The sequence below is a fragment of the Mesoplodon bidens genome (assembly GCF_964165515.1).
Source record: "Mesoplodon bidens genome assembly, chromosome: 4".
NCBI classification, from domain to species: Eukaryota; Metazoa; Chordata; class Mammalia; order Artiodactyla; family Ziphiidae; genus Mesoplodon; species Mesoplodon bidens.
In genome coordinates, this window is record NC_138160.1 from 31934383 (window position 1) to 32006248 (window position 71866).

A 71866-nucleotide genomic window follows, 5' to 3' on the forward strand; every position below is an offset into this window, starting at 1 on the left:
ACGTCCGGAGCCTGTGCTCCGTAACGGGAGAGTCCACAACAGTGAAAGGCCCGCGTATCGCCAAAAAAAAAAAGAAAAAGAAGATCCCTTCCCCTTAAATCTGAGCAGGCTCTGTGATGACATGGCCAATAGAACATGGCAGAAGTGTTGCTGTTGCTAGCTACCAGGACCAGGCATTAAGAAACTTTGCAGTTTCTACTTCTTTTCTCTTGGAGCACTTGTTCTTTTTTTTTTTTTTTAATAAATGTATTTATTTATTTTTGGCTGTGTTAGGTCTTCGTTGCTGTGTGCGGGCTTTCTCTAGCTGCGGCGAGCAGGGGCTACTCTTCATTGCGGTGCACGGGCTTCTCATTGCGGTGGCTTCTCTTGTTGCTGAGCATGGGCTCTAGGTGCGCGGGCTTCAGTAGTTGTGGCACATGGGCCCAGTAGTTGTGGCTTGAGGACTCTAGAGCACAGGCTCAGTAGCTGTGGCACACAGGCTTAGTTACTCCGCGGCATGTGGGTTCTTCCCGGGCCAGGGCTCGAACCTGTGTCCCTTGCGTTGGCAGGCAGATTCTTAACCACTGCGCCACCAGGGAAGCCCTGGAGCACTTGTTCTTGAAAGCTGGCTGCTGTGCCGTTAGGAAGCCTGAGTAGTCCCATGGAGAGGCCCATGTGGAGAACTGAGGCCCCTGGCCAAGAACCCCAACTGAGCTGCCAGCCGACAGCCAGCACCAGCATGTTATTGCACTATCTTAAAAAGCAGATCCTTCAGTCCCAGTTGAATCACATCTGCTATTGTTGCATGAAACAGAGATAAACCAGCCTCTTCTGAGCCTGGCCCAAAATGCAGATGAATGAGAAAGATGAATGATTATTATCATTTTAAACAATAAGTTGTGGGTTGGTTGGTTTGGCAGAAATATATAACTGGAACAACATAAAAGAGAAAAAGAAATTCAACCATTCAAATACAAATAGTGCTAATATTTTGATGAATTACTTTCTAGTTTTTTTCTTTTATGTACAATTTTGAGACTTATTTTCTCTTTTTCTTAAAACATAATTTTAATAATGTTTATTAAATAGGGTATATTTTTTACTTTTTATATAAACATGTACATTTTTTACGTTATTACAAACCTCATGTATAATTTTAGAGGCTACTTAGTAGTCCATTATATATATACATATATATATATATATATATATATCTGCTATACTTAATCATTCTCCTATTATTGGAAGTACAGGTCGTTTACAGATTTGCTATTATGAGCAGTGCTGCTTTGTCTTAAGATCTAAGCCTAGAGTTTCTTTATGTACATAGGGTTTTTTTTCTTAAAATTGGTTACCAAAATGGAATTATGGGGGTCAAAAGAATGACTCATTTTTGCTATGAGAATAACTCACTGTAATCTTGGTAGTTACCTTATCAGTGGATGCCCAGTTGGAAAGACCAAAGATAATTCTCAGAAATATTCCTAGTTACTGGGTTGAATAGTGTCCCCCCAGAATTCATGCATACCCAGAACCTCAGAATGTGGCCTTATTTGGAAATGGGGTCTTTGTAGATGCAATTAGTTAAAATTAAGATGAAGTAATAGTAGATTAGGGTGGGCCCTAAATCCAAAGGCTGGTGTCCTCATAAGAAGGTCATGGGAAGACCCAGAGAGAGACACACACAGAGGAGAAAAGACCATGTGAAGATGGAGGCAGATATCAAAGTGATGTGGACAAGTCAGGGAACTCCAAGGATCACCGGCAACCAAGAGGCTAAGAAGGGGCAAGGAAGGATCCTTCCCCAGAGCCTTCAGAGGGAACATGGCCCAGCTGACACCTTGGTTTCAGGCTTCTAGCCTCCAGAACTGTGAGAGACTAAATTTCTGTTGTTTTAAGCAACCCAGTTTGTGGTAATTCGCTAAGACAGCCATAGGAGATGAATACACCTAGCAATTAGATGTGAGGTACACTTGGTTCCAGGTGGGCACTTTTCAAGTCTGCATTTCACAATTCATTAAGGGCCCAGGAAGAGAAAAAAGTTCACAAGTAGACTTTCAAGGTCTAACATCAAAGTGTAGAGTCCTGTTTTCCTCCCTCTCACCGTACCCCTAGCCCCTGCAAGGCCCCAGCTGTCAGTATGGACTTGACTTATGATGGTGCTTGTTTTAAGCCACTAAGTTTGGGGGTAATTTGTTACACAGCAATAGACAACTAATACAATTTCTAATGCAGCTAATTCAGCTTGCATTTTGAGTATCTAGGGTGGGTTAATTAAGAATTTGTCTTAGGGGCTTCCCTGGTGGCGCAGTGGTTGGGGGTCTGCCTGCAATGTGGGGGGCGTGGGTTCGTGCCCTGGTCCGGGAGGATCCCGCATGCCACGGAGCGGCTGGGCCCGTGAGCCGTGGCTGCTGGGCCTTCCCCTCCCCGGGGCCTGTGCTCCACAACGGGAGAGGCTGCGGCAGTGAGAGGCCCGCGTACCGCAAAAAAAAAAAAAAAAAAAAAAAAAGAATTTGTCTTAAAGCAGTGAGGTCTTGGCTCTTCTTGATGCGATGGGGGTGAGAGGACAGATTTTATTCTCTAGGATGGGAAGACTGTCAGGAACCACTTGGGACAAGCCCAGAGACTTTACCTAAAGGGAATAATTATACTATTCTTTCGTTCAGTTCCCTTGAGTTAGTAGAGTGGCTGTTCTTCCTCATTTTTGCCTCAGTCAACTTCGCTGGCAGGGTTTTCCTGAGCTGCTGTGGCTTCTGCACTTGGATCCTTGGGACAGACAGATGCCCAGCATTGTAGCCTCCTAATCTACGGTACCCATGAGGCTGTAAGCCTATGAATAAGTCTGTCTCACAGCCTTTTTATTCTGAGACACCAACGGCTGAATAACGGATGTTGGTTTTGCTGTTTACAAGTCACTTCGGAGCCTGGGTGGCTGATGACGAGACTCCCTGCTCAGATCTGCCTGACAGAGCTGATGTGACCAGGTGCCTGGTGCCGCTCCTCAGATCTCTGGCAGCAATCAGTCATGGCAGAAGATAAACGTGTGATAGAAGACAACTTACTCCATTAATCAAGGAGTCTTCATCAGTGGCTGGTATCATGGAAGTGACATGAAATATGAAGGCAGAAGTTTGGGGTTCATATTTCTCCTTTGCTATTTAGTAGTTTTGTGAGTTTAGGGAAATCAAATAAACTGTGAGCCTCAGTTTCTTCATCAGTGTAATGGGGATGATGTTAATCCCCCAGCCTGTATCCAGAGGGGTGTTGTATGGTTCAAATGCGGGGGACTGGGGGTGCTTTGCAAACCATAATATGCTAATATAATTGTTGGCTCTTGTGTTTATTTATTAGTAGTATCTCACTGAGTGTACATGAAGCGCATATTTTTAGAAAAGAAGTCCAAATCCATTATCAGCCCCATAATCAAGGAGAATGTCATTCTGCGTGTTGGAGAGGTTGCCGTCTAATGTGGAGGTTACCCAAGATTTGGCTAAGGCTGTCTTGGGGCCCTCTGGTCCTGTTTGATTCAGCTTCTCATGGAGCCAGCGGGGACCCTGATCTACCTCCTGTTGGCCTCACTGCTGGCCATGTTCAATTCCATCAACCATCCTCAGGGTGCTGGTGGTGACAGCATGTGAAAACCATCCAAATTTAGAAGCATGGGGAATTATCTTTTGCATTTCTCATAGGCTATTTTGTTTTTGTTTTTCTTTTTTCAGAAAGGGGAAGAAACATAGAATTGCCTTTATTATACTTACAATCGTATATTGGCAGCACATGTGAACAATTCAGTCGCAAAATTATGATGGAAAAAGCCTGCAACAAAGAGGAAGTTTGCCTAGACAACGATCCTCTGTCAGAGGCTATTTTGATGGTGCTTTTTTTTTCTCGTTTGTCCTTCTTTCTCGAAAGCATTCGAAAGGATCGTGTTCCTTTTGTTGGGTATCATGTGGTCTTGTCCTTCGACCCTACCGCCTCTTGTTTATGAAAAACAGCAAGTCAACTGCGACAAATGGCCAGCAGGGATCTTGCCTTCAAAGTACATAGACATTTTTCTTCTCCTTATTTTGTTTTAAAAATAACAAGTTATTAGTCAGAGATACATAGCATAGAGAAAAGCTCTGAAGTCAGGAGACCTGGGTTCAAATCCCAGACTGAGCAAGTTACAAAGTTCTTTGGAGCCTCAGTGACTCTTGGGGATGTTATGAGAACCAGAGTGTGAAAGCTCTTTTCTAACAATGAGATGCTCACAAATGTTCTTATTACTGCTGCTTTGTTCAGCAGCATCCTAGCAGGCAGACTTTTCAGAGATTCTGGTTCAGGATATTTCTTGGAAATGCTGTATCGTAGCATTGGGTATTTGATTTGAAACAAGAAAGTCCTGAAGAACATGTGGCAGCTGTTTCTGTACCTCAAAAATGTGGAACCCTATTTTTGAAATCCAGTCCCTACCTGCTCATTACCCACTAACAGTTAGTGTCCACCCTGAGGTTGGAAACTAGACTACAACCTGAGGCTTTCTTCTGCTGATCTGCCCCTGTGGCCATGTTCTTTATTCCATCCAGCTCCAAGGCTGGCTGAACCCCAAAAGCGTCATGCATGATGACTCTCTTTCACCAGACAATGTGTGACCTGGAGATAAGACTCATGAATCTCACTGGGGCCAGATGTGTGGTCCTAACCCATCCATGCCTGGATTTCCTTGCATCTTCTAAGATCTTTGTCATTATAAACAGTCAACAACAATCAACATTATTCTTATAATGTATGTGTAGTCAGCTTTCAGGTTTTCCCCTTTACGGAGGATCATAAGACTGTAAATAATGAGAAGACAGAACAGCACAGCAAGCAAATGTTACTGCTTTTATCTGGAGATTCTGACAGGCAGTCCCTCACCTTTGCCACATTGTGCCCTGGGAACTGCATCACAGCATGGGCTGAGGCAAAGCAGACACTGGTCCGGCAGATTGGATTTTACCCATAAGAACAATGTTGTAATTGGGAGGCAGAGGAGATCAAGGACTGAGCATCCCGTAAGTTATCGTTATGACTACCTATGTATCATAAAATCCAAAGAAAGTGGTAGAAGGCCGTTAATGTGATAATGTGATAGAGCGGAGCATAATTAGAGACTGTCAGAAAGGATATTAGAGACCATCTACCGTGAGGCCCATATTTTACAGATGAGGAAACTAGAGCCCTGAGGACCAGCCACTTGTGCCAGGACACACTGTTAGTTAATGGTAGAGCTGGGACCATAACAAGGTCTTTGATAGCGGTCCAGTGTTCCTTCAGCTCCACTACTCTTGAGGTCGCTGATTAGAATGAGACAGACCCAGCCTAGAATCCCAGCTCTGCCATGTGTTGTGAACTTGGGCAAGTTATTTCACTTCTTTGACCCTCAATGCCCCCAATTATAAATCTGAGAAATTAATACTTAACTCATGGGGTTGTTGTCAAGATTAAACTAGATAATTAACGTAAGAACAAGACTTAACCAATGGCCAAGACCATGCTCAGTACGTGACAGTTATTATGATTTTGCAAAGGGCCAATATACCAGTAAGTATGCATAAATCACTTTACCAAGACATAAGTTTAACTGAAATTAATTCCTCATCAATTCTAATTTTCTCTCAGCTTGGTTTGCCTTTTATCAGCCTTTGAGTGGCTTTCAGAGGTAGATCTGGATTATCTACACATGTCTTTCAAATGCAATCCAGAGAAACTGATTTCAGTTTCTCCATTTTACCTTGCTAACTTTCTCGGCCATAATTAGTCATATTGGAGTCTTTCCATTAATCTGAGACTTCTACTTAAATTTCAGACATTGGAGAATCCAAATATTTAGAGGCCTCACTAAAGACTAGATTCTGAGGATTTTGAGTGTAGGTCTCTCTTGAATCTTCCTGATCTCTTTTTCTCTCGCCTCTTTTTTTAAGCCACTAAGAATTTCAAGGCTGCTTTGAAAGAAGTAAAGGAGAAATGAAGAAACAACCCAGGACCACGTGAGGGGGAAATGCTGAAGGCGGGAAGGAGGGGCGCGTTAGCTGGTTGCTTTGGGGGCAGGTACGGAGGCTCCGGTGGGTTGCAGCAGTGTTGGCAGTGGACCACCGTGGGCGAAAGGCACCGAGTCGGGGGCAAGGCTGCAGAGTTGGAGTCTGATAAAGGAGGGGAGCAGCGAGAGGCCGAGTGCTGAAGTGCCAGAAGGTCTTGTGTAGGATTAGAAGGGGCAGCTGTCTTCCCTCCGGGTCTTCCCCTGGGTGTGCTGCTCCGCAAGACCCAGAGTATGAGCCATGGCAGGTGAATCCATTTGAGATTCAGACGAGGGACGCACCTAAATCCCAGAGCGTGTGTTCACACGGGGGCCTCTGAGGGTGGGCTGAGGTTTCTCCTCTTCACCACTCAGCTTTCTGCAAATCCTGCCTCTTTCTCCTGGCCATGCCCCTTAGAGGCAGGGCAGCGAGAGAGTTTCTGTTTTGCTCCTAAAGAAACTGAGGGACAGGGACTTAAATGAGCTGTGTGGCTAAGCTGACCCTGGGATCAAGAGTTTCTACACCCCAAGGTGGCATTTTATGGGCATTGTTTATAAATATCCCTTTAACCCTCAGACACAGGGAAAGTGATCTGGTCTTAGAAAATGCCAGATCAGAGATCCTGCAAAAGTCAAACCCATGACTGGGGTGTAAGTCATGGGCTTGGGCGGCATCTGTCTGGGTGGAACATAATTGTGGCCATTGCTGCATTACTAACCTCTCGCTCAACCCTTTGTTGAAGCAAACATTCTTTGGCAAATGGGGTTTGGACCTTCCCCCCTTCTAAAATCCAAAATGCCATCAGTGATATCCTTCTCCCTACTGCCCAGTTTGACAGCTTGTGGTGTCTTACAAGCTGCTGAAAGAATGTTGCCCGGGGGGAGGTTCTCTGGATTAAGACACGCTGTGGATTCAGCCTTCCGGTGGATGGTCTTGCCATAAAAGGGTGATCCAGTATCAGGAGAAACTGATTCTAAAACGTTAGACTGCATCAGATTCATCTGGGGGACATTTATTAAAAATACCAAATCCCAGTCATTCAAATTCAATATATTCCCGGGGCAGGGCCCAGGAATCTGCATTGTAACTAGTGTCCTGAGTGACTCTGAAACAGGACATCATGGACTCTCCTCCATGAAGCACTTCTGAGGAAGGAACACTTCCCTTTCCTTCTGATTCTGAACTGGGGTAAATCTGGAGACTTGGTGCCTCAGGTGCCCTGAAGACCTTGACGGCAACCTGGCTGAGCTGAGAGAATGGCTGCCTGATCTGAGAAGCCCCAAGGAGTTTTTCAGTCTCAGCCCCACTACAACCTCTTGATCCTCTATTTTTCTGCCTGAAAAATAAAGCACCTCATTTTTCTGTTTCTTTTTTTAAAATTGAAGTATATTTGATGTCCAATATTATATACAACACAGCGATTCACAATTTTTATTTTATTTTATTTTTTTATTTTTGCGGTATGTGGACTTCTCACTGTTGTGGCCTCTCCCGTTGCGGAGCACAGGCTCCGGACGCGCAGGCTCAGCGGCCATGGCTCACGGGCCCAGCCGCTCCACGGCATGTGGGATCTTCCCGGACTGGGGCACGAACCCGTGTCCCCTGTGTCGGCAGGTGGACTCTCAACCACTGCGCCACCAGGGAAGCCCGCGATTCACAATTTTTAAAGCTTCTATTCCATGTATAGTTATTACAAAATACTGACTATATTCCCTGTGTTGTATAATACATCCTTGTAGCTTGTTTATTTTATACGTAATAGTTTGTGTCTCTTAATCCCCTACCCCTACCTTGCCCCTCTCCTTTCCCTCTCCCCACTGGTAACCACTAGTTTGTTCTCTTTATCTGTGAGTCTGTATCTTTTTTGTCATATTCACTCGCTTGTTTCATTTTTTAGATTCCACGTATAAGTGATATCATACAGAAGCAGCCCATACTTGGCGTTCTTAAGAGGAAAGGTACTCTATGCCAATAATGTTGATAAAAAGTGTTCTGCCTTAAACCTAGATACAATGTAATAATAGCTTTCACTTTATCTTTTGATTTTCACAATAAATTTACTGGAATTTCACAATAAATTATTCCACTCATGAAGATGCTGAGGCACAGAGGTGTCTTCTAGAGCCAACAGTGACATCCATCCTTCCATTACCTTGCGAGTGGACCTTAAGGTTGGGGTCCTGCTTTTCCAACTGGCCATTGAAGAATCTGCATGGCTGATTGACCTCACCAAGGAGACGGGTGTGGTGTTTGAATTTCTTCACTCTCTCATCTGCCCAAGCTCTCACAGAACTAGATCTGGAACTGGAACATGAGCCAATCACCAGGGTGGCAGTCTTCCTGGTAGGCCCCCCTGCCTTTCTGTATTCAATCCATGGAGTATTATGTGGCTATTGATAATGATTATTGGGTATAGGTGTTGCCACTATTACCTTAATCCAGGGGGTTACCAAAAAAGAAGTTTAAAATGACCAGGAAAAACACAAAGTGGCCTGAACCAGGACAGGTGCTTTGGAGATGGAGAGAGATTTTGGCTTTTGGAACAATTTGGTGGGTTCATGTTTTTGTGGCGGCCATGGATCCAGGTGGCCCTGACCACGCCCCTCCCCCATCATTGTCCGCCAGGGGTTGTAAAATGGCCGCTTACCAACTTGTTTGGTTTGGTTCACATGGCACTTTTTTTTTTTTTTTGTGAGAGGGACCCTGAGCTACACTCTCAATATGCATGATTTTATTACTCAGAGGAACATGGCATTATTTTTTATTGTGCATTACTTGCCAAAATAAAATATAGATTTTTAATATCTAGTGGGTACGTACTGGTCCAACTGAACCAGTTGTTAAATTGGTGAAATCTTCCTGTTCTCTTTGGTAAATACTTTCCTGAGTACCCTTAGTGCCCCCCTTCCTCCGGGGGGACATTCCCCGATAGCACCCTCAAGCCCACTTCCCTACAATCTGGCTATAAAGAGGTTGTATCTGGCATTAAGGGCTTCAGGTCCCCGCTCCATCGCAAGGTCTCACATCCATTTGCTGACTAGTCCTTGCCCTGAGCCATGATGGCTGTTAGCTACTTTGACTGTCTCCCCTGCCTTTAGGTGACAGTCTGTGGCCTCTGGGCTGGACCATGCAATCTTGCCTCTGGAGGAGGGGATGTATTCCAACACAGATGGCTTTGGCGTTTGTGTTGATTTTGTTTTTAACTTTTAATTATAAAAGCTCTTCTATTTTTGGAAGTGTTTACATTTCTATAGCACAGTGCTAACCCTGATCAATCTGGAGAGGATTAGGTAAATTTTTATAACTTAAGGGAAACAGGAAATTATTTTTAATTTTTGCAGCTCCAACACATTAAAATAATGTGATTTTTTTTCTGTTATTGAATGCCATTCCAGAGACATGTCTAAGTTCTTTATAGTCAGCATCAGGTAGCAGTAGAGCTTAAAAAAAAAGATAATAATAATAATAAAATACCTATTGTACTTTCTAAAGCCAGGCTGTTTGCCTTTCCTTCACAAACAGCCCATCTACGTGAGACTTAAAGGCCAACCTTAGAGGAACCTGCTGTTTCTCCTCCAAAAAATTGTTCTGCGTCTAGAGACACATGTGTTCCGTTTTAATTAGAAACCGGTGGGGCACCGGGCCGGCTGGCTGGCTGCTCAGGCCATGCTGGAAACCAGAGGGCTGAGTGGAGGCCAGGGCGTCTGAGCATATCTTCAGGGTAAGATATTTGGTTACATAAGGGAGGGGAGCTATGGCCAGTCCGCCCATCTGGAGAAAACTTTCTGGGTGGCAGGAGCTAAGGATAGGGTGAAAGAAAGTGATACACTGGGGAGAGAGGTGAGGTGAGGGGAAGAGGCCAGGCCCTGTCCACCTGTGTCAGCCTGAGAGGTCAGCTTCGCCTCTCCCCTGCGTCTACCCGTCTACCCCAAATCGTGGTGGAATTAAATCGTGGTGGGGTTCATTTGGTGCCTGTTTCCACGGCTCTGCAGCTCTCCTTCCTCACAATCACCCGGATAAACCCACTTCTCACCACCCTGGCTAACAGGCTGACCCACTGGCCCTCCCTCCAGGTTTTCCTGAGATGGTGGAATTGAGAGAAAGGCAGGCTCTTCTGAATTCCCCTCCCTCTGAAGCAGAGGGAGTAGCTTCCCCGTCTCCTCCCCCCACAGTTGAACTTTCCTGCTTTTATAGCTCCTGTTCCATCCCATCCTAACTGGGACTTCCAGACCTCTCTTCCCACTAGGATGTGAACCATGTGACGCTGATGACCAGACCTTCCACTTGCTTGTAGAGCCAGCCTCTGGTGCCATATCTGCACAACCTAATTCAGTAAGTGGAATACATGTTTGTCAACCAAAGGCAGGCAAAATCCAGGCTCGGTGGGAAACGGCACTGACATTATTGTGTGCTTTTGCCCCAGTCATGCTGCTTTCAAGGATGCAAAGCGTAGTTAAGACCTTGAGGTTCGTGGGGAATCGGGATTAATGCATCACATGGGATGGCAGATTGAAGCAAATAGGATCAGTAGACTTTCAGTCACTGAATGGTTTAAGAGCTGGGAAACTGGTTGTTGCTTGATGGTGAATAATCGCTCCGATATATGCTCAGATATATGACTCAGATGTCAGTCTCACATTCTGGACAAATCAGTGTACCATTTGTGTAATTTATATTCATTTTGATTCCACAATACATTTTTTTTTTTGCAGTACGCGGGCCTCTCACTGTTGTGGCCTCTCCCGTTGCGGAGCACAGGCTCTGGACGCGCAGGCTCAGCGGCCATGGTTCACGGGCCCAGCCGCTCCGTGGCATGTGGGCTCTTCCCGGACCGGGGCACGAACCCGCGTCCCCTGTATCGGCAGGCGGACTCTCAACCCCTGCGCCACCAGGGAAGCCCCACGATACATTTTTTTTGCACACCGTTGCTGCTCTGTTGGAATTAGTTGAGCTCATTTGTCGAGCTCTCATGGCAAGCTGAGGCCTGTGGGAGACGCCTTGCGGGTATGAACCATCACAGCGGTGCTGGGAGATGGAGAGTGTCCTCACTGCACACATGAGGGTCCGGGGCTCAGACTGGACCCAAGGCAGCATGGCCCTGTGCTCAGAGGGACTCCGTTTCCAAGCTCTGCTGCTTATAATTATGGGACTTTGGGGAAGTTACCTAAGTGTAGTCATTAAAACCAGAATATTTGGAAAGAAATCAATGTTTGTCTTGGCCAACCCATGCTGGGCCAGTGCAGTTAGAGGAGCAGTGGTATGTGAATGACTTGCTACGCGTCAGATGCACACATATTTACGAGAACTTTGTGACCTCTTTGTTCCCTTTCTCTGGGATGTGAGAAGGCTCTAAAGTCAGCATACTTTCAATTGTGCTAGTTCTGGAGTTGGGAAGAGCCTGTTCAACTCACAAGCTGGGCAGGCCTTTCTCTTGGACGAGAAAGATTTATGACTTGATCAGCCAAAAGCCCCACCACAAAAACCTCATTGAGCTGGTTACACATTATTTTCCAAATATCAGCTCAGATAAAAAGGACCGTCTGGCCCCCTGACAATCATCCATTGGCTTCTGCACAGTGTATTATTGTACAGCGCTTCCTCAGGAGCTATAATTAGGTGATGGTGTAAGGAGTCCACAGCGCACATTTGAATAGTGACTCTATTTGTTTCATGATGTCACTTGCTCACTCGAGTCCCTTCTCATCATATGGGCTTCGCCGGAGTGTGGTTGGAATTCAATACATGTGAAATCAGACCTTCACTGGGTTTTCTGTGAAGTAATGATAGCACTTAGGATGAATCATTTGGGACAAGAACCCTTACATACCTGAAACATTATGACTTAAGAGCCGAAGTTCTGGGAGCCTCACTTTTTAGCTCTTTAATCTGGACAAGCCCCTCAGCCTCTCAGAGGCTTCCTTTGTTCATCTGGAACTTGGGATTCATGGTACTAGTTAGTTCAGTGGGTTATAATGTACAGTGTATAAAATACCTGCCTTTCTTCCCCCCAGCCCCAGTCAATGACCATGGCCTAAACATTCCACCTCTCAACTCCTTCCACGTTTCTCTGTATTCACGGCTACCATCCTGGGCCCAGCTGCTTTCCTCTCTTGCCTTAGACCGTTGCACTAGCCTCTTGGCTGGTGTCACTGCACCCACTCCTATATTCCTCTTATAGACTGGCTGCTTCCACAGTGATCTTTCAGGACAATTGCCTGGACCATAGCCTGTAGCTTAAAACTTTCCAGTGGCATCACTGTGCTCTTAGGCTAAAGCCCCCAGTTCCTCATCTTGACCTGTAAGATGCTGCATGATCTGTCCTTGTCTGTATCACGAAGTTCAGGTCACACCACTCTTCACCTACCACCAGCATTCCAGCCAAATCAGTTTATTTTCAGCAACTCAAATACATCAAGAGCTCTCCTCTTTAAAAGCACTCTGCACTGGATGTTCCTTCTGCCTAGCACATTCTCTACCCTTTCTTCATCCCCTCCCTGCCCTGCCAACTCCAGATGCTCCTTCAAGAACCAGTTTGAAATGCCACTTCCTTGGGGAATCCTCCTGAGACCTCCCCTGCCCCTCCCCCCCCATTATATAATCTCCTGATAAATAGTCAAACTCTTCTTCCTGGCATATGTCACAACTCCAATTAAATAATTACCTGGGACGATATTTGTTTAAAGCCATCTCCCTCTCTGGACTGTTTCTAAAGGCCGGTCTTATTCCCAGTACACTAAGTGACACGTGACACTCACTGATAAAGCATTGTGGAGGGGATAAAGCTTGTTACTCCTCTCAGCACTTAATGCCGCCATTTTTGCAGTTGACTATTCTTGGGGCACCTTTGCTGTTTAATCTCCAGCTTCCTCTTGGTTGAGGACAGATGGCTCTGTGTAAGGGAACCCCATCTCTGGGTTTTCTTGGCCACTGAGGGCTGGGTGGAAAGCATGGCAGGAGTCAGGAAGAGTCACTGACCTGCTGAATGTCAGAGCTAGAAAGACGTTTCGGGTTCAACAAACCCCATGGCCACATTTTACAGATGGGGAAACTGAGGCCAAGAGAAATTGAATGTTATGCCCGAGAGCAGAGCTAAGGAATGGATTCAGTGACCCTAAAATATTGTTTTCTCAGGCATTAATACACCCATAGAAAAAATATATTTATACATGATTGGTAGAACATTTTCTAATTTTCATTTCTATTAGTCCATCGATCTTCATAGCAGCCTTGGGAAGAAGGAAGGGCAAGCACTGTTCACCGTCCTTATACAGATGAGGAGACAAGAGCAGAGGGTCTAGGTGATTTATACCTATACCCAAGTCAACCCAACTTACAAGTGCAAAACCTTGGGTCCCTGAGCTTCTGGTTCTCGGATGCCTCTTTTCCCTCCTGTATTGCTCTGTTCTTCTTACAAATAAATACTTGGGTCACTCCATTTCTGGTAAGAAATGCATGGGCCGGGGAGCACCAGCTGGGAGCAAAGAAAAATTCTGTTTCATTCTCTTCCTTGCTTATTTAGTGGCTGTGATGTCTGTGACCCAGGCTTCCCTCTGTCAGGTGACACTGCATAAAGTCAGAGGGTGTGATGGGAAGAGAGTGTAAGCGCTGCGGATTCAGCCTCATCTGGGCTTAAGCCCTGGCTCTGCTACTTACAACTGGGTGACCCTAACCAGCTGAACAGGAACCTCTCTGAGCCTTAGGTGTCCAGCTATAAAATGAAGGTACTGGCTGCCTCTCCCTAGCTTTGCTTAGGATTAAATGAGGTAGTGCTTATAAGATACAGAGAAGATAGAAGGCACTCCAGAAACACTATTTATCCTAACAACCAAAGCAGCCTGGAGCAACAAAGTTGAGAAGGAAAATGTCAGAAAAGGCAAGCCTTTGGGTTGAAGAGGCGTGGAGATTTTTTGTTGTTGTTGTTTTTGTTTTTTTCACTATTGTAAGAATTTATTGTGTAAACAAACACAGAAAAATAAGCATTAGAGCAACAAAACAGTTTTGCATCTTATATAGAAATTTTAAAGATACTTCACCAAGTATGAGGTTAATCTCTGTATTAAAGCTTGCCTTCTTATAGAATAATTTAGCATCCTCTGAGATTTTAAGCCAGAAAAACAAGACTCATGCTGGTAAAGCAACCTGCAAATAGTTGTCAGAAGGGCAAAATGAACCCTGGAGGTGTGGTTGGAAGTGGAGCAGCTTGGCGGGCCGAGGCAGATTGTGTTTTAGCTGCAGTCTCGTTGGCTGCCTCCTGATGTCAGGAGTGCTGGTGTGTCCTGCTGCGTGAGGGTGCGCCTGCTCGCGGGGGTGGGGGGCTGGGGGGCGTGAGTGTGGAGTGGGGGGCGGGGGCTGGGGGCAGGTGGTATCCCAGCTGCGCCCCCTCATCACCAGCATCATGAGTACATTTCCACACAAGTTACGTTTCCTATCTCTGCCTTTGGAGGGTGAAAGTTAAAAAAGTAAATGGGAGAAAATGTTTATAAATTCATCTGATTGTCAATCTGAAAATGGTTCCATTCTTAAAGCCATTTGGGAGCTTTTGTTTCTCTAAGCTGTGACTTCACAAAATGCAGCCAGAAATGGTGATTTAAGGAATCTACTCAACTGCACTAACACTATTTTATGAGTACCTTTCTTCACAGTCTAGAAGTTGATGTCTAAAACACCATCCCTAATGGTTAAACCAGAAAATATAAGTTGAGGATGGTTTTTCATTATCAACATTTAAATAAAAATTTCACGGCAGACTCAGGAGCGAGGTGGAAGGGTTGTGGAAAGAGGTGACAGGTGATCAAAGTAGAGAGACCCAGTGAGAGAAAAAAGAGCCCAAGTCATTCCTGTGGAGGGTGGCCTGCTTCTGAGGCAGAAGCCATGGCCTTGGGGAATTTACCAGGTCCAAGGGCTGTGCCTCAGCCCACAGGCTCTGTCACTGCATTTTGTCCACAGATCAAGGGCAAGTCCAGGGGCAGACCCATCCTCCCCAAGCTCCTAAGACTGAGAAGAAAGCAGAAGCTGGATTAGTTCATTTCCGGCGCGAACTCACTGTGGCAAAGGTCCAGAATCCCCCACTGGCATAGCAAGCTCATTCTCTCCTTGTAGCAGGCAGCCATAGAACCGAGTCGAGTCAGAGGAATCAAATGTCTAATGGGGAGGGAGAGAGCTTCTGAGTCAGCCCTGCCACCGGGGCCCAAGGGCACCAAGTCCCCAAGCCAAGGCTCCTCTTCCTTTGGGAGGACACTGCCCACATCTACATCTGTGAGAGCTCTGTTCCCGTTGCCACCAAACCCCATTTTAAAGGGCACGTCCTTTTTTCTGAGGAGAAGAGAAAGCTCTCTCCTCCACGGAGTTGTACAGGCATATATTTTCCAAAGGTTGAAAATGATGAATCCAAGTTAATAAATGAGCTGTTTGGGATGGCAAGGAAATTGAGGCATGTGCCTATTCCTTGAAATGTCTCCTATGTGCAAAGGAAAAGAAAGCAAGTGAGGATGTTACGACGTGTGTGGGTGGGAGAGGAAGGTGGTCTCTGGACTGCTCTGACTACCTTAGGTTAGTTAAATTGTTGAGAATAAGGAAGCAAGCAGTAAGTGTCTAAGTGGTGGTGGCGTGTCAATATGATTCACGGTCTTCTCTGGGTCTGGCTCCAGGTTCCCATTCTCCTGCTTCCACCCACATCCCTGGGATCCATCCACCCAGGGGCATCAGTGATCACATGGGCGTTGGTGACCCTTACCTCTCTATCCCCTTCCCTTTTCTGCTGAGCTTGGGGCTCGTCTTCAAGTCCATCTTCGCCTTCAAGTCCCATAGGCAGCCTAAGTGCACCACATCCAATGTGGTGAACTGGTCATCAAGTATTGGTGGGCACCTACTGTGCCCACCAGGGGCTCCGTCAATCCCATCATCCAAACATAAACGCGCGAATGAGTCACAATCCCACCTTCCCCCTCTGCCCTCTAATCTAACCTGTTCCCACATCCAGTAGATTATTTCTTCTTTCCATTCATCACACTGGTCTCCTCCTCTCCTTCCCATTCCAGCTATTATTGCCTCGGTTCAGACCTTCAGCCACATCTTTCTCCTGGGCTGTTGCAGTTGCCTCCTAACTTGTGTCACTGTCTCTCCTCGTATCTCCTCCAAGCCATACTCCACGCTGCTGCTGCAGGGATCTTTCTGCACCTCACATGTAATTATGATGCGACCCTCAAAGCTTTGTGTCACCTGCAAGATAAAGTCCAAACTCTTCACTGAAGCAGGTGAAGCTCACCTGGACCTGGATGCTGTCCATCTCTCCAGCTTTCTCTTTTACTTCACTCCTCTAACCTCTTCACTCAGTACACGTTTATCACATACCTGCTTTGTGCCAGGTACCGTGTAGGTGCCGGAGACACAGCAGTAAAAATAACTATCATCCTGTACCTTACAATCCGTCTACACCAAGCACGTGTTGTTCCAGCTTAATGCCTTGCTCACTCAGTTCTCTCTGCTGCTCCCCTGAGACTGCACATCTATTGGCAGGAACACTAATCCTTCAAGCCTTAGCTTAGGGCCCCTTCCTTAATGGAGACACCCCAGAACTCTCCTTCCTCTGTGCCCCAACTGCCTCGTATACACAGGTCTTTCCTGTGCTCAAAGTATTCCGAGGCAGGCCCCGCCCACCACTTCCGACCCGTGTGACCTTGGGCAAGTACTGGCCCCCAGTTTCCTCATCTGTGAAATGAAGACAATGATGATATTGCAGGAAAGGCAAAACTTTATCTCTCTTCATCTTAGGTTTTCAGTTGGGACTCTTCAACAAAAGGATTAACAGGAGAAAAGCAGTTTACTAATGCGTGCAGCACACATCACTCGGGAGAAACCTGAATAAAAAGTAACTCAAAGCGTGGCTTAGAATTTCAGCTTATCTAGCATCTTCAACAAAGAACAATAAAGCTGGAGAGAAATGACAGGACAAAGGAAAGAAGCTACAGGCTTCCAAGGATGGCAAACTGTGGGAAGGTAAATAAATGGGAGGGAAATAATGGAGTGAGATTTGTTTGCAGTTTCCTCTGGGGCTATCTCTGTTCTGATAAGAATCTGTCTCCAGTAAAAGGAGAATTTATATTGTGCTTTTAGACAGAAAAAGGGGAACTTCTTCTGAGTTTGTTGCTTCTTAATTGCCTTTAGCTCAAGATAATTTTTATATCAAAGTGGCATATTTTGGGGTGACATATTCTGGTTTCTTTTAGTATCAACTTCATAATGTTGTTTTAAACATAGTCTGGCCCATTGTGTGCCCAATAAATATTAGCTGCTGTGATAATGATAATGATGATGGCAACAAGGGAGAGAAAAATGGTGCAGCCACCGTGGAAAACAGTTTGATGGTTTCTCAGAGTGAAACATACAGTCATCACATGACCCAGCAGTTCCACTCCTAGGTATATACCCAAGAGAAGTGAAAACACATATCCACACAGAAACTTGTGCACACAGAAATTTGTACACAAATGTTTACAGCAGAATTATTTGTAATAGCCCAAACCCAGAAACAACCCAAACGTACATTGACAGGCGAATGGATAAACAAATTGTGTATATAATACAAAGGAATATTATTCAGCCATGAAAAGCAAGTTCTGATACATGTTACAACTTAGATGAATCTCCGAAACATTATCTGTCAGATGCCTAAGGGATGAGTTGGGGCTTGTAGAAAACAGCCTTCTAACAGCTTGTTCCAAAGTGATTCTGTTAACAGAGACCTGAATTACTAGGATTTGGATGGAAAAGGGGGGAAGTGGTCCCAAACAACAGGTAGCATGAGAAGAGGATCAAGCAAATACCAGGGAAGATGGTGGGTAGGTGGGACGGGGAGATTCTTGTCAGCACTGGTAAGAGGGTGGCAAGGAAGGAGGAGGTGGGCAAGGTGCTATGGCCACCACAAGGAGGGTGTGTGACCCACTCTCTGGGGACAGCCCTGAAACCAGGGTAGTGAATGAACAGTGAGACTTGGAGCAAAGGGATTTGGGAGGATTTTGTGGCTATGATTTAGAAGTCTGGAGAGAAGTAAGGCAGCTGTAAGGAAAGACTTCAGCTGTGGGGAATGCACAGGACAGTGTGCCAGGTGAGGCTGAAACAGTCAGTCTGCAGGATTCAATACAGTCTGCACCTAATAGCAGGGGAAGTGCCACCAGCCCAGGTTGAGATGGTGGACGCTATGGTGTCCTGTAGGACAGAGATGAGGCTATGAGAGGGGACCACAGACCCCCTTACTCAGGGTGTATCTCCTAGTTCTCCAATTCCCAGAGTTCACTAGACATTATCTCCCTTGGGTTCCTGCAGCCTTTGGTACCTGCCTCAGTTTTACCTTGTTCTTCTTTCTTAGTAGGTTGAGAGCATCTTAAGGGCAGATGTCTTGGTCGCCACACAGTTCAGGCAGGAGGCACTCACTCTCTGCTCATTTGGTAGAATAGCATCTCATTATTTAGGGAATAAGCCTGCCTTCCAGATACCCTCAGAGAATGAAAATGCCTTCCCAATTGATGGTTACAGATGGCATTCCTAACTTGTTGTCTGGTAGGGACAGGAAGTAGAACTCATAACCATCCTCCAGAAGAGGAATGAATAAGTCCCTAGGAGAGGTCAAAGGTCATCTCTTTTTTCTTTCCTTTCAGCATCTGCATTTTTGCACGCGAGGGTGCATTTTGGTGGGAAGCTTGGAAGGGCCGTTCTTGGATAATGGTATGTTTGAGCTGGGAAGGGTTGGAAGAACGTGAAGAGACTTGGTATGTGATGAAGCAGAAAAGAACAAGGAAGAGCTTGGTTTATTGGACTTTACCATGCAAACAGGCTGAGGCTGTGATCAGGAAACCTTCACTTGGCTGGGTCTCTGCTGCTCCTGGGAGGCCTGGGGCCATGCGGCTGCGTTTTGGGGCTGTGCTTAGTGGACTGGTTGCAATAGTGTTACAGATGCACTGCAGCTTCACTTCTGGGTTCTATGTTCCTGGGGGGTTGGTGAGGGGTGGGCAGGATACCATCTGCTCTTTGAGCCTCTGTTACTTGCCTGATAGGGCTTTTCATACAAATTTTTCAGCTTTCAGCATTGTCTGCTTATGACTATTTACCCTCACACTAAGGCCAGGAAGGTATTCAGAAGCAGCCTGGCCTCGTTGAACATAATCCCAGATTGATAGTCTTAAACTGCTGTCTTCACTGTGTCTCACCACTGTAAACGTCTCCCATGGTCTGCATTGTTGCTACCCAAAGCATGGTTTGAGGACCAGCAGCACCTGTATCACCTGGGAGCTTGTTAAACATGCAGAATCTCAGGTTCCATCCCAGACCTGCTGAATCAGAATCTGCATTTTAACAAGCTCCCTGGGTGCTTTGTATGCACATTGAAGTTGGAGGAGGTCTGGTTGACATAGACTGAGATAAGCACAACTTCTTAGCTGACCCCATGTCACTCATTGCCCCTCCAAATAAATATTCACTCCAGGATATCTTGATCTAAATCAGCTTGGTGTCCTTAAAAGCTCTCTCTTAACATGTGTGCTTCTGGCTTTTAGTTTCAGACTTCATTATTATTTTTGTGTACAGAAATTTGTCCAGTACTTATTCTTCCATAACTGATTTCTCCTAAGATGCTGCCTTTATTTCCCCATTATTCCATGTCCCACAATCAACCCCATGTCTTCCCCAATTCCACCTCAAGCCTAAAATTCCAGAATGCTACACCATATGACAGCCCACTCTCCCTTTCTTTGCCTGGGCATGAGTTGCACAGCCTTCAGAATATACCATGTTTTTTCATTCACACTTCTGTATCTTTGCTCAGCTGGGGTCATCTATGGAAGTCCTTTTACCCCTTGGCTCATGCTTTCAGGGTCTAGCTGTTCCCACATGACTTGCTTGAAGCCTTTCCTAGAGACATCAAAAGTATCAAGGCCACACTGCTCCCTCCTTTTCTCCAAACTCAGATAATTTGTCTATACCTTCGATTTGGGCAGTAAATCCTATGGACCTTTGCATTGAGGTGGCAACTGGTTTATTCATTTACTAAGAAAGAAAACAACAGTTTTCTTTTTTACCTTAAATTTTGAAATAATTTTAGATATAAAAATTGTCAAAATAATAAGAGGAGAGCTCCCATATACCCTTCACTCAGCTTCCGCTAACGCTAACATTTTCCGTGACCATGTACAGTGATCAAAACCAGGAAATTAACTTTGGTGCAATACTATTAATGAAACTGCAGAACCTATTGAAAGAGATTTCTCCAGTTTTCCTACTACTGTTCTTTCCCTGTTCCAGGATCCAATCCAAGACCCCACCTTGATTTAGTTGTCATTGTCTCCTTAGTCTCCTCCAACCTGGGAATAAGTCTTCTGTCTTTCCTTGTTCTTCCCATTCTCAACACTTGAATGTTGCTGGTCAGCTATTTTGTAGAATGTCCTTCAATTTGAGTTTGATGCTTTCTCAAGGCTAGTTTGAGGTTTTGCATTTTTGGCAAAAATTACACAAGGGTGATTTTGTGCCCTTCCCAGTGCATCATTATATCAGGGGACATGATATCAATATGTCTTATTACTGATGATCTTAGCCTGCACCACCTGCTTAAGGTGGTTTCTGCCAAGTTTCTCTACTGTAAAGTTACCATTTTCCTCTTTGTAATTAATAGCTATCTTGGGAGAGATTTTCTGAAATTATGCAAATTTCCTTTTCTCCTCAAATATATGCCCACTATTTTTAACATCCATTAGTGGATCTGCCTATAAAACATATCACTGTGGCATCCACTGTGTATATATATTCATAAACGCTCAGTTATGTAAGATAAGTAAGCCCCTATTTAAATCACTGCAGTAGGGTTTTCTATTAATTGGACCTTCTTTGAATTGTCTTTCTAATGGGGTCCATTATACCAGGGTTTTAATCTTCTAGATGGCACAATCAAATAAATAAAACAGTCCTTCATCCATCCATCCATCCATCCAATATTCCATTTTTTTTTGTAAAAAAGTTGATTGCCCATCTTCATATTTCTCCCAGTTATGCCCTAACTGGTGTCCCCTACTCCCTGCTGGTTTTTTTTTTTTTTTTTTTTTTTTTTGCGGTACATGGGCCTCTCACTGTTGTGGCCTCTCCCGTTGCAGAGCACAGGCTCCGGATGCGCAGGCTCAGCGGCCATGGCTCATGGGCCCAGCCGCTCCACGGCATGTGGGATCTTCCCAGACCGGGGCACGAACCCGTGTCCCCTGCATCAGCAGGCAGACTCTCAACCACTGCGCCACCAGGGAAGCCCCGTCCCTGCTGTTTTGTTTGAATTATTATGTGAACTGTTTTGTGCTGTTTTGGCCAAATGAGTAAGCCAAGGTAAGAATGTTAATTTTTTTGAGTAGATGGTTGTCAAAATCAATCGAAAAAAGAGGTGCCAAATTGTTTTGCTGGAATGTGCCATCATAGAAAATGCCCTCTGTCATGGACATCTGTTGTTTGTGCCTGCTCAGTGTCCCTCTTCCCTTCCTGAGGTCATAGCACACAACTTTCCTTTGTGGAATCTGCCCTTCCATGTTCTTAGTCCATGTGGTTTAGTGGAGCTGGCCCACCTGATGGTACCATAGGTGGGCACATTCCCTAGGCCGGGACAGAATTAGCCATCCCTCTGGCCATAGTAATTGACTGAGAAATTGGCATCTGGCTCTAGCTGGCCAGTCAGAATCTCCTCCAAGATCTTTGGTGGCATTAATCACTGGGTATTTAAGAGAGTGGGATCAAAGCCTACAGCTTTCACTGGACCTCTTTGCCCCCATGTGGAGATAAACAGACTGAGAATAAGGCCAACACAGTGGACAACAGTGAAGTGGGAGAGAGTGAGAGGGGCCTATTCCTCATGATGTCAATTGATCACCTGGATCTCGCTTTTCCTGAAGCAATCCACCTCAAGACTTTGCAGTTGCATGAGCTAATCAGTTCCCTTTCATTGTTTAAGACAGCTTGAGTTGAGTTTCTGCTGCTTGTAACTCAAAGTCCTGACAAATAAACATTCTTTTTGAGCATCTGCTACTTGTGAGGGCACAGGCTTGGGGCTCTTCAGGATTCAAAGACGAGTCAGATGAGGCCCCTGCACCCAAGGAGCCCTCAACCTAGCACAGAACATAAGATCAGTGCACAAATATCCAGAAGTAAAGGGACCCATGCGGTCAGCCCAATCCACCCATGACGAGCTTGGCTGTAGGACCACAATGGAGTGAGTGATGAATACCAGCTGGGGGGAATTTGGAGCACTGAAGAGATGAGGGACATTATTCCTGGCAGAGGGAAAGGCTTGGGCAAGGGTCCAATCATGGAAAGTGTAAACAGCTCAATGTGTATTTTGAGGTTCTATGGGGTCATCCATAGTGACTGAAGGGTAAAGGTTAGGCTAAAAAGGAAGATTCAGGGGACAAAACAAACAAACAAGCAAAAAAAAAAAACCTAGAGAAAAGATTTGTTGGAAACAAGTTGAGGAGGCTGTGACTGGCAGTCTGAGGGGTCTGACTGGCAGCAGGAATTTAGAGCTGGATCTTGAGTAGAGAAGTGAGGTGAAGAAGATGAACTTGGCAACAGTGAGCAGAGCTGGAGGGGCAGGGGACCAGGGAGGGGCCGGTGCAACTGGCCGTCTCCACCTCAGTGCACAGCTGGGAAGGACCAGACAGAAAAAGAAGGCTGGAGGTGGGTGGAATCCCAGCCTCTGAGAACATTCTGCCGAGAGGCTTTGGCCATATTTGCTCAAGAATCTTCCTCGTCATATCATTTGAAAGCCAAACTTTTTATTTCATGCTAAACATTGTCAGAGGGAGCAGTGGCAGATTCCTCCTGAACGTGAGCCAGCCGGCCTGGCACGCACACGTTTAATGGCATTCCAGACCTCGGGGCCTGGCAGACGCCCTCGGAACCCTGCCCCGGCTCTGGCTCCTGCCTCACCCGGAGTTAGGATGTCAGGACCAGCGTCCCTCTTCTTACGTGGTGACTTTCCGAGCGGAAAAGGCCCATCATGAGACTCCGACCCTCCCCCACATGAGCCGTGCACAGCTCGGCCTTCTTAGAGAGGCCGCTGCTTTGGCCTCCGACTCGGTGCCACCCTGTTCGCACCTTCACTCCTCTCGCTCTCCCGGCCTCCTCGCGCCCAGTCTTGAGCAAGCCCCGTCTGCACCGCCATCGCCAACCCCCACGCGATGGGGGACGATGGTCCACGTCACCATCATCACTCGTGTGGACTGCCGCCTCGGCCTGGCTGGCCTCCTCACTTCCATGGTCTGTAACTCAGCGAAGCAGCTACAACAGTCCCTTATCATCACAGGCCAGATCCTGTCGACCCTCTTCTTAAAACCTCCTGATGGCTTTCTGCCTGAGTCAAGAAAATCCTAAATCCTAAATCCCTATGACGGCCCCAAGGGATTTGACCCTTGCTTATCTCTTCAACTGTATTTCCTACCACTCCCCCTTCCCTTTGAGCCTTTCCGCCCGCTCCTCTGCCTGCCTCTGCTGACTCCTCTCTTTCTCTTTGTGGCCCATAGTGTGCCTCATCATAGCAGAAGCTTGTATCTGTCAGGATAGGCTAAGGCATGCTGCAGTAACAAATAACCTCCACATTTCAGTGGCTCAGATAACACAGGGCTACTTCTCATTCACCAGGCCATGTCTGCTGCAGGTTGGCGGAGTGGCCTTGTTCATCAGAGTCACTCCAAGTTGACTGAGCAGCCACCTTCCTGAACGTTTCTGGTGGCCATACTATAGAAAACGAAAGAGATTCTTGAGTCTCACAACGGCAATTAAATGTTGGCTCAGGAGAAGCCCATGTCACTTCTGCTCATGCTCTTTGGTCAGTCACTGGCCTCAGTCAAGCACAAGAGAACCCAGCTGTGTAATCTCACCACATAGCCAGGAATGGAAGGGATCTGCCTTTTTCTGGTGAACAACACAAATGAAGACCACGAGAGCTGATTTTTCTGTGTGTGTAGCATGGATTAGAACCCCTTGGAGTGTCTTCCAGCTCAGCAGTTGTGAACTATGGCAGGGTTGGCCAGCTGGGTGGAGAGTGAGGACAGGGGAGGAGGGTTGGTTACTTCTGTTCAAGCTCTGGGAGAAATGAGAACACGGCTGGATTTGGCTGCTCACTGGACCAGTAATGCATGTAAGAAAACGTGACGGTTATTTCTCAGGTCCTCCAGGCCAAGGGTGCCTGTATACCACTGGTGGGGTGGAAAGATCCCCTTGCCCAGAAATAACTTACTACCAGTGTCTGCAGTTCTTCCATTAGAGGTCCATTCCTTTGGTTCTAAAGTAGCATTTCCCAAGTTGTGTACAGCAAAACACTTACATTAGATGTCAACAGATGCTCCTTGGTCAAATAAGATTGTGAGATGCTGAGTTAAACAACATTAAACGTGTTTTTCCTCTGCAGGTCTTCTCAGGGCCTTGTTTGATAGGTAACGTGTACTGTTTCTTCCTGAGATGGAATCAGACTATGCAGCATTTCCCCAATTTTTAAAATCAAGGAATTCTTGCCTCCATGGATGCTTCCCTAGTGTTCACCTAGACAGTTTGGGAAATGCTAGTCTGGGAGCCTTTTCAGTCCTATGGAGTCCCCTGGGGAAAGTAGACATCCCCAGGAGAGGCTTTCTGTGGGAGAAGGAAAGCAGTGTGGACAAGGTTTTGAGAGGAGGGGACTCCAGGGGGGCCTGGGGGTGGGGGACAGAGGGTCTGAAAGGGAGAGGTCAGGTGCAAAGATTATAAGTGATCCTGTCTCCAGGGATGGATGCGGAGCTGGAGCCTACACCTCTCACCACCCCCAGCCTCTCTGCTCCCTTCCCTCCCCTGCCCAGTGACGCTCACCCGTCCTGCTCTCCAAAGCTCCGGCCTTGCTGCATCTCCACCTTCTCCAGCCACCAACAAACCAGGCTGCCTCTAGTCTTGATGGCTTAGCTCTCGAGTCCCTGCTGCCTGAAATGTCCTCAACTCCAGTCGGGGAAATTCCTATACTCTGGGTTCTCTTCAGATTGTATAAATCTTTCGCCTTTTAACTCTAGTCTGGGAAATTCCTTCTCTCCTTTAATAGTCTGTCAGACAGGCTACCTCCAAGAAGCCATCCCTGATACCTTTCCTCACCCCACAGCCTCAGCTGGGTTTATTGTCCCTCCAAGCTCCCATAACACACTGCGACTCTTCATCACTGCCCTCATCACGGCCCTTTTAATACTCTTATTTATGTCCCTCTAATCTGGGAGCCCCTCAAGGGCTTTATCTTTACATCCTTATATCCTCCTCTGGTAGGAGATAGAGACTCAATAATTAATTGGATGAATGAGACCCAGGCACATACAGGAAGTGTGTTAAAATCCCTTACATGTCCCACTTGAAAGAATTTCCCAAGTTAAAAGAATCTATTCTACATGTTTGAAAACCTCATCTTGTGTGTCATGCCCACCTCTGCTGGTTCTCTGACCTCCCGGGGCCTGAAGTCTTCCCTCTGCCTTTCTCTCCATCCATCTTTCTGTCTACCTGTTCTTCCCTCCGTCATCATCCCCTCAACTACATCTGATCCAGGTCACCTGATTCATGTCCTTTTTCAAGAAGAGCGAATGAGTCTTGGACTGTTAATGGCTATCCTTAGGTTTATGTTTTCCTAAGCAGGAAGTAAATGCAAATATCTTAAGAAGACAATCTAACTTGAAAGGTGAGAAGAAGTTGTTTTTTTTTTTTAGTTCAAGGTCAGCTTTAATGATTGAACGAGGAAGGGAAAACTAGAAAAAACTTGCAGGTAGAGAACCCGGACAGGTTGTTGTTGGCAGCCCAGCCAGGGCTGAGAAACGACTTTTGTGGTTCGGAGGCCCTTTTGCCTTTGTGGACCCCTTCTCCATAAAAAATGTTAACAATTACCAATGACTGCACTGGTATATAAAGGCGAATATAACCCAGGCTGCTTTGTTATTCCATATTCGTTATAGTTACATTCACTTTTTCTTCTGATTGTAAAAATACTGAAAGTTAAACAGTTTTTGGATCTCGAAACATTTTGTGGCCCCTAGGCACGGTGTCTGCTGTGCCCTGTGTGATGAGGAAGTCAGCTCCGAGCCCACCACCCTTCCTGCTACACCCTGAGCACGCACTGCCCTTCCATCCTTTTGCGTCACACTTTTCTTCCACCTGGAATGCCTGTCCCTCAACCCGCCCACGCCCTTTGCCCCGCCTACCTGACGGATTCCTGCTCACATGCCAGTCCCAGCTTGAACGTCGCTTTCTTTTGCCAGATTTAGCAAATTAAAATACAGGATGCCCCGCTGAACTTCAGATAAACAATGAGTAATCATTTTAGTAGGGTTAAGTCCCAAATAGCACATGCCCCAAATACTGCATGAGACATAATTATACTAAGAAATTATGCATGTTTATCTGAAATTCAAATTATCTGGGAAGCCTACTCTGTAATTTTCCCTGACTCATTTTTTTTTTCTAGGCTTTCTTCCCACCTGCTGCTTGTGGAGGCGTTCTGGCACTTTCCACGCACCCGTCACTGCACATTCTCCACCCCGTCTGTGCTCCCATCATCATTATCCTCACCTGCCACGGGGCCGGGACGTGGCAGTGTATTAGGTGTCACATATGAGTAAGTGGGTGCTTTCCTCTTATTTCCCCAACTCTCTATTTATTTTCAGGGATGACTTGGCAGGATCTGGTTTTGATTTCATTCAGGATGTTGTGTGGGGAGATAAGAGTCAAGTTAACTACTGTGTGGGATTGCAGTAACACCCTTTTTTTTTTTTTTTTTTTTTTTTGCGGAACGCGGGCCTCTCACTGTTGTGGCCTCTCCCGTTGCGGAGCACAGGCTCTGGACGTGCAGGCTCAGCGGCCATGGCTCACGGGCCCAGCCGCTCCACGGCATGTGGGATCTTCCCGGACCGGGGCACGAACCCGTGTCGCCTGCATTGGCAGGCGGACTCTCAACCACCGTGCCACCAGGGAAGCCCAGTAACACCCTTTTAACAAAGATGTGTCCCAAGAAGACACTTGGGGCTCAGACACTTCACAACCTGATGGAAAAAAGCCCGAGGCCCGTGGTGGGCACTTATGGTCCCTCCCTGCCACCGTGCTCCAAGAAGGTAGAGGGTGCGAGGGCTCAGGCTCCCTCCTCCCCGTGATGCTGGGGTCAGGTAGCAAATCAGCTGTGGCCCAAGAGGGTCCCTGTGTGTGAAGGGGAGGGGCTTTCTGTTTTTGAGACTTAGGTTCAGGGGATTCTGATTTTCCATCTTAACTTTGGGAGTGGATTGATTCTTTTGAAAGTTCTTTTAAACTGTTACTTTGGCATCTGACACACAGGAGAAAACTGGCCCGAGATGATGGTGGGTACAGCCCCACAAGACCATCAGAGCCTGGTGTCTGGGCTCCTGGTCCCGTGCTCTCACACCACCCTCAGCAGCAAGGACTCAGAGTCAGACGCCCAAAGGGAGAAACATTCCTCTGAGGACCACTGTGAGGGGGCACCCGCCCCCCCAAAACTATGGACCAGCCAAAGCACTGGTGGTTCCTAACAAATTGAACTGGGTAAGCACGGCGAGAGTTCCTTTTCTTATTGCTGCTAAGAATTTCCCAGCTTTCAACTCTCCCTTTCTCGGTTGAATGAAATTTCCAGAGTTGACCACTTGTTAATCATGCTGAACAAGAAACCCACAATGCCCAAATGTCCATAACGTGTGTGTGTGTGTGTGCGTGCGTGTGTGCACGTGGGGAGCCGCCCAGTAGTTTCTGACTCTTATTAATCTCTAGTCCCCGCTCTGCTCATCCCGATGCCTACAGGAGCGGGCAACATGGCCCAAGGTAGTTTCAAGGGATGGGCAACAGGTGTTATGAGAAAGAAAACAAGATCATGGTCCCATCCATCTGGGGAAGTCTGCACGCTCTGCCCCTCCTGGACGGTCACAAGCTTCTTTAGTTTAATAAAGGCTCTGATAGGTTCTACACTTTTCCTTCTAACTTCAAAAAGACGTTGTTTAACTCAGTGTTTTCCAAACTTGTTTGATCGGAGAACTACCCCATGTTTTACGAGCATCTCATCTGGTTCGTCATCCTGGGAACACGCTTTGGGGAAACGGTAGGAGTGGAGGTAAGCAAGAGTTTGCATTTCTCTCCGAGCTTTGGACCAGAATCTGGCTTAGAGAAAGTGAGCTGGCCTCAGCACTGCCCTGGCAGCAGGACTCCCAAGTGCCCACAGTGGGTACCAGCCACTCTAGCTGGGGGATGGTGAGTGTCGGGAAGGGGAGGGCATTTCCTGTACTTCCCTGACTGTGGTCGTCTGGAAAGCCTAGGCTGGTGGCCACTTAGAAGAGTCTTAAGAGCGTCAGAGTTTCATTTTGGGCTTGAAACGCTGTACAAGGCCACCTTTTAATAGTCACAATGCCGCCTGTGACACAGCATGGGGTGTGTGTCATCTGAGGAGGAAGCATGCTCTCTCCCCGCAGTCCAGGGCCGTGGCATTTCCTCTCTTGTGTGCTTTTCTTGCCAGCAACAACTAAGCCCAAGGCCACCATTTGCACAATTCCAGGGATTCTGCTACTTTGCTGTGGGGAACCCACGTGAACGGCGTCTCCCAGGGCTGTGCAAAGCGGTGGTGCCGTCCAAGCGCTTGCCTGCCGCAGGGTTTTGCCAGGACAATCCTATCTATTTCGTAAGTCCCACCTCAATGTCACCTCTAGTTACAGCAGGCCCCTGCTATTTACTATTATGATATCCTGTTTGTATTCTTTACAAATGGTGACTCATTTATCGACACCTGAATCCCTACATATTTTTACTTTTTTGAATATTGTCTGTCTCCCCCTCAAATAAAATATCAACTCCACAGGGTTGAGCAGAGTTTTGTTTGTTTGTTTTGGCCACTGTTGGATCCTTGGTGCCTTGGACAGTGCCTGGCACAGTGTCGCTCACCTCAAGTATTTGTTGAATGAATAAATGAAGAACAGCTTTGCAAGTTCTTCCCCAGTTGGGTGGTGATTGGTTGTGGAGAGTTGATGGACAAGGCCACTGGCCAACCAGTGGGCTGAGTGGTAGTGAAGGGCACGGCCTTCCAGCCTGGGCCAGTCATGGTCCGGGCAGGTGAGGAAGCACAGAAGTACAGAGAGCAATAGAAATGAGTTTTTATTTGTAAAAAGTTACAAAATAATATTGTACAAAAATAAAGTCTGTAGAGAACTTTGGTTGTATAACACAAACGACCGAGACATATCAGAGAAGTCAAAACTTCCAAAGAAGTGCACTGGATCAGATGGTAATCACAATGATAGAGAAAAATCACAAACTTTACCCTTTTGTGGATTTGGTGGAGCGATTTGCTTCAGTTAAAACCTGCTTATGGTGTGTAGGTAATGCTGGGAACAAGCTGTCAGCACCCGTTGAATCCCACTGCCCCTGTGGGCAGAGACTCTCCACGGGGAGCTGGGGCTGAGGCTGACCCCTGGGGACACCAGCCACCAGATCAGCCAGGACTCTCTGAATCGGACAGATGATCCTGGGGCTGCATCAAACTGTGCTTCGTGAATGAATGGTCGGCTGGGTCCGTCCCTATTTTGAGCAGGCTGCTCCTCAGCAAGGTCCCTGCTTGGGCCCCAAGAAAGGACAAAAGGGAGGCCCTTTTCCTCTATTTCCGAGTCGTGTAAGGGGAACAGAAAGGACAGAGGGTGCAGAACGATGGACAGCTCGGGTCTTTTGGGGCGGGGTGGGGGGTGTGGAAAGGGATGTCTGGTAACTGCTGCTTCTTGGTTACTTTGTAAAATTAACATGATTATTTGAGGGAGGCCAGTAGGCTATTTAACGGCTAAACCTGTCATAGTTTGGGGCTAATAGCCACTGTGGTAGTGATAGATGATCTCTCTGATAAAAATCCCTTTTATGAGATGTGTAACAGGCTCTACAGTAGGGCTCAGTGCATTGAGTTGGGTCAGCTGCCAGACAAATCCACGATCTGGGGCGCTTAGGAGAGGGTTGTTCTCACCCTACACCTCCACCCCGTCAAAGGCTTTCAGCATCCAGGTGGCAGGGCGTGTGTGCTGAGGCTGCCCCAGGCCCATCTTGCTTGTCCACCCTTCCAGGGCACCTTCTCCCGAGGGAGGGGCAGCAACTGGTGGCTTTTTTGGCAACTGGCTGAGCCCACTTCCCGAAGGCCTGGAGCACTCCTTGGCTGCACTGGGGCCGAGCACGTTTCTCAGGAAGGTGGTGGGTGGAAGGGTAGAGGAAGAGTCTCCACAATCAGGGCAGAACCCTGGCTACCTGACAGGATTGTTACTTTGAGGTCTGCATTGAATCCAGGACTACCTACTAAGGGGACTTTAAGCTCTGATATATGTGGTTATGCATATGACAGACAGATACACGTGGAGGGGAGTGAGAGCTTAAATACAACAGGGAATGGAGCACACAGCCTATCTGCTGGGAGACAGAACCGTGAAGAGATGAAGCCGAGTGCCCTGGTCTCTGTGTCCTGCTCCCGAAAAGGGGGCCGGCTCAGAAATGTTCCTTCTGACACGTTTCTTCTCTAAAATATGAAAACAGGTAAGACGCTGAGATCTGGGGGAATCACACGAGAGCTCTTCTTAAAAAAGGTAAAGTAAGTGATTTTTTGCCTAGTGAAAAACTTTTTAATACTTTGAAAAGCATGGACCCTTGTTCCCAATTAAAATTTCCTTTGTCACCTTCTTTTGCATTTTGCGAGCACATATACTTTGGCACCTTTGAAAAGAAACTTTAATAAATAAGGGAAGAAAGAGAAACTCATTAGTGAACGGTAATAAATAACAATAACTTAAATCTCAATAAATATTTTCTCTATACTTCTGTATCTGAAACAGATGCATTGCATCGAGTAGCTTCTCTGGTCACTGGTGACCACGCATAACGGAGCTGGGGTGTATGTAACATCTGTCTCTCTGTAAACCGAGAGCCCGGCGACCTCCCCGCCCCGGTGCAGCTGGGGGCCTTCCCCGAACGCTCTCCTGCAAGAATGCTGCCGAAAACCACAACTGGTTTCCTGTTTCCAAGGACAGAAAGGAAATACCTTCAGGTTTGGTTTTAGTCATGAGGACAGCCTTTCTGGTTCCTAGCCAACCTCTTCCCACCTCGCACACCATGTTTGAAATCAATCACCCACTGTTCCCCAAAACGCTGTCTGGAGTAAACCTCAGGCCTGAACCTTCAAAAGCAAAGGTTACTACCTCTTGTGTGTGTCTTTGCTTTTTTTTTTTTCCCTCCTTGCCGGTGTATGTCTCCACTGAGTGACAGAAAAATAAACCTTTCTTGCTTTCAGCAGTAAAACGTAATGACAGGGAACGACACCAGGAGGACCATTTCCCTGGTGTCTCCAGACATGTGAAAACAAACCACAGGAGATACACTGGTTTGGTTTCAAGTGCATCCGCAACTGTACCCGTGACCGGCGACGGTGGACTGTATCGGATGAAACGACGGCAACACCCAAGCAGGGACACCAGCCCTGAGCTTCTGGTGACGCTGGCCGCCATCTGGGAGAATGCAGACAGCTGTTTTCTCTCTCTCCCGCCCTGTTTTCTGTCGCTGGGTCTCTCTCCGCCAGGCTCCCACAACGGCTGCCTGCCTCCTCCTCGCCTCCTTGGTCCTTATCTTCCCCTCTGGGCAAACGTTTTCTGGGAACCTTGGTCCCTTCCTTTGCACTTTGTGGCAGGAATGCAATACACAGCGGTCTCTGGAGCGGGAGTCAGATACATCCACAGCGTTTGGCGGAATGCTTTCTCAGAATATGGTAAACCAGGTTATCATCTAGAAAGGACAGGTCGTCGTCGAAGGCGAGGGGTCTGCAACACGCCTGCCCGACTTTGTCACTCACCAGCCTTCTACTTTTGGACAAGTTTTTTAATATTTTGTCATACATTGTCTCGGCTGCATCGCATGAGCCGCTGCAGTACCTGAAAATGAGTTCCTCCTTGGTTTCGTAGCCCAAACCCAAGTCAGTGACGTTCAGATGCACGGCCGTTAAGACGCATCCCCGATTTCGGCCCCTCTGGCCCCGCCGGCCTTTCCCTCGGGAACCCTCCGGGCTGGCGGCTGCAGCCTGCCGGTGCCGCTCTCGGCGGGGCAGCACGGCCATTTGTTTATCTGGTGACCTTTTCAGTCTTCTAATGGTGGCTTGTATAAAATCCATGACATCATCAAACTGATCAGGATAATCCTCTGGCATATTTGCTGTGCAACAAGAAAACAGAAACGGTCACGTGAGACATTTCGAGGAGGCTCCAAGATCCCAGCGTCTCCTAAAGGCGGCCAAGCTCGGCCTCGCGGTGAAACTGCCAGCTCAGGGACCGCCGTCACCCCCTCCAGCCCGAGCCTGAGGACACAGGCCAAAAGGTGCCCTCCAAGACTCCGCGGAAGGAAGTTCATCCACTCGAAAGAGGAGACTGACACGGGGGGTGACCCACTTCCTTGCTGAAAACAAATCCTTAGAAGTGGAATTGCCATTTGAATAACATCTGCCATTTTGTAACGCGTCTGTATTGAGGGTGCTGATGCTGATCGAGGCCGCTTCTTCTTGTTCTAATGACGTAACCTACAGCTGTGGTTCTCAAATGTGAGTGTGGATGTGACTATGCTGGGCTGCTCACGGAAATGCAGAGTCCTAGCCTGACCCTTAAGGGAAGCGTGGGGAGGGGCCGAGGAATCTATTTTTAACGAGCCCTGGAGAAGTTCTGATGGGGGTGGTCCATGGAGCATACGTTGAGAAACCCTGTCTTAGAGGGTGAAAAAAGGATTAACCTTGGATTGGGCTTGGAAGACACTGCTGCTTTCACCTGGAATACCGAGGAGTGCTCCTTCCTGAAATCCACCCCGACTTAACACCTCTGCTCAGCTGAGTGGGACGAGAACCATTTTGACAGATCACATGAAAAGCTCTTGAGCTCAGCTATATTTTAGAGCTTCCTTAAAAAACATAAAGCCTACTTTTCACTAACACAGAGACTAATTTACCACTTCTTTGGATTAGCATGACTTTAAAAATATATGGTCATACTGTAAGATGACATTTTAAAAAATTTTTTCATATATTTTATTTAACCTTGTATTTCCTTTGTTTTTTGAGTATTTACAGTTAATGTATTTTCTTTCTTTTTTTATTTTTTTTTAACATCTTCATTGGAGTACCATTGCTCCACAATGGTGTGTCAGCTTCTGCACTACCACAAAGCAAATCAGTTATACATATACATATGTCCCCATATCTCTTCCCTCTTGCGTCTCCCTCCCACCCTCCCTATCCCACCCCTCTAGGTGGTCACAAAGCACCAAGCTGATCTCCCTGTGCTATGCGCCTGCGTCCCACTAGCTATCGGTTTTACAATCCGTAGTGTATATATGTCCATGCCACTCTCTCACTTTGTCCCAGCTTACCCTTCCCCCTCCCCGTGTCCTCAAGTCCATTCTCTAGTAGTTCTGCATCTTTATTCCTGTCCTGCCCCTAGGTTCTTCATGACCTTTTTTTTTTTTTTTTTTAGATTCCATGTATATGTGTTAGCATACGGTATTTGTCTTTCTCTTTCTGACTTACTTCACTCTGTATGACAGACTCTAGGTCCATCCACCTCACTACAAATAACTCAATTTCATTTCTTTTTATGGCTGAGTAATATTCCATTATATATATGTGCCACACCTTCTTTACCAATTCATCTGTTGATGGACACTTGGAGGTTCCTTAAAAAACTAAAAATAGAACTACCATACGCCCCAGAAATCCCACTACTGGGCATATACCCTGAGAAAACCATAATTCAAAAAGAGTCATGTACCACAATGTTCATTGCAGCTCTATTTACAATAGCCAGGACATGGAAGATGACATTTAAATGTATCATAGCAGTACATGGACTGAGATGCTGTTTGTGGGCAGATGGTGGGAGGGGGTTGTCCAGCCTCTGCTGCGGGCTGTCACATGACTCCCACTGGCTTTGGTTGCAAAGAGGACAAGAGATGTGCATTTTAGGGAGGTCACATGGAGGAGTGATTGAGGTGATGCTTCTACGGTGTTTGAGACCTTTGGGCAAACGCATGAATTTGCAGTCTCTTGGCATTTTCTGCTGTGTTTCAAGCATTTGCTTTGGCTGATCCAGTAAGAGAAGAGTAACTTTGAACAACTGAATACATTTTTAAAAGGGGAAAGCAATTCAAACGCCCATTTATTAGGTACTAAACCTTTTATGCTCCCCATCCCATTTTCAGGTAATTTAGTATGTTTAGGGTTATATGTGGCTTAGGACAATACGCCACAAAAGAGTTGTTAGCAAGAGGGAATTTTTTTTGCCAAGCCCATGTTAAAGCAGCAAAGGATTACACTGTGCCTAACCCACGTCAAATGGTTTTGTTATGAACAAATTGTTAAAACAGATATCAGGTATCCTGTTGTGTAAAACATAATCCAGCTAAGGCAACTTAACCATATCTATTTCTGTTTCTCTCTCTCTCTCTCATCTGTGTGTGTGTGTGTGTGTGTGTGTGTGTGTGTGTGTGTATGCAGAACATATGACATATAGTAATGAAAAGAGTGGGGATGGTGTGGAATTTCCAGATCACCTTGTTGCCCTAAAACTAAAATCTAAAATTTGGCACTGGGTGGTCCTGTGCACAGAATTCTCAAAGCTGCTTCCACTGGTCTGTGCCCCATCGCCTCTTGCCCCCGAGCCCCTGCATTCCAGCCTTACCCTCCTTCAGTCTGTCTTCCACCCGGCAGCCAGAGCAACACTCTTAAAACTGTTAACGCAGCTCACGTCCCTTCTCTGCTCCAAGCCCTCCAGTGGCTCCCCATTTCCCTGGGCATAAAAGTCAAAGTCCACCCTGGCCCAAGGCCCTCCCTGACCCGGCCCCCCACTCCGTCCCGTTCTCTGTTACCACTGACCTTCCTTCCTCCTTACTGCCTCCCCCTCCGGCTCCTCTGGCCTTCCCACTGTTCCTCAAACACAAGGTTTCTCAACCTCAGCACTACTGACATTCTGGGCTGGAACATTCTTTGTCGTGGGAGCATTTAAGGATGTGTAGTTGCATCCCTGGCCTCCACCCAGGAGATGCTAGTACTATCCCCCAGCCCCATCCCAACAGTGACGAACTGAAGTGTCCCCAGATATTGCCAAAGGTCCCCTGGGGGCAAGATCATCGTGGTCAAGAACCACACAGATCAGAACACAAACAGGGACTCAGGGCCTTTGTGCTGGCTGTTCCCTCTCTGCCTGAAACACCATTCCTTCGGGGTACCCAGTGACTCACGCCCACGTCCCCTTCAAGTCTTTGCTCAAATGTCACCACCACCAAGCCCCACCTTGACCTCCCTGTTTCAAATGCAATCCCTCCCAAGCCCGAAGCCAGACCCTCCTGCCCTCTTCCCTCCCCAGCGTAATACTCACTACCTTCCAACACACTGTCTAACTTTCCTTATGTTGACTACTTGTTGTCTGTCTTCTCTGAGTGAATGTCACCTCTGCGAGGCAGGGACCTTTGCGTGGCTTGCTCACCAGTGGATCCCAGGTGCCTACAATAGGTTCTGGTCCCTGGAGGCCCACAATGATTTCTGAATGAGTTAGGTCACTTTATGAGGGGAGAAAGAGAGAGTCCTTAATTTATCCAGGGGACACTTGGGCTTCAGCTGGGAACCGCACCATGATGAAATGAAACGCTCCAAGATAAATAGCCTCCATCACGCGGGTAGCCGCAGTGCGCGAGCAGCATGGTCATCTCCCTCCTGCGAGCGAATAAGCAGCAAATAACCAAGCTCACTCCCTTGCCAGCTTCCAGCAGCTTTAGAGTGTCAGCTCTCAAAGCCCACTTCATCCTGAGGATTCAGAAAGGTTCTGGCTCCACGGGAGTAACGTTTTCCCAAGAAGGACTGGAAGAGTGGGAGAGTATTGGAATCTGAATTTGTCGTTTCCTCTGAACCGCTTCTACTGGACTTCCTTAGGAAGTCTCCTTCCTTCCTGCCTCCCTCTCTCTCTCCCTTCCTTTCCTTCTCTGTTCTTAAAAAAAAAAATGTTGAATCGATAAAGAAGACGTGGCACATATATACAATGGAATATTACTCAGCCATAAAAAGAAACGAAATTGAGTTATTTGTAGTGAGGTGGATGGACCTAGAGTCTGTCATACAGAGTGAAGTAAGTCAGAAAGAGAAAAACGATTACCATATGCTAACATGTATATATGGAATCTAAAAAAAAAAAAAAAAAAAGATGGCTCTGAAGAACCAAGGGGCAGGACAGGAATAAAGACGCAGACATAGAGAATGGACTTGAGGACACGGGAGGGGGAAGGGTAGGCTGGGACGAAGTGAGAGAGTGGCATGGACATATATACACTACCAAATGTAAAACAGATAGCTAGTGGAAAGCAGCCGCATAGCACAGGGAGATCAGCTCGGTGCTTTGTGACCACGTAGAGGGGTGGGATAGGGAGGGTGGGAGGGAGGGAGACGCAAGAGAGAAGAGATATGGAGATGTATGTATATGTATGGCTGATTCACTTTGTTCTAAAGCAGAAACTAACACACCATTGTAAAGTAAGTATACTCCAACAAAGATATTAAAAAAATTTCTTTTTCTTTTTTTTGCCACACCAAACGGCTTGCAGGATTCTTAGTTCCCAGACCAGGGATTGAACCCAGGCCACAGCAGTGAAAGTGCCACTGGACCGCCAGGAAATTCCCTGAAAATTTTTTTAAAGCACTCTGCGTTAAAGATATGAACTACTTATTTCGAAAAATGACTTGCTTATGCTATTTGTGACTTTTTTTCAATAATAAGCTATAAAAGAGGAAATTAGGTGTGCTCAGTTTCAAAAACCCATGCTTGAATAGAAGTCTGAACTTCTAAACCTGGTATCTTAGAGGCGATTAGTCAAAATACAGGAAAAAAAAAAGTCTTTAAATTTCTAAAGAGACTCTTTGCTTTACAAAAGGATCCACATGATGGGGTCCCTGGCTCTTTTCAAGAACTCCTGAATAGATCATGAACTTAAGAACCTGGGAACATGGAAGTTAAAACTGATTGAGAATCAACTGAGGATTAATCAGAAATGAGGATGAAATATTACTAAAATTTTAACAAAAACAGATGTGAAAACATTTGACTTAGAAAAGTTCAACTTACACTGGTTTAGAGACTCATTATTTTATATAACATGATAAATTACATAATTTTATGTTACTAGGGTTATAATGATGATTTGAATCAGCATTTATAATGTTCTTATTTATTGCCTGACACTTTCGAAGTTCTGGAAAAATGTTGTCCCTCCTTTTTAAGACATTTTGACCACATGACTCTGTCCACTGGCTTTGCTTGCCAGATAAAATACAGAATACCTAGTTAAATTTGATTTCAGATAACTAGCAAATAAACTTATAGTATCAGCAGTCCTCAGTAATGTTTGGGACATACTTATCCTTTGTTATGAGAATGCTTAGTTCCTTTTTCTTTATTTTAATTTCTGCTTGGCCTTTTTGGGGTGATGCGTGTAGCAGTATGAATGCACCAGCCACTTATGCTTTTGGGTGAGGTGGTGAATGGATCATTAAGCCTGAATTAAAAGGCTTCCAGGCACCTGGGAAGCAGTCAATCTGTGTTTGATGTGTTAAACCAAACAGCGTAGGGGCTTCCCTGGTGGCGCAGTGGTTAAGAATCCGCCTGCCAATGCAGGGGATCACGGTTCAAGCCCTAGTCCGGGAAGATCCCACATGCAGTGGAGCAACTAAGCCCATGTGCCACAACTACTAAGCCTGTGCGCCTAGAGCCTGTGCTCTGCAACAAAGAGAAGGCACCACAATGAGAAGCCCACGCACCGCAACAGGGTAGCCCCCGCTCGCGTACTAGAGAAAGCCCCCGCGCAGCAACAAAGACCCAATGCAGCCAAAGATAAAAATAAAAAAATAAAGAGTGTAGGTAATGAGGACCGCTTTTGATGGGACATCTCCCTCATACCTTGTCGTTAAGGTGGAAATGTTTATTTAAGCCTCAGGTTCAGGACATAGGTGATTCTTATTGAACTGAAGGGGTTCCCCCCTGCCCCCTTTCTTCTGCTTCTTGAACAATAGAGGAAAAAATAAATATTTATGCTGAAAGTTTTACATGGATATGAATTTTGGAAACTAGAAAAGGGCAACATTATATTTTCCAAACCATAGAGCAAATTGGCCTGTCTCTTCCAACTGAATTCTTAATCCCAGGCCTTTTGCTGCTGACTGAGTTCATCTGTAAAGAGACCTCAAGTTATCAACACTAGGCATTTGGTGGGGGCATTGTGAGCCATGCCCCCACTGAGCCAATCTTTAGGGTCTCTGCAGAGGCCTCACACCTGGCTCAGGCAAGTAAACTCCCTGGGGGACCAAGAAGCCCCCAGCTGCCTCCATGTTCCTGGAATTCACTGAGCCAGGGGCAGCAAAGGGGTTGGGTTTGGATTAGTTCCCCAAATTAAGACTTAATGGCATATCACTTTCTTTATCCTATAAAGGGCTTGGCAGCATGTCAGCTACACAAATGGCCCTCGTTATTATGAACTTTGATAGTAAAATACTTGCAAAACACAAAAGAGGAGCATCGTTTTTAAAAAGTAAGTCAAACACTTGCCCATTTCCCAGACCCATTTGGAGGCTAGATCTGGGAAAACATGGACATCTAAAAGCTAGAGTTTTCGAAAAATCAAAACGCTCAAATGCATTTAAGTCATCCTTCAGGGTGCAACTAAACATTTTGGCATTATTCTATTTAAAATATTTTAACTTTGATGTGTCCTTTGTATAAACAATGTTATTTAAACAAATGAAACCTTGTACAGGGCCAGACTCTGGGAACAAACCAAACCATTCACTGCAGAGACTTTGCCCCCCTCGATTATGGGAAAACAGAAACATTACCTCAGGAACAAAGGCCTGGGATATTGACTATCTGGTAAAGTTAATTGAGTTTTTATAGGAACAATGGTGAGACCTCGGAGTACTCCTTGTAATAGCTGAACCAAGAAGCACATAATTCAAAGCATTATCTTGGCTAAGCTGGCATATAGTGGACAAAGTATTCCTTTAAATGTCAGATTTATCTTCAAAAGAGTACAGGTTAATTATATATATATATTTTTCAGGTTAATTATATTTTAATCAAGGGGTCATTTTATACTCGTATTGGGTTGTCCCCCTCCTCACCCGGCCTGGCTGAGTGTCTAAGCCAGTTTTCAGCCTGTCTTTGACCCATGGGCCCATGAGGGAGGCAGTGCAAGGCTGTGTAGGAAGCAGTGAGGAGGTGACCCCTTACCCAGAGTGGGGTGGGCCCCGAGGGGCCCAGGAAGGAGAGGGCTGGACCCTTGCACGCACAGTGGGCCTCTCCTACAGGAGCCGTCTTCCAGGCCAGAACTAGCCTCAAGGATGCAGAGGCTCTGGAGAGAAGGCACAGGTGTTTCTTGCTCTGGGGAGGACCCACCTCTGTACTCCAGCGAAAAGCATCCAGCTTCTGTGTACTGGAAGGGCAAGGGTTAATACGCTGAGGTCCGCAGGGGTGACCTACTGCCCAGGTCAAGGCCACACAGGCGAGAGGCACATCTTCAATCAGTGCCTGGGTGCCCTCACTCCAGGTGGTGCCCAGTTCTGGGGTGGGCTAGACCCTGGGTGTGAAGCCAGAGATGCTGTGCCTGCGGAGTCTCTCCTGAAAGGCTGTCTGCAAAAGGAGGCACGTGGAACCCGCCCCCCTGGGGGGGAGGACATTTAATCTGATATTCGTTGCCTACCTGTACCCCAGGTAAAGTACAAATTGCTCTGTAGACCAAGTATATAAAAAAGAGAAGTTCTGTGTGTGTGTATACACACACACATATATACAAACATGTATGTGTATATACACATATACACCTGCATGTTTACATGAAAAGATCAGCCTAAGATTTATGTAACCTCTCAAGAAAATTTCCAACTAATGTCATTCTTCAGAATTCTGTTTTTACTTTTCAATAATGTACGAACATGATTTTCTTTCACTAATATTGCAGTATTATGAGAACTACATGATGGAGTCTTACCTTTAAAATTCCCCACGTTACAAAGAATGTGCATCATCCTCTATCTGAAATGACAGCTTCCTTGATGTACTTAGTATGACCAGTGTCAAGGTGGGATGGATGCCACCTAGCATGAATTTTAACCCTGACAACGTCTCTGCAAGGCTAAAGTCGGGGTCGCCTATTTATCTCTACTTTACAGATCAGGAAACTGAGGCTCAGAGAAGGTAAATATCTATCTGCTCAAGGCCACGTGGCTCATAAATGTAGACTCAGCTGGTTTTGGTTTCAAAGCTCAGACTTGTTCTAGGGCTCCAAGCTGCCCATCTGTTTTTAAGTAAAAATTCCACTACGGTGCAGCTTGTCTAGTCTCGGGTGTGTGGTAACTTACTCTGGAAGATATGCTCATTTCACCTGCACGTATTTACCACATTCAGAACAGGAAGTGAGAAATACACTTTCTATTGGAAAGTTCAGCTTGAACTGAGGTACATTAAGTAGATTCTAAAGTTAGGCTGCCATGGACCACAGAATACAGTAAATCGTCTCCAGAAAGGGAAAAGCATGTCGTTCAGGGGCATCTCTCCCACATCCTGGGTCTTGCGTATCACCCTAAGGCAGAACTGGCAATTTCCCAGTTAAAACCGGAAAACCGGCAGCCAAGGGCGGTGGCAGATTCAGACAGAGAGGCCCCGTCTCCGGAAGCTCCTCAAACTCGCGCTGGCACCGAGTGATAAAGTCTCACTGCAGAGCTGGAGAGGACAGAGCCTGGGATTCCAGTCCGGGGTCAGTCCCTGCCCAGCCTGTGACCTTGGACTAGTCACTGAACCCTTCTGAGGTCAGCTAGCCCCTCTCGGGAGCCTTCCCCAGTGCTAATGCCCTAAGATGTGGACAGTCTAAGTCTTGGTGTCACCCCCGTCAGGGAGAGGACTGCCTCTGCTGATGCCCCCACAGCATTCTGCTAACCACCAGCATCAGGGGCCCCAGGAGACCCCATAAGAGGTATTTTAGGTTCTAGCAATTCTCAACCTTTTCCGTTTGCCTCTTGGTTCAACGTCTTGGTTACACCTGAAATAACCAAGTGCCTCTCAACTCATCAAGTCATCTTCCTATGTCTTATTTAGGAGAGGTGAAGAGATGTGTAGAAAGGGCCCTATACTTGTGTCTCAAAGCACCCAGGTTCTAGTGGGAGGTATCCTTACACCCCAGTCTCCATCTGTAAAAGTAGAGAAGGAGCCAATGACCTCTGAGAGGACACAGACACCAACATGCTATAAACCTGCAGTCTCCCTCACCCAAATGGCAAAATTGCCATTTTCTCAAAATCTCTATTTTATTCATTTCTGGTTTTGCTGCTTGGTCTTAGGACTCTAAGGCTAGAATCACCAATGGCACCTGCTACCAAATGCACTGTAAGAGCCCCACAGCTTGTCTTGGGGGCTGTTGACGCTTGTTTTTTATTTGACCTTCAGCGACCTCTGAAACGTGTGGTATTAGTTTAGGAGCGTGTTGCAGTTCTCTGAAAACTTCAAAGTTCTGTCATCTGCTACTATTTAAAAGTGTTGACGTTGCCACTTATTTGAACTAATTAAAATAAAGCACCCATGGGTCCCTAAGTACTGGAATGCTGAGGCATCTCGCATCATGTGACGACCACCCTTACCTTCCTATTTTGGACAGAGTATTCACCTAGCATTACACAGACCATCCTGGTCACAGTGGACTTGAGTTTTAACTTCAAGAGGGGTCCAGAGCATCTATTCTCCCATGAACAATCACCAGCTGAGGCAATTTACTAAGTCACTGTGACCACTGCCAGAGCTACCAGGGCATTCTCTCCATGACCAGTGGTTTGCCGGCAATAAAACATGACATGGGTTTATTTGAAAAGTATTTGCGTTGTAAAAACACCAGTGTTTTGTTGTTTTAAAAAAGCATTTCTGGATCCTCTCAAGACAGAAGAAAAGACGAACCAGTTCAAAATACAGAAAAAGAAGCCTTGGGTATACTTTTAAAGGCCATTTGCCCACCAGAATGCCATTTTAGTTACCACCTCCACCTACTTTGACCAACATCGCACACACTTATTAGCTATACCATGTCTTGACTACTTATCCTACAATTTAACTAAGAAAACTTGTCATCACTGTAATGGAAATGACTCTATGAATACAAATAGCCAAAAACCTCACTCAGGAAAGATGGACTGCATTCATTTTGTTACTCAGCTTCTAATTGCCCTGCTCTGATTTCCACCTATGTGGTCCATACTTTTATTATAGTGATGTTAATAATTTTATGGTAATACAGAATGGCTCCCCTGAGGGGAAAATGTCCATTCTTCTGCTTTTAAGCCAGGAAAACACTCAATAGGGTGTCCATTTGTCAGCTAATCCATGAACACCTGGTGCGAGCTAAAAGCAGACCACAGCCGGCTGTAAACACCTCATGCTCGAGTGCACACCAGGAGCCCTGCTACTGCCCTTATAAAACACTTAACAGGGGAGGGAGAGAAAGTTACCCAATACAATGAGCGCCCCTAGGGAAAATAATCCCTTGAGATGTTCTCAGAGGCGGGTGGTTTTTGAGGGGAAACCCCAAAGGAACCTGGAAAGCAGAAGAACCTGGCTTCTTCCTTCCCACAAAGCCCTGCCTGCAGCCAGAGAGGCCCCGTGGTTCCACTGGGTCCTGCATTCAACGTCCCTGGGCCCTTCCCAGTGGGCCCACCTGAGCGGTGGGTAGAAGGAACTCGAAGGGCCTGAGGGACCTGGGCAAGAAGAGGAGGGGTTAAGAAGCTGAAAGGAGAATAAAGGGGGTGAAAGAAAAGTATTCTTTATCATTTGAGCCTGCCTGATGGATTCCTGTGGTCAGATGTGAGGCAGACTTTCTGCCCCTTGGTGGATGAATTTACTGGAATCTCAAAGACTCTTCAGGTAATGAGCTAGACATATCATTCAAAAACAGCTGCATTTACAAAACCTCCACGCCTGACTTTTCTCCTCACTGAGGTAGCCAGAAGAGTTTCGGAGGAGAGTGGTAGGCCGGCAGGAAGTGGTCATGTGGTATGGTCAGAAGGGTGAGTGTTCCCTCAGGCTTTCCTGGGTCCAGTCTGGTTAAGTTGCTTAACCGTTTGCAGCCCCGATCTCCCCTGAAAATGGGGAGAGTTACATGGAATGGAAGAAAATTTTCGGTTCAGTGCCGGAAAGTACTTAACAAATGGCACCAAAAGTAAGTCCCTATGGTTTTCACATCTGTGCCCATTCTTCACTGACATTACCTTGGAAGCAGTGGTGTGAAGACCAACTCTGCTGGTTCTGGACAAAGGGGATGCAGACACTGGCCCCTTGCTTGTCCAGCATGTCGCATGGAGGAGAAGGCCTGGAGGCCCCGGCATGGTGGTCTGTGGACAGGAGGTGCAGGCCTGTCCTGGGAGTCTGGGCTGCCTCTTCTCTCTTCCTAGAAATGCCCCCAAATTAACCACACAAACATCAACTGACTCCACAGCCCATGAATGATATTTTGTGTCCACCTTGGCATAGATCGGTGTCTTCAAACTGTGGCATGTATCCCTCTGGGGGTACATGAGGACTTTCTACAGAGTCTATGGGTGGTTTTAAGAGAATCAATGTCCAGATCCTCAAATTCCACATGTGCTGCGTCCTAAGACCGGTCCACCTACGAATACTCCTGCAGCCAGTGCTCCTTCCACAATCATCCTGCCTTCCTGCCCGTCTCACTCATTTTACCGCGAGGCACTGTCTGGTGGATAGACACCTGTAAGGACAGTTCAGGCATGCATGGCTCCTTGGGATAAACTGGTATCAGTGACTCATGATGTGAGGACACATCATCGTGAACTTAGGATTCCAAAGATGTGTACCTGAATCTAATCATGTGGAAACAATCCCACAAATCCAAACCGAAGGACAGTCTGCAGAACAGCAGGCAAGACAGTCTGGACTTCTCAAAATGTGGGAAAAAAGGCTTGGGAGCTAATTCTAGATTAAAGGAGAATAAAGAGACATGACAATCAAATGCAAGTTGTGACTCTCAATTAAGGGAAAAAACTATGAAGAACATTATTGCCACAATTGGGGGCATCTGAATATGGACTATCTATTGGATAACAGTATTGTGTCAATGTTAAATTTCCTGAGACTGATAACTGAATTGTGGTTATATAAGGTAATGTCCTTGGCTCCTAGAAGGTTCATGCTGAACTATTTATTGTTGTGTTTGCAAGTAATTCTCAAATGGTTTAAGAAAAAAAAAATGAAGCAAAATGCTAATGAAAGGTCAGTCTTGGTGAAAAGGGGACATGGGTGTTCATTGTACTATGAACACTTACTAAAAAGTCCCATATGAATGACTCAAGAAATACCAAAGTAGGTGGTTCCATGTTTCATTCTGTCCAGGCACTCATGGCAAGGCATGGGGCTTCATTTGCCTGTCTGTCCATCTACCCATCCATCTATTCACCTTATAATTAGGATCCAGAGGCGTGGTGGTTGTCATGGATGTATACTAACATGTGCATTTTAAGTGAAAATGAAGTTGGACCTTTTCTGACCAAAAAATCAACTTATTTGAGCTGATTTGTTTGATAATTTTCCACGAATTGGATAAGTTACATTTGCAGCTCCAAGGTTTTGCCAAAAATAGATTTGAAGCACATATCTAGTTCCCAAATGGGCTGGAAATTACATCTGCTACAACTATTTAAACTTGTGATAAAAATGCAGATATCACTTTAGAAGTGTGCAATAGTTTTTCAATGTAATTTTGTAGGTTTGCAAGCAAAAAAGTTTGAAGACTTTAAAAAACCATGCTCAGTTATACAATCATACAAAAGTGGGTTTTGTCTCTACTGAGCTAAGCAGTTGATTCCCAAGATCTGTGTTATGCAAACCCACTCCTGTTCCCACAGAGGCCATCACTCTGGCACATGTGCAGTCACCCTTGGCTTCCCAAGTGGACACTTCCTTCCCTGGGCGGAGCAGAAGCCACCTGAGGGCAAGTGCCTTCTCGAAGGCCTCCCAAATGCCATCAGCCTATCAAGCATTCTAGGAGACCTCACTTTGTCCCTAAGAGTCAGGGAGCCTTCTCTCACTGCAAAAAGCATCGATATTATAGGACTGTGCAGAGAAATACATGTTTCTCTCCCTAAAATGTCCTGATTTAGACTTCTAAATATCCATTAATAATACGAGCCTAGGCCCACTGCAGCCCAAACAGGGATCAAAGAAAGGGCCTCAAGGAAATATAATATTCCTTGCTTCTTGCTATTAGTTTGCTCATTGATTTTCCTAGTAATACGTGTTTCAGTTAGTGAATACATTTTTAGCAAGCCAAGGTTTGTGTTTTCTTAATCTTCTAATATGAGAGCAGTCTGTGTTAAGCCAGCATTATTGGCTTTGGGACTAGAAGTTGGAGGTTTGCTGGCTTCACCACTTATTGGATTTGTGACCTTGAGCAAATCTCTATGTCTCATTGCTTCATCTGTACAACAGGGATAAATAACATCTCCTCTTGTCCAGTATAGCTCAAACCTACTCGATTTTAGGACAATATGCAAAACCTATTTGTTAAAATAACAAATGCTGGAGAGGGTGTGGAGAAAAGAGAACCCTCATACACTGTTGGTGGGAATGTAAACTGGTGCAGCCATTGTGGAAAACGGTATGGAATTGCCTCAAAAAACTAAAAATTGAATTGCCATATGATCCAGCAGTCCCACTCCTGGGCATATTTCTGGACAAAACTATAATTCAAAAAGATACATGCATCCCTATGTTCAAAGCAGCACTATTCACAATAGGCAAGACATGGAACAACCTAAATGGTCATCAACAAATGAATGGATAAAGAAGATGTGGTATATATATATATATATATACACATATTTATAATGGAATACTACTCGGCCATAAAAAAGAATGAGATAATGCCATTTGCAGCAACATGGATGGACCTAGAGATTATCATAAGAAGTGAAGTAAGTCAGAAAGAGAAAGACAAATACCATAAGATATCACTTATGTGTGGGATCTAATCTAATCTAAAATATGACACAAGTGAACTTATCTACGAAACAGAAATAGACTCACAGACATAGAGAACAGACTTGTGGTTACCAAGGGGGAAGGGGGGAGAGGGAGGGATGGATTGGGAGTTTGGTATTAGCAGATGCAAACTCTTATATATAGGATGGATAAACAACAAGGTCCTACTGTATAGCACAGGGAACTATATTCAATATCCTGTGATAAACCATTATGGAAAAGAATATGAAAAAGAATGTATATATATGTACAACTGAATCACTTTGTTGTACAGCAGAAATTAACACAACATTGTAAATCAACTATACTCAATAAAATAAATTAAAAACACCTTATTTGTTAAAAAGTGGGTGGGTTACCACGTGGAGAGCTAAGATGTGCTCTGATACTAACTTTATTTTTCTTTAGCTTTTATTTTATTTATTTCTTTATTTTTAATTGAAGTATAGTTGATTTACAATGTTGTGTCAGTTTCTGGTGTACAGCAAAGTGATTCAGATATGTACATATGTATGTATATGTATATATATTCTTTTTCAGATTCTTTTCCATTATAGTTTATTACAAGATTTTTTAAACATCTTTATTGGAGTATAATTGCTTTACAATGGTGTGTTAGTTTCTACTTTATAACAAAATGAATCAGCTATACATATACATATATCCCCATATCTCCTCCCTCTTGCGTCTCCCTCCCTCCCACCCTCCCTATCCCATCCCTCTAGGTGGTCGAAAAGCACCGTGCTATGTGGCTACTTCCCACTAGCTATCTATCTTACGTTTGGTAGTGTATATATGTCCATGCCACTCTCTCACTTCGTCCCAGCTTACTCTTCCCCCTAGCCGTGTCTATTACAGGATATTGAATATAGTTCCCTGTGCTATACAGTAGGTCCTTGTTGTTTATCTATCCTATATATAATAGTTTGCATCTGCTAATACCAAACTCCCAATCCATCCCTCCCCCCGACCTTTCCCCTCTGGTAACCGTAAGTTTGTTTTCTATATCTGTGAGTCTATTTCTGTTTTGTAAATACATTCATCTGTATGATACTAACTTAAGTTTTTATTTGTAGCTCTTCACTTATTTGAGGATTAACAGGTTGATTCAATTGTGCTTATGCCTAGACACTTTAAAAATAAGGGCACACTTCAAAATGAAAAATATGCCTATGCTATAGACTCGTGAAGCTTGGGACTTGAGTAAGTTTTGCAGCAAGAAGGCTTTGCAGTGAGATCCTGCTTGCTGCCACCTGCTTGCTTGAGACACTCCAGCGGCACCCCGCTGCCATCAGAAACAGAGCAAGCACCTTCTTTTCCTGGATTTTACAGTATCTCATAATCTGGGTATCACCTACAGAGATATCCTAAATTTCACACTACTTCCCGCCACCTGTTCTCAGTACTTGGCGACTCGTCTGGCCTCCTCCTTGTATCCACCACCTGCCCCTTCCCCATATCGTGATCACAAATTTGCCTGTGCTTCTCCTTGGTCTGGAATGTGCCCTTTTCCCTTTCCCTTCCTTTCCTAATACCCATCTTTCAAGTACCAGCTCAAATCCCCCCTCTCCCCCAAATTCTTTCCTGCTATAATCTCCAAATCCCAGTGACTTCATTGCTAGGAATTCTTACCATGACCACAGCTAACATACATGCCTTGGTAGACACAGTTATCTCTCGGACTGACAATCCACCCACCCACCCACCCATCGGCCTATCCATAGTTTACAACTAGATCATAAGCTATTTAAGTTCACAATTTTGCCTTTTAGATGCCCACACAGCACCTAGAGCATGAAAGATATTTAATACTTGCTTCCTGATTGAGCTCAAGTGATTAATTAAAGAATATGTGTTTTAATTGAATAAAGGGGCTATGGGCCATTAAGTGCTAAAGAAACAAAGGTGAAAGGGACATTAGGAGAGGAAAATGCCAGATAGCTTTTATTCTTCTATCAGTGAAAGTAGAATCTTTTGAGAATAATTCTTTGGCTGTTGGATCGGCCTAAGGTCCTACTAAGACTGGCCAATTCAAATTAAGCCTGAAATAGATTTCTCTAAACAGCAACAGTTTGAAATAGGTCTTCAGACTGAGGCCAGAATGAGATGTTGGTCTCAGATCTCAAGTGAGAAATCAGTGCTTCCTAAAAGCCTGACATGCAATTTCCTGATTCCAGGACCCCCAGCCCAAGTGGCACAGCCCTTTCTCAGCTTAGGGACTTTATTACGGTATCATCTATTCATACAGTCCCTAAAATAATAAGAAGCAATAGATGGATGGCACTTAATTTATTCTGAACTCTGAACCCACAACATTAGATTTGAAAGCTTAAAATTTAACCAGCTTATTGCACTAGAAGCTTTCTTAGCCGAATAACAATGGGCTGAAAGTTTACTAAATTCACTAACAGTTTTTTTTGCTGAGTTTGTGAAACAGCTTAAATATCCAGGTGGGATCACTTAACACAGAAATACTCTATCTCAAGACAGGGAGCCTCCAACTCACAGCCCCCTTATCACCTACCTGTAAGGATCTTAGTGTGCCCTGACCCCTTTCTTCCCATGGGGAAGAGGGTCTCTCTAACATGACCATGGGCATCTGGTGGGAACAATTCCATAGGAACTATGTGGGCTCAGAGAATGGGGAAGGGAAGGAGCTGTGAAACCTGGGAAGAGCCAGGGGGAGCTGACCCGGGGGGCAGAATCCCAGGCAAGACTGGCCCGCCTACTTGCTGACCAACTGACTGTCTCTGGGGCCCAAAATAGCCTCCCTGCAAGGCCTGCATTTCTTTCACTCTCCATGCTTTGTCGGGCTGCTTGAAATTCCACCAGTTAGAGCAATGGCTTGGCAGGGGCTGAAGTGAAAGTCTGTGTCGGGAGAAAAGGCATTCACTGGGTGCATGCTGCAAGGAGGAGGGTGGCACGTTCAATAGTTGTTTATGGGGCACAGGTTTTACCAAGCATTATCTCGTTTAACTCTCACAGCAGCCCCAGGAGGCAGGATGAATAGTATTCCTGTTTTACAGATGAGGAAACTGCGCTTTAAGAGCTGTTAAGTAACCGCTGGGTAAGTGGCAAGACTGGGATCCAAACCATAGACTGATCTGAATGTGTGGACGTGAGCTCTTGCTTGTTGAAACTCCATGATTTGCTCTATGCCCTCCTTCTGCAGATTATGGGACCTGGCAACCTGGGAAGAGACTCTAGCCCAATAATATTGTGAATTATATCTCAGGTCTATCACGGTTTACATAGATTTTTGTGGGCTAGTCTGGGAGCTTGATAGCTTGATTTGTAAGATGGTTTCTCTAGGAAAATTTGTGACTTGCTACCAAACTGGTGGAATATAACCCCATTAGATTACAATAAATTGTGGATTACCTGCAATTAAATTTAAGAATGCCCAGTGTTTCTTCTAGTTGGTTTTCTGTCACATAGAAAGCCCACCTTTTCAGCCCAAGGTTCTTCATGTTTAGTTTTAGTTTACAAAGCTACCAAATTGCACCACAATTTGTAGTAGGCTGCAAATTAGAGTAGAATGTGCCAGGGCAAATCCCCAAGAGCTTATAACTCCTTACTTCTTGTTTGTTTTTTAAATTTAGTTTTTATTTATTATCAGAGCAAATCAGATTAAAATGTTGTGCTTCTTCTAGGTGTACAGAATTTGGTTTATTTTGTCTATGTATCTATCTACTCATCTTTGGATCCTTTCCCACGTAGGTTATTACAGAGTGTTGAGTAGACCTCTCTTGGTATTCCATAGGTATTTTGTGATTATATATTTCATATGTATTAGTACATGTCTGTTAACCCCCATATCCTAATTCATACATTCCTTACACTTTTACTAGAGAGTACGTTTCATGAGGACAGGAGCTTTTGCCTGTGTACCAAGGATTCCCTAGCACCTAGGACAGTGCCTGGCACATACAGGCACACATTAATTACTTGTTGAATGAATACGTGCTTTTACATCACAAATTTTTAAAAACCATCCTCCTGCCATCGTGGAACTCTGGCACTTTGGACAAGCTGCTTTACATCTTTAGGCTTGGGGACCATAGGAGTACCTTTGGGCTCTAAAATGCTATGACATCTGTGCGTATCACCTTCTAGTTTCGCTTTCTAGATGCCCCAGGCCTGCTCTAATCGCCCTTTGGAGAAGATATGGGTAAAAAGCAAAATAAAAAAAAACCCAAAGATGGTGAAGGGGAAAAGTCTTGGATGCTCCAAAAGGAAAATCACAAGTCTTCGAGTTCAGACAAGTTCAAAGTTGCTACAGGAGGCAGCCACAGTCCATGAACTTTATTGTCAACCTCTAGGCAAATGAGTGAGCCAGTTATGAATTCTACTTGGTTGGTTCAGCTCATGATAACGGTAGGAACAGAATTCTGGCTGTTTCATTTATACTGGAATCAGCAAAATACACGCAACCTCAAAGGTGTTGGGTGCAGTCCAGCCCCCTTTAAACAGCACAGAATGACTCAAGGTGGCATTAAAGAGCCTTTGCTCAATCACTAAGTTACAAGCATTTGAAAAGAAGAGGGACCAGTATTTACGGCACTTTCTATTTTCAATTGAAACAAGTGGCTGAATGTTTTTCTACATAAGCCTTAACCAGTTGCATGGCGTACAGTGCAGGATATAAATGTCAGCTCTGTGACAGGAGCATGTTGACACTGGTTGAGTGTTCAAAGTCTGCACATTGTCATTATTCTGCCTTCCCTGCACTGACAGCTTGCTACCGAATTGAACGTACCTGGAGAGAAGTCAATTTGGCTTAGAACGCAGCTCACTGTCTCTCTGGGAGCATTTCTCTTTCAAGGATCTATTGGGTCTTCCGATAGATAAAACAGAATCAGATGTGTTCTGCTGGTTCTAATGTAAACACAGTGGTCAGAATCTTGTCCATTGATGATTTAGCATCAGTTTTGGAAAAGGGAAGTGATCTCCCTTTCCCCGGAACCCCCAGCTACGGCCGTCCATCAGTAGGATTACGGCTACCTTGCTTGCTTTGTGACTGCCTGTACCTTACATGAGGCACGGATTTTCTTAGGGTATTATCAAGCCATAGGGATTCAACCCTGACAACACATTAGACTCACATGTGGAACATCTAAATATCTAGATGCCCAGGCCACGCCCCAAACCAATGAGATCAGAATCTCTCCTGGTGAAGCCCAGCATCAGCAGTCATTAAAGTTCCCCAGGTAAGTCCAGTGAGCAGGGGTCTTTTCTTATGAGTCTTTTCCCAAAGGAAGGTTAGGGTGGGGTGTGCAGGTGTGTGTGGGGGTTCCGGGGGGGGTCAATCTCACGGTCACTGGCATTTTGGAGTGGAAAGGCCTTCCTTTACTGTATAGTTGTAAACTGTTCATTGAGTTCTGTAGTAAGTAATTTGTCCAAGGTCACAGAATTAGCCAAAAGCAGAGCCAGCACCAGGAGCCAGCATTAAATAAGCCTAGGTAGACAGGATACTAATATGCTAATTAAACCTCCATGAATTAATCAGCTTCATAATCAGGCACAGTCATTTTTCTCTCCAGAATGTCTTGGTTAGAAAACTATTACCTTCCACTGTGTTCCCATTCCTCTGACCTAGGCTGCTTGAACCAATGAAAAGCCACTTACTCAGCCCTCATGGGTACAGTTCTGAAGACAATGGCACTAAAGGGCATTTTAAGTTTCTACTACAGAAACATTGTATACGCTAAGATGGAAACTCGTGGTTGAAACCAAAGCCTTTAAACATAGGCTTATACAACTAATGGACAGAAACTCCTGGAACAGTTCCTTCAATTTCAAGGGATCAACTGTGTTCTCTTTCTAACCCTAAGTCACTCTTGAAGTCTTAATTGGCCTTAGAAAAATGCACTTTTTCTTTTCCCTGGGACTTCTGGAAGACGATGCTTTAATTGTTGTAATTAAGCATAAGATAAGCACATCACGTTTCCTGAGCGATTTTTAGCCCAAGGCCATAGGTTTGGGGGACTCTAGCATACAGCTGACTCTGGGACCCTTTCTACTGTGCATGTTTCAAATGCAAAATAGCTTGAAGGGTAACGGGAGTGGTGAGTGGTTATGGTAATGCTCACTATTGCTTTAGTCTGGGGTTGTGCAAATTCTCTGCTGCTACCTTTGTTAGCTACATACCTCTCCAATAATCTCTAACCTGTGATGAAGCATACTCTGCTTTATGCAATAAACTTCTCAAGAGCGGAGGGTAAATTATATCAAATCATAGCTGATGTGCCCTGATACACTGCGAAGACATTTTTGAGAGGCAAATCACAGACTAATTTCCTAATATTAATAACCTGGTCTTTTCTTAAGAGTTAACACTGTCATGTGTGGAGCGCACGATGGTTTGTTTCTTTCCCCCCTAGCCCCAGCTAGCACTATGTATCGTTGTCTTTCTAGAACTGGAACTTTTCTGAACAGATTTGACACTGCCCAGATGCTTGTTCTGGAAATCAAGTCCCTTCTGTGTTTTCTCTGACTCTGGCTTGGTTTTGTGAAACCTCAGCCTCTTCCCTTGCAAGGGCAGTTTAGGATGGAAATGCAATTGTTTTCAGAATTCAGCACAGCCAGGCACACCCAGAGAAAGAGGACTTTGGAAGAAAAAACGGGGGTGTGTATATGTGTGATGGGGAAGCAGAGGAAAGGGGACAACTGCGTGTTCTCCTACGGTGATGGTGGTGGTACTGCTGGGGAAAACAGCTGTTCCTCGGAACGCTAAATGAGCAGCAGAAAAATGTGTCACCCCCCGTGCGGGGCAAAACCAGCGCGTGCCACAAACAGACTAGGTGCTGGGGTCCTGGGGCTCCAGTCGGTGGCTACGAACCGCGAGGGGGCGTCGGCGCCAGCGCGGCTCTGCCCTGGGTCGGGAGGCCACACTGCGGTCGGGGCTGACTTGGGGTGCGTGCGAGCGGCGGCTGGGGTGACCCCCGCGGGGAGGGAACGGTTCTTACAGTCACTGCTCGGCGCGAAGGGCGCGCGGCGGCGGCCGAGGGAGCGGTCTTCGGCGGGCGCCTCGGGAGGCCTCTTACCGGCGGGCAGCGGGAAGGCGGACGCGGTGTGGAGCAGCACCAGGCAGACAGCCACGACATCCCATAACTTCATCTTAGAGTCCCGTCCGGCGGCGGCACCTGGGCGGGCGAGAGAACCGGGGAGAGCGCGTTAGGCCTGGACGCCGAGGGCCGCCGCGCTGCCCGGGGCGCCTCGGCCCCGCGGGTCCTCGGGGCTCCCCTCCAAACTCGGCACCGCCCTCCTCCCGGACCGCGGCAGCCCGGCGGTTCCCCGGGCTCCCTCCCACCCTCCTTCCTTCCCAGCCGCCTGCTCGTCCCCGCTCCTGGGTGCGCCTCCCTGGCGGCCATCCCACAAGTGCCCTTCTCTTCCGCCACCGGATCCCAGGGGTCGGATTTTCGAGCAGTGCCGCTGCCCCCGCCGGTACCAACACGACGACACCGGACGCGTGGCCAACACGACGACACCAGCACTGGCGCGCAACACCCCCCCCGCCCCCCGCTTCCTGGGGGGCGACCGGGCAACCCTCACCCTGTGCTTCCCGCCCCGTCCAGCAGCTCCCACAGGCCCCGGGGAAGAGCCCTGGACCCAAGCAAGAGACCAGCCTTTTATTTTAGGAATAAAATCAAGTGCGGGACCGCCGGGGGTCCTGACCCTGCTCTCAGCTAGGCGGGGGCAGGCTCAGCGGCACCATTAACCTCGCCCTCCTCCCTTTTTTTTTTTTTTTTTTTTTTTTTTGAGGTACGCGGGCCTCTCGCTGTTGTGGCCTCTCCCGTTGCGGAGCACAGGCTCCGGACGCGCAGGCTCAGCGGCCATGGCTCACGGGCCCAGCCGCTCCGTGGCATGTGGGATCTTCCCGGACCGGGGCACGAACCCGTGTCCCCTGCATCGGCAGGCGGACTCTCAACCACTGCGCCACTAGGGAAGCCCTCCTCCCATTTAACTTAGTGTTTTGTCGTCGGAACAAGAAGTTAGTAGGGACTTGGAGACTTTGGGGCTGTCCGGGGAATATGTGCGTTAAGTTACTTCACTTCCCAAAGCTTCAACTCGGTTTAAAATACTACTTCCATTTCTTAAGGTTATGAATATTAACACAGGAAAAGGCCTAGCCAAGCAGAAAGTAAGCGCTCAGTAAGTGTTTTAGCGTTACTGTTAGGTAGGGATAGCCTTTGTCTTGAAAATGTTCGTGGTGTCCCCGAATGCCCTCTTTATTTTTGCAGTGTTGGGAGATTCTGGCCTTAAATCCCTTCCCCTCGCAGAGGAGTTGCGAGCTCCCCACGCCCGGTCACAGTCACTCCTGCACAACTGCACCCGGTCCGGGACGCTACAGAGGAGCACGGGCACCAGCAGGTCTAGACCAGGAAAGGGCGCGCGGTGGGGCTCAGGTCCTCTGAGTCAGGGGCCTCCGTTTGGTCTGTCACTCCGCACACCCCTAGAAAGGAGGGTCACGCAGCAGGGGGCTGGTGAGAAAAAGGCCCCTCAACTCGGGGCCAAGCCCCATGCAATTAGGAGGTGGCGGGAGACCCGGGCGCCTTGGGGCGCGGTGTTACCCAGTGCCTTTCCAATACCACTGTTCAGTTTGCAAGGGCTACGAGACTCATGCAGTTGATTATCCTCTTTCCTCCAAATAAAAGGGATTCTTAGGAAAATCTCCTTGAACTTTTTCCGTGGGAGAGAGTAAGAGTTTCCAGGTAAAAACAAAAACTTTGGCCCCTTTCCTCTCCATTAGCAGCCAGGAGCGCCCGCCTCCCTTCCAGCAACCGCCCCCCATCTCCACCCAGAACTCCCGCCCGGCTTCCGGTGCAGGCCACCCGGGGAAGCGTTTTATTCGACCGCCACCTCCCACCGCTGCGGAGACGAATGCATTTTCCATCCTTTGAGCGTCTGTTTGTTCGCTATGCAGCTGTTGGGCTCGGGGAGTCAGTAGGGACTAGGAACTCCGAAAACCTGCAGCTCCGGGCGCCCCATGCCCCGCTGGCTGATTTACAAACCCGGGGAAAAGGAAAGGCTCTGGGTTGGGGCGCGGGGGCCCAGGCAACACCTGACCCAGGCCGTGCAAAACGAGCCCAGCGAGGCGCTCGAGCAGAGAGGACTGGGGAACGCGAGGCCTCCCGCCCCCTCGCCAAGGGCCCGCTCGCGGGTGCGTGCGAACTGGCTGGCGGCCCTGAGGGGCCGGGAGGCGCGGGATTAATGCGCTATCCCAAATCGCGGTGGCCGCCAGCAGGAAGCGACAGAGGCACCAGATTTCCCTTCCGCATTAAGAGGGTTTTTCCTTTTTTTCCTGCTTGGCCGACGGAGGGCTTTTTAAATTGGACGTGGAGATCCTCAATTAGAAGTGTGGCGAAGCTGGCAAAAGAGTTCAGCGGAAAACTCCCCGCCTCGCCAAAGGAGGCTCCCGACTCCGGTTCCCGCCCTCGGCCGGGTGCGGCGCAGGCCACAGAAAGAGCTCTCCCACGCCCCCCGGACGGGGAGGGCGCGTTCTTCCCTCTGCGCACCGCCGGGGCAGGCTGCAGCCGGAGCGGCTCTTTAGTTCCCGGTATTTGCCTGCACAGCAAGAGGAGGGAATCCGGCGACTCGCATTCACAGCGGTCCACGAAGAGGTTTTCCCCACACACCCCCCACACCCCGCGGGTTCCCTGATGGTCTCTTTATCGCTTTCTTAAAGCACATCTGTCCGACGTGTTTCTGCCGCAACCGTCCGCCTTCGCGACGAGCGCGAATTGCGGAACGCGCTGCCACGTGCGGTCACCAAGCTCTCCTCCCGAAGTCGGCTCCGCCAGGTGCCCCCGCACCCGTCCTCGTACCCTACAGGCTGGTTCCCCTCTGCGCCCAGGACTTACGCGCCCGGCAGGGCAAAAGGGGAGCGTCGCGGGCGCCGGCACCTGGTGGTCCCCAAGTCCAGGGAGGAAAGGACGTCCCAAGAGCCGTAAGTGCCGGCAGAAGCCGCCGCTCGCCGTGGGGCGCTTCTGGGTTCCCAGCACCAGAGGGCACCAGAAACCGCCGGAGTCCTGGAGCGCCCACGCGGCTGGGGCTGCGTTGTCATTTTAAGCATAGAACCGATGAACGAGCACTCCCCTTACAATCGTCCCCAAATGCAAATTACCCTTCCCCCCGGAACTTGTGGATGTCCTCACGAGCACCCCTGCTTTTCAGGCTCCTAGCCCTCTTCATCCCCACTCCGTAATTTTTCTCTACCCACCTCACTTAAGCTGGTTTCTCGGCAACCTGCTTTTTGAACTCCCCCCCCTCCCCCGCGTCACGGTGACAGCTTCAGCGCGTGTGAGCGCTCCCGCCGCCAGTGCCCCCGCGCCTTCTTGTGTCTGGCAGGCTGGGAGGTTTGTTTGGGCTTTGCCTTCGAGATCCAGGTCTCAGGAGGAGAAAAGGGAGGCGGGGGTGGGTGGGTGGGGGGCGGCGTGCTGTAACTCGGGGGCTTTCTTTTGGGATAGGGACAGAAGTTGCTGAAAAGATGAACTGCTTTTCTTAACTGTGTCTTGTGTCCTGGACGGACGGAGGACTTATTCTGTCGGGCCCAAGACCAGAGTAGGAAAACGAAGGAGCGCCGCCTTCTGCACACAGTCTGGGAAGGGGTCTGTCTGTTAAAGGGCCCGAGGCCGGGGGCCAGGCCCGAGGCCAGGGGCACCCGAACCCCTTGAGAGAGTGGGCTGGGGACGCAGCGGGCTCCCCGAACACCTGACACTTGTTGAAAAGGCGACACTGTCCCTGAGCCCTGCCGAAGCGAAGACGTGGCGAAACTGCGAGGGCGAGACCTGGTCGCGGCTGGGCGGAAGCCCAGCAGCTCCCTCTTCCAGGGCTTTGCGGGAAGAGGTGCGTGCGTCAGGTTGGCAGCGGCATCTCTTCCTTGGGATACTTGAGTGTATATTCAAGATGGCCTAGGTGGGTGGGATGGGGGCGGGGAGGGAGGTCCAAGAGGAAGGGGATGTATGTACACACATAGCTGATTCACTTCACTGTACAGCAGAAACTAACACAGCATTGTAAACCACTTATACTCCCCCCCAAATATACTGTGGAAGAGTGGAGTGCGCTCTAACACATCCGCGGCAGGGCTCGGAAGAGTTGTGTTTGTCCCCACCAATGAGCGAAAGTGTTGCGAGCGCGGGGCTGGGAAGCTCCCCCGGGGCGCGCACGTCGGCTCTGCGGGTGCGTGTGCCAGCCCCCAAACTAGGGAGGCGTCAGGAGGCTGGGGGTTCCGGCGGGAGTCATTCCCCGCCCAGAAGAGGGTTCGTTTTCACCCGGTGGGTCTGGAAACCAAACGACAGCGAAATCAGCCCTGAGGCTGTGCCAGGGTGGTGGCGGGGGTGTTACTGGGGGAGGTGACACAGAGTACAGACGAAAGTCATTCAACCCATCACCGAGATGGCTTAGGGGAGACCTTGAGAAGGTTCAAGAGTCTGCTCGAGGCGGAGGCCCTGGTCCTGGACTGTTCAGGAAGCCCGTCTCTTAAGCTTGACGGGGATGGTGAGGTGGGATTTCGGGCATTAGGAAAGTGCTAGCAACCGGGTTCCGACCAGGGCTAGGAATGTAGATTTGCAAAACCGCGCCGGAGGAGGTGAGCTCTCTATTTTTAGGTTCTCAGCACCTTTGCAGCAGTCCCTCCCGGGGCCTACACTTTCCCTTGGAACAGACCAAACCCAGTTACAGTCCCGTTAATGATATCTATGCAGCTGCGCGTCCACGGAGAACCCAGCTCTGGTCGTGGTAGGTTCAAAGGCGATTGCAGTTCCGCACCTTCCCGGGACTTGACGGAAAAGCACCTCGCCGAGTCGGGGAGGGAAACTACCCCTGTCGGATATGCCCAGGTCCAGAGGCAGCAGGGGCACCAGAGACTTTTGCCCACGAGGAAAGGCAACCTGCCCCTCCGCAAACCCAGCCCCTCCCCGGTTCCACTTCTCTCTCTCTCTTCTGCCCTCCCGGCGTTTCGGTTCCCTCTAGTGTCCCCTCTTTCTAGTCTCACCGCCTGCTCTGGGGTCCAGCCGCGCCCCCTCTGTCTCCAGCGCCGCACAGCCCGACGCACCCGCTGGCGACTCAGGCGCCACCCGCCCGCTCCCCCCAGGCCCGCTCCCCCAGGCCCGCTCCTCCGCTTACCTCGGATCCGGTCTCTGCAGACCTCCAGTTGGACATTAACTCCAGGAGCCCCAAGTCCCAGCCAGGAGACCCATCCGGGCCGAGGGCAGGAGCGCGGAGCCCCGCCCGATAGGTCAGGGGCACGAGTTCGCAATCCTGGGGTTGCTCGGGGCAGCAAGGGCGCGCAGGAGGCGGCGGCCAAGGCTCCCGCCGCCGCCGCCGCCGCCGCCGCCGCGAGAAGGGCGAGGGATGCAGACAGCTCCCCCGCCGGCTCCCCGCACCCCCAGAAGCCGAGGTCCGAGCAGCCGCCGCTGCCTTGGGTGGGGGGGTGACAGGGCTGCGCGCGCCGCGCTTTTAGCCCGAGCTGCGCGGGCGCGGGGTGCGGCGGCCGGTTCAGCGGCGGCGGCCGCGCTCTGCGCCTTCTCGGGGCGCAGCGCCTGGGAGCACGAGACGCGCCGGGCTGATGCTGCCGCCGGAGCTGAGGTCTGGCCTGGAAATCCGAACGAGACACCACGTCAACCGGCGCCGAGAGTCCCGTGAAGACATGAGGGCGCCAGGAGCGCAGGCTGGTCCTTGAGAGCCCGGTCCGGGGGGCCGGGTGGGGGAGGGGAGGCGCGGGGCCCTGTGAGGGGAGGGTCTAGAGTCAGCGGTGGCGGGGAGGGAACGGAGAACAGTGAGGAGGCGCCCGAGCTCCCGAGGCGGGGGCTCGGGGTGCGAGTGGGTGACGCGAGGCGCCCCTCCCCGGGGTGCAGGGAGAGAGCGCTCAGCGCGTGGAGACGCTGCCGGGCTCGCGCCTCCTCCTCGCCGGGTAGATCCGAAGGAATGTGCGGAGCTCTGCGCAGATGAACCGAAGGGAGCAATCCGAACTTGACCGCGGCGCCCGCGCCCGGCTTCGCCCTCGCGCCTCGCTCTCTGAGCCGGGGCTCTGTCGGGTAGAGGGCTACCCTGGGCTTTCCTCGCGCCTGTCGAAGCCTCTCCTTCCTCCTCGGGTGTCTAGCCCTCTGGCTTTTCTGCAGGGCAGAAGGCAGTGGCGAGGAGAACAGCTGCTGGCCGGAGTTCTCCTAGCACTACGAAGGAGAGATGTGCAGCGGCCCAGAGAGGGAAGCCAAGTGTCTGCCAGGGCACGCTGAGAGTGGGGAAGAATTTATAGGACTCTCACTCCGTGACGTGCCCTCCAGTGGCTTTTCTGATTCGCTTTCTGACCCAAACACACATTAGTTTAGTCCCCATGCTAGGGCCAACACGGTCTCCAAATATCTGCTGGCTGAAGTCAGAGGCTTTGCATATCATGTATTACATGGCAGGCAATGAAGAAGGCTTCTGAGGCTGGCCCGCTCCTCAGTCCTAGGCTCCATTTTCATGCTGTTGTAATATAATACCAGACGTGGGGTAGGCACATACATTCAGAATCCCAATTCCAGAGGCGTAAGATCACTTTATCAGGAACAGGTCGGGGGAGGTTGGACTAAAACTTGCTTTCATCCAGATTTTCGAAAATGCAGATGGGAAACCTAAGCAAGCACTCCCTTGGGTGCTGCGTTTCCAGTGACCAGGGGCCCAGCGCCTATTCCTGATCTTTGTGAGACCTTTTAGGAATTCCTTTTGTTGGTTTGCTTACCACCAGAAGCGCCAGAACCTTCTTTCGTAGAGGACGTGAGGAGGGCAAGTCCTTACACACCCTGCACATGACTCTCCCCTTAAATCCGTTTCATTAACCCAGGGCATGAAATTAGCTCTACCTTTAAAATAATGTACTGAGTAAAGTACGTCTTTGCTAAGCAGAAACCTGCTTTCCGGAAGCCACTGGACCTGGGTTCAGTGGGACCTCTTTTATTTTATTAGTTGGGGCCAGGGAGAGCGTAAACAGGCTCAGTTTACATCCAAGTACCTCTTATTTTATGACTCATCCGGTTGTTGGGGAGTACGTGTTCCTTGAGTAGCTGATACAGACGATAGGGGGAATGTGTGTGGCAATGTCGGGGGAAGATCCTATATTATTAAACTTCTTAAAAGTCAAAGATCAGCTACTTTGGAGGTTTGTCAGTGAAGCTAGTGTGAGAGGGAAACTGTTCTTACTAAGGTTACTGTGATTTAAGATTAAGCGGAGTGACAATCAAGTCATCCAAACATACCTTAGCTGAAATGAGGATGCCTACTGTAGTTCTGCAGAATGTGACATTTCCTTCTTTGGTAGATTACAGTAGAAATGTAGATGGACTTGGAACTGGCATGACCTTAATATTTTTATCCTAGTTGAACATTGTTTTTGGAATTCGAAGGCGACCGTAGTCAGTGTTCTTACCGTGAATGATTTCTTCATTTTCAGAAGGCTTTTCGCTGAGGATGGTCATGGCTTCCAAGCACCTGCAATGATTTAGTGCTCATTATGTGCCAGGCAAAGTGCTAGACCCTGGGAATTGTGCTTGACTGGGCTTTTGGGGGGTTGCAAAGCACAAATACCACTGAGTTTACCCTATGTAACGGGAGTTCCCTGTGGAAGGAAGGCTGACCGGAATCTCCACCACTCAGCCACGTGTCTCCGAAAAGCCTTCCGGAAAGGCCACCCGGCCAGGCCTCACGAAAACTGGATTGAAGTTCAGGAACTGGAAGGTCATTCAGGATCCGGCTCTGTGACTGGGTTATCTTGCTGCCCCCTGAGCCGTAGGCATCTGCCGTCCCATCTAACAGGCTTAGCCGCCAAGGTGATTCAGCTCCTCTCTCTCTGTTTTTCTCTGGGTGTCTCTTGGCTTCTGCTCCTGCTACCAACTGCTCAGCTCTCTGTTGATCTCACATTTAAACTCCTTTAGTGAAAGGATCTAATTGGCCCTGCTGGGCACGAATTAGGTGCCTGAGATGGACTGAGCTTTTGGGTCAGGACATACGGGTTACTGGATACCCTGCAGCTCAGCAGCCCTTGGTCAGTTGCCTATTCTCGGGCTAATCACCCATGTTCACGTTGTTGGGTTACATGGTTCAGAGACTGGCCACCTTCGCTTAAGAGCCTTCCTAGAGTTCCTTCTTGCCTTCCCTCCACAGGAGTTGGGCCCCCAGAAGTAGCTGTGTTAATGGCAGGCACTTGGAGTTTAACAAACCTCTGTCTACTACAAGACTGAAGGATGAATAAGATGCAACTCCTGGCTCTCCGGATGCTTACCATCTCTAAGGAGAGGGAGATATGGACACAAGTAATCATAGTGTTAAGTGGTAAATGCTGTGATAGAGGTATATCTGAGGTGCTCAGGTCTGATCTTTACATGGCCAGTGAAACGCTGGAGAATTGCAAACACATACCCATGCCTAGGCCCTATTCCTGGGCAGTTAAATGAGAATTTCTTGGGTAGTGGAGCCCAGGAATTGGTATTTTGTTTTAAGTTGTTCCAAGTGAAGCCAGGGTTGACGGATTAATTAGCTTTTTTTTTTCAGTGATTATAATCATTATTATTATGATTCTTTTTGAAAGCAAAACTAAGAGGCTCACCTATTTTGATAGGTTCTAGGGCTAAGACTCTTCCAGAATATTAAATCCTTGTGAAATACTACTAATTATCTTAAATAGTAATATAAAGGAAAGTACAAAATTAATTTAAAGAAAATACTCCTAGTTTTGAAAGAACATTTATTTGCGTGACTACAACATTCAGATGACCGCAGAAGAGGTGAAAAAACCTAAAAATTTTCAAGATCCCTGACCACAAAGCCCAACATTTAAAAGTACTATAATTGATGTTGACAAAAATCTCCTCAGACCTTCACAGACAATGAAAAACAAAGCTGCTTCCAAAGCGAGTGCCAGGAAGCAAGCGTTTGGTGTCTTGGGGACAAGGGGATGGCCTGATGTCACTATCTCAAAGCCCCCAAATGCTGGAAGTAGGGACCCCCCCCCCCCGCAATAGCTCTGTGACTCCATCTTCTCGTTTCTCGAGGAAACAAAGATATGTTTGATTTGAAGCTGTTCCTCAACAAAGTCCAGAAGAGAACCACTTTCGCTCTGAATAGATGGATTGTCCCCTGATAAAGTAACAACAACACACTGCTAAGAATTCTCACAGGGTCCCTAGGTCTCGGCCTCTCGTCTGGAAAACCCTGCCAGAGAATCAGAAGGAGAGAAGCAAGTATTGTTTAAGCATCTCATCTCCTCTTCGAGAAAAAAGTTTCAGAACCTTACTAATGTCCCATTTCACTGTCATCCTCTTCATCAGAACTCATTGTGGGTCTTTAACTGAAAGATGTCGGAATGATGGGTGCTGTCTGTGCCCCAGGATCCTACAGTCAGGGCGAAGAGAAACACAAACATAAAATGATAAAAAAAAAAAAATACAGGGTATCCTGAGGCTATGGGCCTCGAGTATGACCATATTTGGAACTCAAACTGGGCCTTGATTGGGGTAGGTAAGCAGAGAGGCGGGGGAGCTGAGGGGGGCCATTCCAGGCTAGGTGGAGGAGTCTCTGGGGACTCAGTGCTGAGTGCTGCGGGTCAGCCTTTGGCCATTCACAGAGCATCCTCCCGGAGCTCCCCGTGGAGCTTTGCAGCTGCTTTGCCTAGAAGGGCCAGGACCCGGGTCCCTGGACTCCCTCATAACATTGGGTCATGACGGCTGAAACCGAATCCATCACTTGAGCAGGGCAATTTCCTTTTCAAAGTCACCACTTTATTGGGCAGGGATTTGTTTCATGCTTGCTCACTCTTTCACAGTCATTTTCACCAATGGTACGATTACTCATAAGGGAAAGATAAACGTGCTATCCTTCAGACCACTTAAAAAAAGAGAAAAGAAAAAAAAGAACAAGCGAAAAAGGGACTATTGGCCTCTTTGTAAAGAGTACATTGTAAAGTAGCTAAATTCTTTGGAGTAAATTGTTTCTTATAAGAAATCAATTCTGACATTGACATGATAGATTTATCAGCGATTTCCAGCAGTTTCTTTTATAGGGATCAGATTGTCTAATTATCTGTAACTTTGTTTTTGGTTCTTAGGATTACTTTATGGGACTCTTCGGGTAATAAAACTTTAATCAGGTAAGAGGGTTACAGCAGACTTTGTTACTCTGCACAGGTCTAGTGGCTTAGATCTAGGGTTGGCAAACTTTTTCTGTAAAGGGCAAGCGTTTTCTGTAGATATAGTAAATATTTTAGGCTTTGCAGGCTACACAGTTTCTCTTGCAGCCACTCAGCTCTACCCTGTATTGCAGAAGCAGCCATAGATAATATATAAATGAACGGGCACAGCTGTGTTCCCATACAGCTTTATTTATGGACACTGAGATTTGAATTTTATGTAATTTTCACGTCATGAAATACTATTCTTTTGGGGTTTTTTTCTGCAGCCATTTAAAATGTGAAAACTACCCTTAGCTCTGGGACCATATGAAAGCAGATGGTGGGCAGGATTTGGCCCGAGGGCCATAGTTTGCTGACTCCAGTTAGGTTGAAGTTGTAACTCTGAGGAGATGTATCACCTCTAGAATTATGGAATTCCAGAGCTGGAAAGCCCCTGAGGTTTCCAGTCTAATCTCCTCATTTTACCAGGAGAGAAAACTGAGTCAGGGAGGGTTAAGTGACTTATCCAAGGTCACTCTTTGAGTGAGTGACACACCCTTACTATCGAGAAAACATGGGATCAAATGACTTCACTAGTGTGTGTGTGTGTGTGTGTGTGTGTGTGCGCGCATGTGTGCGCGTGCGTGCTCCAGTGGCAGTAATGGGGAGTACATGGGGGATGTGTTGTATCATTTTTCTTTCAAATTGGGATTTACTATTTTTTGTTGAGGCAAGAAATGAGTCCAAATACAAGGAAATCAACTGGACTCTTTATTGGTGGCAGAGGTTGATATCTGGCTGAATGGGAAGCTATGCTCCAAAAGGTGGCAATTGACTTTCTTTCAACTTCGAAAAGAAGTCAATTGCCGCCTTTTAGAGCGTAGCAGAGTTCCCAGGCAGAGCACAGTGCTAAATAGATTTCCCCCCCCTCCCTAAAAGGCCTTTATATTTCTGTGATCGGCTCTTAGCAGATACACAGGGTCTCATCACAAAGGCACAGAGATGTGTTGAGAAAGAGAGGTTTGAGTGGGGAATCAAGACACCTGCATCCTAATCCTTTTATAGACCACCTAGTGCTTGTTGCAGAGCTTCTGGAGGCTTCCTAAAGATGTGAAATCACAGGCAATAGCTAGAGATACTGCCAAAGTGGATGGTTGACGCTGGGGCAAGGACTCAGTGTTTGGACCTTCAAGCCAAAACAGTCCAAGGGACCACTTTGCCATGTATTAATTGCATAACACAGACTTCAATCTAGAGTCTTCTCCTTTTGCCTAAAATAGACCAACTATTTGACCATTTCCAACTTTGGCAACAAAACGAGAAGACAGCCTTCTCTTCTCTGCCAACATATCCCCGCCCCCATTGCCTTCTTCACTTTTCCTCAGTGTGGGATAACAAATTAATCAACTAACGAAACCTCATCCATATTTATGGATTTAGTAGAAGCAAATAGTAAGTCAGTGTGAATTTTGTGGTTTCTTAGGTGTTTTAAGCCACTAGGCAAAGCAAATATCCTTCGTTGAATTAGCAGCAGGGCCAAGACTGGGAGGTGGCTAATTTTGCATCCTAGGCACCTCACTTGCCTCACCTCCTCCCAATTAGCAGAAGTTTCAAGTTGAGAGCCCCAAATCCCGGGGCCTTGTTACGAGGAAGTCAAGCCAAGGATCGGGCAAATCGAGTTGGAGCTCCGTCCCTGACAGGCTGTGGGAGCGTAGGAAACTTCTAGCATCGCCAGGCTCACCTATTTTTCTCTTCTTGCTTGTTGTCTCCGTCACCAGGATACTGTGTGAATAGATGAGATGATAAACCAGATTTTCTGAGTTCATTAATGACTCCCTGGAAATAATTTATATTACACGTATACTTTCCGGCCACTGGGGTGCTGTTTGGTAAATGACTGCCCTCCTGCAGTGCTCTAAGTGGAACCCTAGTGACCCGAAAGAGTTAACACCTTCCTCGAAGCAATTCGCTTACTCCTGGGGCATAATTTACACTCTTATCTGGCTGACCATATGTGAAGTGCTTGGCATTCTTTGAGAGAAAGTCAGCTTGAGAAATGTAAAGAATTAATATTACAAAAAGCACATTTGCAAACCATTCTTTGAGGGATCCATCATGTAACTTTTTGCAGAACAGCCCCATAAGTTAGGTCATTGGTATCCTTTTCAGAGTCATCCTCTATCCAGTGCAGGATCAGTGCATAATATACCCAACATGAATTTAGGGAAGCATGTTTTTGTAGAATGACTTCACTATTCAAAAAATAATGGATGAAAGGTTGGAAAGTGCATTTTAGACATCCGAGTGAAAAACAAAAGGTAAAAGTAAGGTAAATGTAATAAAGCATCTGCTTTACAGTGTTGAGTAGTAGCAATATTACCTAAATGAAATGGATCACTTTTTTATACAAACACAGGAGCACTGACATATTAGGATGTGGCATCCATTTCAAAATGGTCATCTGAGGAGACTACCTGTCTATTCTGATAAGAAGCTATTGCTCAAAACACTTTTATGACATATGAATGTGTTTGTTCATTCATCCAACATAAATCCTTTAGGCATCTCTCTTCATAAGGCCTTGTGTTGGCAGTTGTCAAGGGAACTAAAAAGGCATGAGAGAGCATCACCGTATTCAGTGGTGGCAATTAACTGGAGTTTGGAGATGGGTTTAATCTGGGGCAAAGACCAAACCATCTGAAATAAATTCTAGTGATAGAGGTGGACTAACACCAAGAGAAGGTAATTTAGAGACTGCTCTTCTGGTATGGCCTGGTGGTTAATTGCAGTGATGGGCTCTCTGTAGCCATGCTGTTTGTCATGTGACTTTGCAGATGCTCTTTTACTATAAACGTGGTGTCCATTTCCCCATCCCTTGAATCTGAACCGGCACTGTGACTTGTTTTGGCCAGTAAAATGCAGTGGTAGTGAGGGTGTGCCACCTCTGAGCGTAGGACCCAAGAGGCTAATATGTTTCCACTTACTCTCTCAAACCTCTGCCATTACTGTGAGAACATGCTTGGGCTAGCCTAATGTAGGATGGGAGACAGGTGATAGCTAAGGTCAGCTGAGAGCCAGCCGACTCCTACCCCTACTGCCCCCACCCATGTCAGTGAGCCTAGTAAAGATCAACAGAGCTGCCTTTCTGACCGCTCCAGAGAGATGGTCAATAAGTACTTCCTGTTGTATGCTACTGGGATTTTGTGGTTGTTACACAGCATTGTCATGGCAATAGCTAACTGATACAGCTTGCAAACTGATTCCAAAAGAGGAACCCACAGTGTTGAACAGGAACAACAATGTTCCTGGATTTAAGTGGTGTCTCCAGGTGACTGTAGGTGACAGTCACCTGGAGACACCACCTTTATTTTTGGCCGGTTGGGCCTATTGGATGTAGCCTTTAGGTTCTTCGTTAGAATTTTGGAAGAGCTATTACACCCTAGTTTGCTCCTTTTTGATTCAGCAACTTTCCCTCAGCTTGTTTAAGGCTTGAACATTGCTGGAATTAACACAGCTGTTTGTGTTTACTTCTTTGCTTGTCTACTTCTATCACATGAGATGTCAGCCCAGCTCTTGGAGCCTGGTAATTACCGTGGAACCAGGCAGCAGAAGGAGCAGATAAACTTAAAACATTGAGTTCTTTGGGTGGCAGGGAGCCAGGAGCTCTGAAGTCCTAAAATGCACCTTTTATCATGGAGCACCCATGCCTTTATTTGATGATGATAGTGGGGTGAGTATAATTTTAATTTAGAACTCTTAAAGGAATCTTTATAGACCAGCATCTTGCCTCTGCTTTGTAACAATGCAGAGATTTATGAACATGGCATACCCATGTTGGCTGGAATAAAGTTGGCATTGTATCTTTTAAGGCATGTTTTTGGGGTTCTATGAAGTGGTTTAAACCAAAGCCACAAAAATGAGAAAAAATTTATTTTCAGATGGATTTTAGTAGACTGCCGGCTCCTCGCATTTATATGCTAAAGATGCATATTAAAAAAATTCCATTTTAACAATTAAGTGGTTTAAAAATTTTCCTCCTCATGATTCATGGAATTTCAGGTTCAACTAGTTTTTGAGCACAAAATATGTACTAGGTATTGTATTAAATGTTTGTATATATATTTTCTCACTTAGAAATATATTGTTCATTAAATATTATGATACAAAGATCAAAACAAGAAAACACTTAAGAAATAAAATGGTGTGTTTGTTTTATATCTGCTTTTTATATTTGCCTAACCTTGGTTTACATAATATGGTTGCCCATAATCTCTCTATAGAGGAAGTCTTTGTATGTTTAGCACCAAATTTAGCATGATTCATTGACACTTCTGTGATGGCCACTCTCAGAAGAAAAACTCCTGCAGCCTGGCATGACTGGGATGTTAGTTTTTTCTTTATGATTGAGGGACTGTTTCATCAAAACATTGTTTTAAACAGATGTGTTCTGGTGTTTACAGAAGGGAGAATTTAAGCCAGACTGATTAATTAGCAGTTAGTCAAGATGTTTCCCTGCTCCTATCTGGGTAGTCTGGGGATTATGAAGCTGTCAGTAGGTTATATTCAGATGATGAGAAAAATGACAAACAGCAAACCAAAGTAAACCAAACCTCAGATCACTGTGCTGGGATATAAAATATGGTGTCCTAAATGCTCAACATGGTTTTTTATTGGAACATGAGGGGTTTTTGTTTGTTTGTTTGTTTGTTTTGAGTGGGCGTGATAGGACCAACACAGGGGAGAGCAAACTTTTTCTGTAAAGGGCCAGGTAGTAAACATTTTAGGCTTTTTGGGCCATAGGGTCTGTCACAGTGACTCAACTCTGCAATTGAAGCATTAAAGACAATAGTGTAGACAATAGGTAAATGAATGAGCATGACTGTATTACAATAAAACTTTACTTATGGACAGTAAAATGTGAATTTCACATAGTTTTCATGTGTCACAAAATATTACTGTTCTTTTGGGGTTTTTTCCAACCATTTAAAAATGCAAAAAACATTCTTGGCACTCTGGTTGTACATTTGGACCATGGTTTGCCAACCTTTGGACTAAAGTGAAGAGTCTTGAATCCATTTTAATTTTGGTTCTCTTTGTTTTTTCACACAAGACTAATTCTTTAAAAATCTTAGTTTCTATATTTGTAAAATGAGGGATAATAGCTGCGCTATTTCTTCCCAGGATTGTTGGCAGGATTGAAAGAGGTAATGGATATGAAAGTATTTTGAAGAATGTGACGTGCCATGCTAATCTAACATACTGACTATGTTGTGATTTATATCAGGAATGCATTTGGTTACAAGTAGCTGAGAGCTGGATTAACAGTGGCTTAAGCCATAAAGACATTTAACATTCACTTACCTGGATGTGCAAGGCCCCGGGACTGGTGCAGTGGCTCCATGATGTCATTCGAGAGGTGATGTTTGTGTTCTACATTCTGCTAATACCCATGTGTCAGCAATACCTCCTTTCATAGTGCAAGATGGATGTCCTAACTCCAAAAGTCGTGTTCTTACAGGACAGTGTCCCAAACAAGGGAATGGAGAGAAAGGACATCTCTTTCCAGCCCTTTCTCCTTTTATCAAGGAGGAAAATCTTTGCTAGGACTCCACCAGCAGCCTTCCCTTCACATCTCATTGGTCAGAACTGGCTCATATGTCCAAACTAGCCCAACCTCTAGCAAAGGGGAAGAGGACTGATATACTCAGGTGGTAGACCAACCATGAAATCAGCTTTGGGGATTGAGTACAATGCTGCCTGAATGAATAGTCAGGGTCCTGCTAGCAAGGAAGATGAGGGGGCAACTCATGGTTTCTACTGCATTACTTTCTTCCCTATTACAAGTGGTGTGGCCGGCCTCAGGTGGGGGAGTAGCTGATGAGCTCATTCCTTAAGAATGCTCAGATGAATCCTCCAGATGCCATACAAGCTGTCCTCATAGGCATCTACAGATGGAGGGAAGGCTTCTTTGAGGAAGCAATGCTTGGTCTGAGAACTGACATGTAAATAGGAGTTAATTAGGTGAAAGGTAGAGTGGGATGGAAAAGGCATTCCTGACAGAGGTACAGCGTGTGTGTTGACCTGTCCATCTGTCCAGTCTGACCATCTACCCATCCATCCATCCATCTTTACAAAACAATACAGTAACAAGTGATCACAGGGCTGCCAACAAGTAGAAATCAGGTGTTTTCTAAGTCTATAAGGAGTTAGTCTTCTAACTCCTCTGGGAGACCAGAGGATTATGTTTTAAAAAAAATCCCCAGAGAACGTTAAGAGGTTATTTTAAGTAACAAAGACGTGAGACAATTTCAGCCCTTCCTCTTGCTCTTGCTGGAATGGGATTTGCATGTGTGAACCCCTAGAGGCAGCTCTTCCAGGTATCGGCTGTGCTCTATGTCCCCCCCGCCCTGCCCCCCCGCACTGTGGAGAAGGTGCGGATTGAAGAGGGTAAGACATATGCACCAGCAGCCTAGTGCTGCTTCCATGGGAACTGCAATTTGCAGTTAAAAATTGAAGCAAAATCCTGCATTAACAGGGGAATTTATCTAATTTTACATGGAATTACTTTTTCCTAGTGCCTTTAGGATCCACCAAAAAGTAAAGTTCAATATTAAAAAGTGGGAATTAATTGCTATCTATTTTACATAAAGAGACTTTACCATCTCATTGTAACCTTTGAGAATAGTTACTTGTACTGAAATCAGGGGCAGTTTGTGGCCTCGTTTTTAGTGATTAGCAAATTATCCATTTACAGCTGTTGTCAGATTAATGGTAAGAGTTCTACTGAGTTCACAGAACCTTGGTATTAAATTTATACCTGGAATGAGCTTAGAGATCCAATGCGGCTCTCATTTTGCACAAGAAGAAATTGAAAGCCAGAGAGGTTAAATGACTTTTTTCAAGCCATTTAAAAATTTATGCCCCAACTCACTCCCCAGGCTTCTGTGATGGCTGTGCCAGTAGAGGACAGGCCAGACCTGGGGTCTTCTAACTCCTGGTTCACTATGAGGGACTTTGGAGGGTGACTTTCTGCACTCAAATCCTTGATATTTACCAGCTCCATGACCCTGGAAAAATTAACTTCCCTTAGTTTCACTTTCTTCATCTATCAATATAAAAGGGGATAATAATTATATCTACCTCATTGCATTGTTGTAAATGTTACAATGCCTGAGAAGAGTCAAACCTGTAGTAAATGCTCAGTAAATGCTTTGTCAACAGAAAGAGGACATAAGTGACTGTAGGTCAGTCCTGAATGGGACTTCAAGAGGCATGGCAAACTTCCTCTGCTTTCTTATGCCCCTGGACTCTACCTTGAGAAAACCATGTCCCGGGCAGCCAGTCATCCCAGAGAAAGGAGACAGATGGCACACATCTGAACTATTATGACTAATGTCACCATGCACGTTCTTCTACAAGTCTTTTTGTGGGCATCTCATTTATTTCTTTTAAGTGTGTACCTAGGAGTAGAATTATATTAAAAGCAACGAAACAGCTTTCCAAAGTGGTTGCACCATTTTACACTCTCACTAGCAATGAAAGAAACTTCCAGTTGACCTGCATCCTCGTCAACATTTGATATTGTCAGTCTTTAATTGTAGCCATTCTAGAGGGTGTGTGATGGTATCTCATTGCTGGTAGCCTACTGAATTGAGAAAACTTTCTGGCTTGTTTGAAGACTTCTTCTAATACTAACTTTTGAGTCCTCTATTTCACTCTCAAGGATGGAGCTCAAAAAGTCTGACTAAGCCCAGACCCAGACTTGACACTCAGCCTTGCTCATTGACACAGCCAACTGGAGATTGGCCAGACCAAGCACCACATACCCCAGAAACACTCAGCCAGGTCACTGGGTAGTTGGTGAACCTTCCAGGTGGCCACGCTACTTAGATGCTAAAGCTTCTTCTCCTAAGTAGCAGGTGTATCTGTGAATGTGATGTGGAGGTATTGAAGATCTTTTCTATACCTTCTGTGTATTTAATGAACAGCAAAAATTCACCCTTTTTTGGTGGACTAAATCAAATTGCACGTATGTAGCTCGCAGAGGAGGAGCCTGCTCAGGGGTTTGCAGGGGGTGGCGAACACAGGATGCTCTGGCAGTCACTTCAGGGAGCTTTCTAAATCATCTTCCTCTCCCTCTGCTCTCCTTTCTATTTGGACTTTCTATCTCTGCTGTCTCCCGTTCTTTCTCCTCTCTCTCCCCTTTCTCCTCTTCCTCCTTGTTTTTCCTCCTTTCATCAACTGAACAAGAGTTGAACAAAACATCTGAACACAAATTTGCAATCACCAGAAAAACTCAAATCCCTGAAATGTCATGTGTATACCCTAATCCTGGATTTGATTACAGACCTGCTTTATTTCATAGATAATTTTAATATATATATTATTGAGTTCTCTTTTGTCCTGTTATTACTTCATGTAGTTATTTCCATATTTCTAGATAACCCTCATAATTGTGATTCCTAATGTCAATAGTCCATTGTATTAACACACCAGCCTGCTGAGCCATTTCATCTAGTAGCTACACAATATTACAGCATATGGATATTGCAGAATTTTTTGGACCAATCCCCTTTCATTGGACATTTATA

The 71866-nt window shown here is 46.7% G+C and overlaps 1 protein-coding gene across 1 annotated transcript; it reads right to left on the bottom strand.

The window, feature by feature from the left end:
- Positions 1 to 29667: 29667 nt before the first annotated feature.
- GDNF (glial cell derived neurotrophic factor) lies at positions 29668 to 58870 on the bottom strand. Its single transcript, XM_081231778.1, has 3 exons — positions 58259 to 58870; positions 53098 to 53274; positions 29668 to 32237 (listed from the first exon to the last, which is right to left on the bottom strand). Exons 2-3 carry the CDS (start codon positions 53246 to 53248, stop codon positions 31753 to 31755), a joined length of 636 nt encoding a protein of 211 aa, XP_081087904.1. The 5' UTR covers positions 53249 to 53274; positions 58259 to 58870; the 3' UTR covers positions 29668 to 31752.
- Positions 58871 to 71866: the final 12996 nt, after the last annotated feature.

What these genes read in the sequence shown, in the direction of transcription:
- GDNF (XM_081231778.1), bottom strand. Translation starts at nt 53,248, where the DNA reads ATGAAGTTATGGGATGTCGTGGCTGTCTGCCTGGTGCTGCTCCACACC. An exon ending in CTTCGCGCCGAGCAGTGACT is followed by an intron (nt 32,238 to 53,097) that starts GTAAGAACCGTT and finishes CTTGTTGCACAG; the next exon opens with CAAATATGCCAGAGGATTAT.